We start from the raw sequence: 72089 nt of genomic DNA, 5'->3' as shown, positions 1-72089 counted from the left end.
CTTGAGAGCTTTCCCATTAGCAAATTACTGATAAACAGATCATTTGTATTGCTCAATACCAGGAATGCCAAAAGTGCTGGATCCTTTTCCTAGAAGATACTGTGTGCACTGCCCAATAAAAAAAATCCAAGCCAAAAAGCCTCAGGAATAGCCTACTGAGGCTTTTTAATGAAAAATATTTTGAATTTTTGCTCAAAATTTGTTTTGTTTTGAAACTTTCTTTGCTTACAGAAAAGTCTTTGGAAAACGGTCATATTTGAAATGAAAGATTTTGTTTGACCCAAAGCCAAGATACTTTTCCTTCCTGTTTTGTTTTTTTTTTTTCCTGGGCCTTTCATGATGGAAAGCAGCTAAAAATAACTGAGACTTGCCTTTCCTTTCCATTTATTAGAGGTGTTTTGAGGTGATACCACAAGACTCACAGATGTGATACTAAGGAAACTACAAGCTCCTGCCCCCAGTGGGTCGGACTACAGAATCAGCAGGGCAAAAGGCACATGTGGCAATAGGCAGCACAGCCTGATCTTGCAGTTACTGGTCAAATGTTAGCTTGCCACTGCAGAGTTTCTGGCACCGAGTCCCAGCCTTCTCACCAGCCAGACTGAGTCTGGAATAAGCCACAGGTCTCCTCACCCAAATAAATTACAAAGTTTTCAGTAAAATTCAAACTGATTTTAAAATAGGTCCATTGCACTTTTTGTCCCCCTCTAGCACTCCAGTCCTCCTAGTAGTCATTGAAGAGAATTTACAAAAAGTTGAAAAAAACAAAATATTTAACACATCCTCAGTTCTCTGTTGGTTTCAATAAACTATCATTAACTTTTTGTAAGTAACGAGTACAAAATTGGCTTTGTCTCTTCCTGCAAAATACTTTAACGAAGTGCAACAAGGTACAACTGGATTCAGGTTAGTGATGGAGACTGGTTTTCAAAATCTCTACATAAGAGATCTGCTGAAAGGAGGTTTTAAATGCCCCTGCCATGCCATGACTTAGGGCTACACGCTCATCTGTGCAACACCCAAGCTGTGGGGCTTGGGACCTAGGACCATCTGCCAACCACTGAAGCAAACACAAGGGAAAGGATGCATAATGCTGCAAGCCTGGTGCTTTAGGAGAGGGTTTGCCTTTTCTTACAGCAAGTAAAACATTGGTGACTTGATTGCAGAGGAGGGGTCCATGCAAGGGCTGGAAAAGACAGGGAGTAATAAGCTAGACTTCTTTTATCCTGATTATGCATTTTTTGCTTAGTTTTCTGATGTATCAAAGTCCAGTGCAGTTCCAAGTTCCCTTCAAAGTTGTGAAGGGAAAGTTGTGAAGGGAACCAGGGGTTATCACAAGGCACATATTTGCTCACATGCTGCAAAACCACAGATGCATTCAGACAGGTGCATTTAATTGTCTATAGCTGAGTGAAGAAAAGTTTGAAGGATGTTGGTTTTGTGATGGGCTCCAGTTAAGTATTCTTCTTTTTTTTTCCTAAAAGTAATAGTTACGAGAGATCATTTGCAACGTAAAGCTGAAAAGTGATGTTATTGTCATTCTTAACCTCCTACGCTCTCCCGTGTCCCAGGGTAACCTCAGCCTCCAGATTCCCTCTGTGTGAGGTCTCACCCTCTGTGAGGTGAAGCTGAATGACTGAACCACCCTTACCTTCCATCTCTGCACTAGGCTACAGCAGCTATTGCAGTCCCAGAGTTTTGCAAATAAAACGCCCTGTCCAGGACAGATTTGGAGTTGGTCCTCATGAATTCATTTGTTAAGAAAAGGTGAAAAATTAGCAGCTGCCTGCTGCTGGGGAACTTGAATCAACTCATGCTTTTCCCTTCTTACAGTGACTTGTCAATCAACAACCAAACAAGAAAATTGGGATTTTACAGGCTGTTCTTGCTGTTCCATACTGTTGCCTGTTCCCCACCACACCACTCACACAGACAGCTGAAGGCAATTGAAAGCCCAGAGAAACCCAGACTTTGCAGATATACCGAATGCTCTACTCTTGTCAAGTCCCTTCCAGGGAAGTCATTGCTTGTCGCACAACTGCTGGCTCCTGTGGGTCCCCTGAGAGCTGTCATTGCTCTCATCCGTCATCATCGAAGAGGTCCACCTGCTTCAGGATGGCTGTCTCAGATGTACTGATGGCTGAGACACAATAGATACATCTCATCACCACCTTGATTGCTTTTATTTTTGGATGCTGCAAGGGTCCAAATGAATGCTATTTATTCCTGAAGATCTTGTGCACCAGTGCCTGCCCTTGGGTGATGGCACTTACTGCAGGGAAGGTTATCGGGCACCATGTTCCCAGTCTGATTTGTCTTTCCTTCCTGGTTTTGTCCTTACAGCTGTCTCTGCTGGCAGGGGAAAAATGTGACCTGGCCAAATGCCTCTTATGTCCCCAAGGGAAATGACAGTATTTGCCCTCTGCATTTGGACATACAAGGTGAAGATTTTCTCCACAATAAGTGCCCACATTTAGTCTCTGACACCCATATTTCAGACAATGGAGTTAGCAATTTGATTTATCACTGACTTTGTAAACCCAGAAAGCATATAAAGCCAATTGTTTTTTTCCCATAAAATGTCATGTTTTCAGGCCAGTCTCTGGATTCTCAGGATCTGCCTTGTCTTGACATGCCAGAATCACTCTGTCCTACCTCCCATTAAGGAATAACATCTTGGAAAATCAGATATATACAAAGTGGATTTGTAACTGGACCTTGCTATCCTATCCCTCCCTGGGCTTTCACCAACATTTACTTCTCCATTTGTCTCTTTCACTGAAGCCACATCCTTAAAAGGTTCCCACCCCACTTTTCCAGAACAGCATATAGGATGAAGTTTTAAAACATCTCAAGATATATTTTCAGCAGTTGAGCAGTTTGGATTAGATTTGCAAAGATGCTCAAGTGCCGATAGGTATAAACAGTGCTGTCAAGGCACTTCTGGAGAGCCTCTTCATTGCAGGATATCTTTCCCACCCCAGCTGTTTAAAAGGCCAATGTTTAGTCAAAGCCAGTGGCCTGGATGCCGCTCAGCCAGTGCGGAGGCAGAACAGATCCCAAGGGCAACACCAAGCAGCCTCAGACCAAACACACCTGTGGGCAGTGAGACAGTGTTCATCAGATCTTCAGAAATCTTGAGATGGATGCCAAAGGTTTGGTCCTCTCTTTGACAGGCAACACCAGCATTATCTGTGCCAACATTCATGGTGTGCTCATCACATCCTGGTAGAGATGCAAATTGTGTTAGACCAGGTGCTTCTGATGCTTACCCCACGGAAAACAAACCACTCGTCTGAGGACACCCTGCCCATGCAGCTCCCTTGCTCATGTGTCCGACTCCATTGCACTCCTCACCAGCACAGACTGCTGTGCTGACCCACACCACGTATTTTCTGCATTGGTTTGTGTACTCTGGGAAAATTCTGCATCCCATTTAGAGCCCCAGATCCTGTCCCTTCTGAGTGTACTTCTATTTCTGCCCCTAGGCAGCTCTGAAAATACGGCCCAGGGAGCCTGAATCCCACAGACCTGGATACTTGAGTTGCCCTATAAAGAAAAGGGAAAACTTGGAACATTCTTCTTTTCTCTGTGCCCATACTTCTTATGTTTAGCATATACCTTGTGAATTATGTATAAAAAAGCCTACGAGTTATGTAAAAAGCCTGTAGCTTTACCATCATGTAACACCTGGAAAGTGACAGTACACTGCTCTATAACAACACCACACTGTGACCAAGTGATATTTTTTGAATTACCTTCTTTTTGCCCCAAGATAGTTGAATGACTTCAGGACACCATAATGTTAAGCGTATCTCAATCTCGTACTTTGTGTTTTCACAATTAATGGAAAAATGCATAGTGTTTTCATTTCTTCTTTTTTCCCCTGAATACCACTTACTTACACAAAACTAAAGTTCTGTAATACAGTCCTCAAATCCAGGTAGACAATAAGAAATGAATTGTATTTTGTATGTACTACATGGTGCAACGAATGAAAAATTAATTATTGGAGTAAAACTAATGAGTGTTCTTCCACACAAAACACGTCTTAGGCTGTGCAGAGATAGGCACTGCTAATTAAAGTCCACCCAGGTCTTCTGAGGCAGCACTAAGTCTTCACATGTGGGGATCTGGCAGTAGGGGGGGGTGGGTTCCTCCCCAGGGAGGGTGGTGGGCACCAGCACTGCCAGTGCTGGCGGGGCTTGCGCTCATGCCACACGGTGAGGATGCTTGCCACCAGGCTCCTGAAACACTGGCAGTTCCTCCCTGCAAGGAGCTGAGGAAAGGAGTAAAGGTAAGGCGAGGAGGAAGGAAGGAGCAAGGAAGAGGAGAGAAAGGAGCACAGAGACTCCGCATGCACCAAAACCCCTCTGCACCGGTGAGCTGGGTGAGATGTTGGACAAGTCTCCCTAGATTTTGTGATGAGTGTAAAGCTCCCTTTTGGCGTGAACTTGGCAGGAAAATCTGGAAAAGATGCTGTTGGTGGGTGGTCTGGAGAGCCTGGCTGTGTGTTTTGGCCATTTTCACATCATACCTCTTTCTCCCATAATAAATTCATGGGGGTGTCAAACCTGACATCAAATGCAGCAGAATTTGGTCTAAAATTACTGGTTATGAACAAAAGCACTGCCTGCCTCAAGCCAGAGGACAGGAATAAATTGGGTCTATGTCTTGTTGAACATTATGTTTTGCTACACAGCTCACACAGTTTGAGAGCTACATTTTATTCCATGGAGGTTTTTATTTCTTAAAAGCCTACCATCTTTATCTGCTTCCTATAAGCCTAAAAGTAGAATTGTGTAATATAATAACAATATTAATAATAATAATCATATATATAATTTTTTTTTTAAATATAATTAAATAAGTTACCCCCAAAATAGAAGAATGTAAAAATGTGTTATTTTCTGTTTGGTTTGGGGTGGGGGGAATATTAGGGGAGGGGGAGACATTGCTGATTGATTAGGGAGCTTAATTTGTAAAATGGCACAAACCCACAAAAGCAAATGGAGAATACTAGGTGATGAGAAATGATGAGAAGTGTTTCTTGGGCAGCTGTTCTTAGTCTTCTTCCCCCCCCCCCTCCATTTGGGAAAGATTTTGACAATGCAAAAGTAAAAATAAGGAAACTGATAGGACAGTGCCTGAGACAAGGTGATCAGCAATTAATGTACAAGGCAAAAGACACATCCATGTCATAAAAAGTGTCCGTGAGTCTACAGGCATCCTTACCTCTGTACAGCGAAGCAATGTTTCCTTAACTGTCTTCAAGCATGGGCTCCTTAATTAGAGCGAAGGAACAACGTGGGCAACAGAAAAGTACTAACTAGTATGTATGACTCCGAGGTGTTCAGGCTTTGATTATACATGCCCAGACCAGTGAAACCACGTCTTCCAGCAACTACCCTGAGTTTTGCATCAGGGCCTGCTACTCTCTGAGTAGCAGCCCTATGTAGTTGTCATTAACGCTATGTTAGCTGCTACATGCTTCCTTTGTGCTACTGCCTTGGTTTATTTCCCTGCCTTTGTGGACGGGGAAGGAAGGGATTGCTTTCCAAATTCAGTGAGCAACCCCGCCATGTCCAAGAGCAGGCATGACCACATGGATCTGGAAGCATCAGGTTCCCACTCTTCAGCCTGAATGCTATTTTGGGGAGAGGGGTAGATTATTTGGTTTCCTTAGTACCTGTAAATACCATAACTTTGTGAACTTCATTGTTTTAGCAACTTCGTAGATTTATCTTTGCGTAACAGTGAATTTGACTAGCTGCACAGAAGAAGAAATATGGAAGTAACAAGTTATGCCCTTCTTGCTAACACTATTCACAGATGGAACTAAACATTTTAAAGTTTGTGATATTCGGTGTTCAAGTAAAAAACATAGGAGTAATAGATCTTTTGTCAGCAGAATGAGCACTGCTGAAATACTGAAGTGGGAGGTAAAGCCACTTACTAAGTAACTGGAAGTGGCAGCACGAAAAGAGCTATTGACCAGGTATTTTTTAAAATGCAGTCTGGCTAAGCAAGTGTGCACAGCAGTTTTAAAAGGCTGGTCAGCCAGTCCTGTATCTTGCCTTGCCTGTCCCCAACATGGCTGTGACTTAGGCTGCTCTTCTCTCAGAGCTCACCAAAACAGCTGCATTTTTCTTCTGCAGTAAGAGCATTCAACACAGAGTCCTTCAGAAACAGCACCTGTGTTTTAAACCCACATTCTGTCTTTGTCCAGATTAATTTCCAATCAGAGGGATACTGCTTTTGAAAGACAACCCCCTGCTCCATCCCTAAGCTTTACTCTCTGCCCTGGCATGACAAGGGTCCCTGCATCCCTGAGAGACTGATGGCTGCAGTGCTGGCACTGCTCCCCTCTTCCCATCTGCCCGGTCCTTGCAGGAGCCTGCTGCAGCAGGACAAGCTACAGGAAGGTGCTGTGGCTTGCTGACGGCACGTGCTGTGGGCACAGAAGTGTCGTGCCAGAGAGCATAGTCAGAAGAATGAAGGTGGGTTTCCGTGCACAAAATCCCTTCTGGAAGTCAGCAATAGATCCGGCAAGTGCCTGCATGTAGCTGCTCTAGCACAAGGCAGCGTAGAGCACTGTACATCAGCACTGCTGCAGCACAGCTGCTCCGTTTCAGGCAGTTCAGCATCCCTGCTTCCCAGCGGCAGGCAAGGTCTGTGAGTCCTGCCCACACTGGCCACGCAGGTGACCTGGAGCACCACCACCACATTGGGTTGCAGCAGCATCTTTCTTGGGAAACAAGGCCCACACAAATCCAAGCTGCACCTCCTATACAACCCTGCACACACACCCTGTGCCCTTTTAAAATCCCAACAAAATGCATGAAACTGTAATGTACACAAATGTGAGATGAGTGAAGTCTTGCAAAGTCTGTCAGACATTGCAGGCTCGCTTACCCAAGCCTTCTCTGCATGGGGTAGGCACAAATAGACAGAAAATGGGATATCTGCAGGAGCAGAGGCAGAAGCGGTCCTTTGCAGGTCCATGCTCTCTAAAGATTGGAATTATGAAAAGAGTACCCCTCAGCTTCTGCTGTAAATTACGGGGTTTCTAGATATCCAGCATCCTTCAGAATTAAATTTTCACTTGACTTCAGCTGAACTTCCCATAAAGTCAGCCCGCCTGTACATTGGATTTTGCCGCTTGTAGTGTTGGAGAGTTCATTGCTGTCACTTTATTTAGTTGGAAATACTTGTTCATCTGAGGCATATTATCATTTTCCCAAATTTATATTGCTACATTGCTCAAATGTATTACTTGAACAAACCCCCAGAGTGCTAGCATGAGGTTCACCCTTGGATGTGCATACAGGGGCTCAGAACAGGAACATACCCCAAGAAGGTGCTTTCTGCTCTTGCAGAGACCATGACAAGGTTCTTTATAACCATCAGATGTAAATTACAGGCAAACCATGTTCTCGTCGTCAGCCTGCTGCATCGCTTCCTAAGCCTTTGAAAAAGCCCAGTGGCATTGCTTTGAAGAACAGTTCAAACAGAAAAATCTTTCTGGTGTAAGTGGAAATATTAGTTCAGTCGTGCTAAAAATTGTCTCCTTGATCAAGAGATGGCACTGGCCACTAGAAGGAAAAAAAAAACAATACCACTGCGTGTTCCTGGCAGGTTCTGTAGCAGATGGAGCAAAGTGAGTCATTAATCCTGTTTAAATTTGTAGGAGTCATAAACACAATTAAAATATAACTACTTGTGTTTTTCTTTAAAAGACCAGGAAGTAAAACATTGGAAATGATCATTCACAGATAACAGAGCAACCACTATTGGGATATATGGGGCTTCTGATGTTTCAGAAAACAACAAATGCACACATTCAATTTGTGGTTATTGAACAGAAATTGTGTGAAATGATGGAGGCTTTAGATTTATTTTAAGGAAAACTCCGTTTTTATTCTAAGGAAAACAATTTTATTTCTTTTGAGCTATGTAATATTCTTTTAGGCAGAGGTTATTATTCTACATAATTTGTACCCTGGAATGATCTATTGGTCAGTAAAATTGTATACCTGTTGTCCCGTCTATGGCCCGTCTATGGCCCGTCTACCCGGCCATAGCTAATAAAAGACCCTATTTAAATAGTCCATACCGCAAAGGGCGAGGGAGCAAGAGGGCTCCCGGTCTCCAGGGTACAGCAGAACTGAGGTGCCCAGGGTCCCCCCCGCTGGCAGCGGGGGCAGGGACCAGGACTCCTGCAACCCCCGCCCGCAGCCGCCTCCCGCCGCACAGGCGCTGCGGCGGGAGGGCGCCGTCGGCACAGACGAGGGCGAAACAAGTTCGTGATAAAGCCGTTGGGCGAATAAGAGGGAAAAACAAGAAGTCGGGCCGGGTTTATTTTGTTTGTTTTAACCGCGCTGCTCCCTCAGACTGGGCGGAGGTCGCCTCTTTCCGCCCACAGCCCGCACCCCGTCCTCCCCGCTGCTCTCGGCTCCCTGCCCGCCGGCCCGGGGGTCGGCCCGTCGGCTGCCCGCCGCTACCACCTGCCGGGGGACGCCGGGAAAGGCGCCGGCGGCAGCCCCGGCCGCCCCGCCGGGCAGGGCCGGGCAGCGGGACGGGACGGACAGCGGGACGGGACGGGCAGCGGGAGGGGACGGGCAGCGGGCCGGGACGGGCAGCGGGCCGGGACGGGCAGCGGGCGGGGACGGGCAGCGGGCAGGGCCGGGCAGCGGGAGGGGACGGGCAGCGGGACGGGACGGGCAGCGGGAGGGGACGGGCAGCGGGACGGGCCGGGCAGCGGGACGGGTGGGCCGCAGGACGGCGGGGGCGGCGGGATGCGCAGGGCAGCCCTGGCAGCTGGTGGTGGAGGGACACGGGGAGCCCCTCCGGCCCAGGACAGCCCGGGGCTGGGTGTCCCGGTCCCGGGGGAGAGCTCTGCCATCTCGGGGCTCACAGGTGCCTGGCGTGCTCCCGCCTTTCTCGCCGGTAAATCCTCCTGGGGGGCTCGACTCCTGCCAGCTCCGGAGCATCCGTGCTGCAGTCGGGACGTTGCCAGCGAGCAGGGCAGGCAGGCATGCCCAAGGCCTGCCTACTCGGGCACTGGCACTCGAAACGTGGGGATCAGCACTCCTGAAAACCCCACCACGAGCGCGATCTGTCTCTGCCAAAGTGTCTCACCGCTGACTTCAAAAGTCAATGAGGACCCACCAGATCCTCCATCCAGCACATCATCCTGCGGTTATTCAAGCATGAAGGACTGACTTCTTGCACTTGCACTGCTCCTCATCAGCTCTGAGTGTTTTGAGCATGCCAGACCTCACCAGCAGCAGCAGGGCTGAGGTTGTCTGACATTGTGCCATGCACTGCAGAGAGGCTGGACAGCATGGAGAGGTGGCAGTCCAGCCCGCCCTGCTTCTGGAGTTTGCTGAAGCTGATGACAACCCTCCTGTACTGATGGAAAGAGAAGCCCACGGAGAGACCATCATAAAAACTGGGTACTGGAGCCACAGAGGTAGAGCACATAGTAAAGGGAAACATCCCCAGAGGTCAAATTCATGTGCTCTGCCTCCATGGACCTCCTTAGGATGAAGTGGTAGGATGCAGAGGAGAAGGGGGAGCAGATTTGCAATCAGTACTGTCCAATGTTTTTTTCCTGGCAGAAGACCTGCCATGGGACAGAGCCCCTGTGTGCCTGAGCGGTGGTCACAAAGGGGCAGGGACCTGTCACCTGCCTGCTGCGTGACAAAGGGTGCATCCCCAAGTAGTTTTCTTATTTCCCAGAATGAGGTGGATTTAGCCACCACAGCTAGTAAAACCCTGAAATGCACAAACCAAGCTCGGGCCTAAATCACCAATGTTACTGCTGTGGCAGCAGTTCCCCTTCATCTCTCTGTCTCCTGCGAGGCTGCCAGTGGAGTCCGATTTGGTAAACCTCACTCCCAGCTGCACCCCGCAGCGCTCCCACCACTGTCCCCTCCATCCCTCCCAACTCTGAGGAAGCATAGGTTCTCACCCTTGTGTAGCTAGCCACACTTATTTGTCAAGATGTGCAAGAGAGACTGTTTCTGCACAAAACGTTTCCATAGGTACATGGAAGAAACCCAGCACTTCCCGTTACAAACTGTTACTGTGGCTGCTTTAGTGTTTTGGTGTTGTTTTTTATTGCTGTTTGTTTGGTTTATGGCACAGATAGCTCTATACCTTTCATCTTTCAACTTTTCAGTGTTTAAATCTGCAAATTAAGTATCTTCCTCTTAACAACTTTTTTCTTTTGTTTAATGTTGCTGTCATTGTATCTGGAAGAAGATAAAAGGGGACTATGCAGACCGAGAAGGAAAGCATCTGAGGTAGCAGCCCTTGCAGTTACAAACCCTTTAATAGTTCATGTTTCAGTGTCTGTTTTGAAAGCCTCATAGTAATAAGGGGCTGGAAATATACATATATATATGTGTGTGTGTACAGACACACATTTTTACCCTCTAATGACTGTAATTAAGGTTATTCATAGGGCTTGCAAGCCTGAAGAGTTCTTATTTCAATTCAGACTTGTTTGCCATTGGAGTCTTCCCACTCTTCCTTGGGGAAACCATCCTGATGTTTGGATGGTTCAACATTTGCACTGTGCAGGCAGACTTCCTATGTCCTAGAAAGCCTGAACTAAGCTGTGGGTTCTGCTTGCCCTCATAGGAGGAACAGTGTGGTGGGCTCAGGATGTGGCTCTGCAGCCTTTTCCATCGGTCCTGGCTTGCCACCTTGGGGCTTTTGTCTTGGGTTCTGCCATCAGCAGCAGCAGCTGAGCGCTGGGCTGGGCTTCCAGCCTCTGCTGCCTCATTTGCAGCACTCTGGGATAAGAAGCTTTTGCCTTGTCTGGGGACAGAAGAATCTTGAACTCCTTGTGTTTTCCAGTCAGACAGTGAGACACTGGGCTATCAGGTGGCTCTGCTGTTGTGAGAACGCTCTTTGTCCTCCTTAAGCAAAAGTTATAAAACCTCAGCCTTTTCTGTAAGCAGAACCTCTGCTTTCTGGTCACCTTTGATAGTAAGAGCCTGAAGTCGTCATCACTGAAATGAAAATTATTTTTCTACTAAATTTAAGGAATTCTGGATACCTGAGCAGCTCTTCTTGGCAGCATTGTGTAAAAATGCCAGCAATAAAGAAAGTGTTTATAGGATTAATTTCTTTGCAAAAAAATTTGAACAGACCCCAGGCGAGGCAATCCAGGTCGTCAGCTTTGAATACACGAAAGCTATATTGGATGTGTTCATGAGCCCTGCCAGGTCATTGCCTGGATTAAAAGGCCCAAGAAAAATCACCAAAATACCTCAGAGAGGTTTAATTGTGCCTTTACAAGGTCTTCCCAATGAGCTTGGGCGGGCTCTGACCTGTACATGAAATCAGTGCCTTTCAGGGGAGGAAGGCTCTGACTGTGCTTTTAACCGTGGCCCCTCCTCTGCAGGACAGGGACCACCACTGGCCCCCAGCCTGGATGGCACTCCGGGGCAGCTGGCCTGGGGGGCCACGATGTGGTGCTCCCCAGAGGTGCTGCGGTCAGAAGCTCCAGATCGGTCCCCTCCGACAGGTAACTGATTGGATTAAGAGTCCTGTCTGACAGCGTGTCTGCTCAGCCGCGCGGGCTCATCAACCTCCCCGTCCTGCCTGCTAATAAATCCGGCACCGGGGACCATTCCGCTTGATGATCTCTCCTTGGGGAGTTTTTAAGGCTTCGCTCTGCGAAAACTACTTGGAGTCTATTAAAATTGCAGCTCTGCTGTTGTCATGTCGTCCCGGAGAGTCATGGAAGGTGCCTGTCACCCAGGTGGAGGTAGCTATTACATATTCAAGTGAAAAAATAGCAAACAGAATGGAAGGACACTTGCTAATCTCCTGGCCTGTCACGTTAAGGGATGAGCCTGAGGAGAGGACACACGACGCCATATCGCAGATGCTGCGCCGTGGCTCTGCCTCTGAAAACACGTGCGACGCCTTTGCTGAAAGGATTAAGCAAAAGGGTAATTATCGTCCCTGGGCTCTCAGTCGTCAGCCCAGCTCTGCCGTTCCTGCTCCTCAGGTACGTGCGCTGCCAGCTGGCTTTCCTGGCTGCAGGAATCCAGCAGTGGGCTCCCCCAGCCGCTACGGGCACTGCCTCCGCTACAGCTTCATAATGAAACCATGCCAGCATTTGTGTATCTCTGCATGCGGGACGGGCTTCTGCTCTAATATGTCTACTTGCAATCAGCTCATAAAGGACATTGCCTGAATAAATTAGAAGACAGCAATTGCGGGATCTATAATATCTGTACAGAAGATGTATAAATAAATTACCGTTTTAATTATTTTCTTGGATTCACCTTTGGAGAGCTAAGGGGAGGCAGCTTGAGAAGGGCTGAATGCAGCAAAACAATGAAAAATCTTCCAGGTTGTTAAGCTGCTCTGGCTTTTGACTCGACCACCACCTGAAAGGACCATAAAAACCAATATCCTTTGTTGTTTAAGATAAAAAGTTAATGAATGCAGAATCACAGGCCGAGTTGCTGCAAAATATTACTGTGAGATTTTAGCTTTTGTTTTCCCTGGGCAGCCTGCAGAGGCAAAGTCTGAATCCCTGTCAGGCTCGGGAGAACCTTCTAGCATCCCGGTATTGACAACACACCAGAAACATTCAAGCTGTTCCAATGTCTGGCACATTCATAATGCACTTGTAAATGACTCAGAAGGAATGAAATGCGTGTCTGATTAACCAGATTAGATTATATAAATACCAAATAATATAAAATGATGGACAAGCAGTCTCAGCAGCTAGAGCAATCTCTTCTTCCCTGAGCAAAGATCCCTCTGTTTCTTCCCCGTAGTGGGCCACCCTAATAGAAGTTGCCTCAAATGCATGATGCTGTCTGAAGATCTGCATTTCTGCCTGGATGCTGTCCCTGCGTGTGTGCTCTCATGCACAGACCTTGCAGTTTGTAGTCCCCTTGAGGGGAGGCTGGGAAGGTGGGGATCTAGGAGATGCTGACCCACGAAGCAAGTGAAGTTTGGCTTTCTGTACACCTTGACACACATGAGTTGTGCATATAGCTAGGAAGAAGTGAAAAAAGGGAAGCAGTAGAGACATTTTCTGTATCTCCAGTGCTTCTCTCTGTGCTGTAGATGTGGGACAATGGTCTCTTCTGCTGGTAAATCTGCTGCTGCACTGATGTAGTTTTTTTCCTACCTGTTTCATTTCTGGCAGGTAGAAAGTGCAAGCCCTTTTATCTTGCTAAGATGCCAATAACAGTGCTGCACACTGCAATTACAAATCCTGTGGATGCCTGTGACAACCATTTGCTCCACAAATGGAGGCATCTGCACTCCAGAGTGCTTGATGTTCTAGGTGAAATCCCACTTTCCCTTAGTTTACTACAGTGCTGGAGAGATAAGTCTCAGAAAGTCTTGATGCTGTTGGATTTTAGCAGTTGAGGAATAGCAAGAGAGAACAATAAACACATGGTAAGTTTTCTGCTTACCACCTTGTAATCTTCCTCTACAAATACTTCAGATACTTGGAGTAGAAATCCGAAAGCCAAGGTCTGTCACTGCATTATTTCAAGTTTTCATCAGTTCAGCTGGGAGGAGCATGCTGAGTTCAGCCCGCCTGCAGTGCAGGTGCAAGGCTTCTGTGCATGCTGTGCATAGCTCAGCCTGAATTTAAAATTCAAGTCCCTGTACATGTTGGACCCTGTAGTTGCCTTGTCTTTGTGACAGTGAGCAGTAAGAGCAGGTACTCATCACTAATATTATTTCAACCTTAAAATTAACACCCATTCACAACTGTTGTATAATTTCATAGGCATCCTTATACACAGCAGTACCAAGGTAAATGCCAAGAGGGAAAAAAGCAAATTGTTTCATTAATTCCCATGTGTCATTTTTTTTCACTAGTTGGCAGGAATGGAAAACATAATCATGGAAGATGCTGCTTTTTGATTCAAAACCTTAGCTGAGACATGGATAAACTGGCTACAACCTGTCTACTGCCTGTTTCCCCTGTTTACTTTATTTTCAATGTAAAACAGATCAAAAAATGAATATGGATTTCCATATCCTGGGATATGGAAACGTGGTGGGATACTAGAAGCCCACAGTACCGTGGTGGTGATGGAGGCTGCACGTTGCAATGATTTGGGAACTCGGGTGACTGAGCCCTGCTTGTAAAGCATGACTTGACTGAGGTGGTAAGTGAGCACTGGTTAGTGGAGTAGAGATGGCCAGAGATGTGTCAGCAGCATGCAAAGGACTAACTGCACCTGCCTCATGAGATCATGCTTCACTAAGCATAAGCACAACAGCTTCAGCTGGTGAGCAACAGTCACCATTAAAATGGTGGAATGTGCAAATTAATCACAATATTTAGAAGACAGCATTCAGCTAATCAATCACAGCCTTTTGATTTTGCATACTGTAATTGTCTTTCTGAGAAGAGTTAGAGTGACTACAAAATCAAATCGCTGCATGACTGCAGAGCTGGTATTTTGATAACTCTTTCAAGGGAATTCTCTCTTTTTGTTGTGCTCTTTGATGGCATGCTAATATATAACACCCTTATTATTTGGTAGAAGACCAATCCGGTTAGTATTCCACACCCAGATCGCCTCTGAATTTTGCTTTAAAAAAAAAAAAAGCAAATTCCCAATGTCTTTTGTTACTTTCCAGTAAGATTTTGGCATTTGGGAAGGATAACCTGGTGGCAACTAAACCTGCACAAAAGACTGAGGTTTACTCATGGCCCAGTCTTTACTAGTAAGACCAGCCTTCAGGAATCCCAAGTTCCAGAGACCAGGAGAAAGGCTGAAGCAAGGAAGATGTACCCTTGGTGGAAGAGGATCAGGTCAGGGAATATTTAAGCAAACTGGACATACATAAGTCCAGTTCTGATTGGAGCTGGTGCTGAGGGAGCTGGCAGATATCATTGCAAGGCCACTCTCAATAATCTTTGATCGATCATGGTGATGGGGAGAAGTGCCATGAAGACTAGAGGAGTGCAAATGTCGCTTCTGTCTTCAAGAAGGAGGACCCAGGGAACCACAGGCCGGTAAGCCTCACCCCAATACCTGGTAAGGTGATGGAGCAGCTAATCTTGGAAACCATTTCCAGGCACATTACAGGCAAAAAAAAACTTACCAGGAGTAGTCAGCATGGCTTCACCAAGGGGAAGTCATGCTTGACCAACTTGATAAACTTCTATGAAGAAGTAACTGGCCTGGTAGGTGAGGGGAGAGGAGTGGATATTGTCTGCCCAGACTTCAGTAAGGCCTTTGACACTATTTCCCATAAGATCCTCTTCAACAAGCTTTTGAAGCACAAGCTGGATGAGCAGACAGTGAGTTGGGCTGAAAACTGGCTGAAAGGCCAGGCCCAGAGGATGGTAATCAATGGCACAAAGTCTGGTTGGAGGCCATTAAGTGTCAGTCTATCCCAGGGGTCAATACTGGATATACTCCTGTTTAACATCTTCATTAATGGTCTGGATCAGGGGGCAGAGTGTACACTCAGCAAGTTTGCAGATGACACCAAGCTGGGAGGAGTGGCTGATTTGACAGAAAGTCATGCTGCCATCCAGAGGAACCTTAACAGGCTGGAGAAATGGGCACATAAAAACCTTATGAAGTTCAACAACGGGATGTGCAAAGTCCTGCACCTGAGGAGGAACAACCCCAGGCACCAATATATGTTGGGGCCAACCAGCTGGAAAGCAGCTTTGCAGAAATATCCCTGGTGGACCCCAAGTTAACTATGAGCCAGCAATGTGCCTTTGTTGCAAAGAAGGCAAATGATATCCAGGGCTGCATTAGGCAAAGCATTGCCAGCAGGTCAAGGGAGGTGATCCTTTGCCTCTACTCAGCACTGGTGAGGCCACACCTGGAGTACTGTGTCCAGTTCTGGGATACTTGGTAGGAGACATGGAAATACTGGAGAGAGTCCAACAAAAGGCTGTGAAGATGACTAACGGACTGGACAGCCCTGCAGAGAGGGAGCTGGGCGTTCTGGTCGACGGCAAGTTGAACATGAGCCAACAGTGTGCCCTGGCAGCCAAGAGGGCCAACTGTGTCCTGGGGTGCATCAAGCACTGTACTGCTAGCTGGTCAAGGGAGGTGATTGTCCCCCTCTACTCTGCACTGGTGCGGCCTCACCTTGAGCACTGTGTGCAGTTTTGGGCACCACAGTACAAGAAGGATACAAAGCTACTAGAGAGTGTCCAGAGGAGAGCCATGAAGATGGTGAAGGGTTTAGAGGGGCAGCTGTACGAGGAGTGGCTGAAGTCACTTGGTCTGTTCAGCCTGGAGAAGAGGAGACTGAAGGGAGACCTCATCACAGTCTACAGCTTCCTCACAAGGGGAAAAGAAGGGGCAAGCGCTGATCTCTTCTCCCTGATGACCAATGATAGAACCCAAGGGAACGGCAGGAAGATATGCCAGGGGATGTTTAGGTTGGATATTAGGAAAAGGTTCTTCACCCAGAGGGTGGTGGAGCACTGGAACAGGCTCCCCCGGGAGGCAGTCATAGCACCAAGTCTGACAATATTCAATAAGCATTTGGACAATGCCCTCAGACATACGGTGTGAATTTTGGGGTTGTTCTATGCAGGGACAGGAGTTGGACTCGCTGATCCTTGTGGGTCCCTTCCAACTCAGGACATTCTATAATTCTATGATTCTATGATCTCGCATATGAGGAAAGGCTGGGAGCTGAGATTGTTCAGCCTGGAGAAGAGAAGGCTCAGGGGGATCTTTTCAATGTGTATAAATACCTCATGGGAGGAATGAAGGTGAGGGAGCCAGGCTCTTCCCAGTGGTGCCCAGTGACAGGACCAGAGGCAATGGGCACACACTGAAACACAGGAGGCTCCCTCTGAACATCAGGAGACATGTTTTTACTGTGAGGGTGATTGAGCCCTGGTACAAGTTGGCCAGGGAAGTTGTGGAGTCTCTCACCTTGGAGGTGTTCAAAAGCTGTCTGGACATAGTCCTGGGCAAGTGGCTGTAGGTGGCCCTGCTTGAGCAAGGGGGGGTGGACAAGATGACCTCCAGAAGTCCCTTCCAACCTTAGCCAGTCCTGGATTCTGTGATTCTACACATGCTATGGAAAGCTGGAGGGAACATTGGGAAGTCCTTATAGGTAATGCCAACCTCCAATTTTCTAATGCTAATGAAGAGGATCCAATGTAGGTAATGCTAATGAGTTTAGCTGCTACTTTAGGAGCCAGCAGCATTTCATACAAACAGAACCTCGTCAACTGTAGGCTGGTCACAGCCTTCCCCTTTAGGATGTGACAGAGGCAGCTGCCGAAGGGCCAAACTTGTTTATGGGTTTCAAGTGTCTTTCTCTGATAAGTCAACAAACTGTTGACATGTTTCACAGAAATGAGGAGAGGCTGAGGGAACTGGCTTGATGAGCCTGGAAAAATGAGGGTCTTGGGGGTAGGGTTTATAACAGTCTTCCAATATCTGCAAGGAGGCCATTAATGGCAAAAGCACAGTGGTAGGAGGACAAGAGACAACAGGTGTAAATTTAAAGAAGAGGTTGAAAGTAGAATTTAAGAAGAACTTTTTTGCCCTTAAGAGCAGTCTAGCAGTGGGACAGCTTGCCCAGAGAGGTTGTGCAGTCTCCATCTTTGGATGTTTTCAAGACCAAACTGGATCCTGAGTAACCTACTCTGTCTTCATAGCTGAACCTGCTTTGAACAGTGGGTTGAACTAGTGTGGTGGGTTGGCCTTCGCTGGCTGCCAGGTGCCCACCAAGCTGCTCTATCACTTCCCCTCCTCAAGTGGACAGGGGAGAGAAAATGAGATAAAAGGTCAAGATAAGGATGAAGAGAGATCATTCAACAATTACCGTCACAGGCAAAACAGACTTGACTCAGGGAAATTAATTGAATTTATTGCCAATCTAAATCAGAGCAGCATAATGAGAAAGAAGAAGAACCTTAAAACACCTTCCCCACCCTTCTTCCTTCTTCCCAGGCTCAACTTCACTCCCAACTCTTCTATCTCCTCCCCCTGAGCAGCACAGGGCGATGGGCAGTGGGGGTTGCAGTCAGTTCATAATGCTTCATCTCTGCTACTCCTTCCTCCTCATGCTCTTCCCCTACTCCAGCATGGGGTCCCTCCCACAGGACACAGTCCTCCGTGAACGTCTTCAATGTGGGTCCTTCCCATGGGCTGCAGTTCTTCATGAACTGCTCCAGCATTGGTCCTTTCCACAGGGTGCAGTCCTTCAGGAACGGACTGCTGCAGCGTGGGTCCCCCATGGGGTCACAGGTCCTGCCAGAAGACCTGCTCCAGCATGGGCTCCTCTCTTCATGGGTTCACAGGTCCTGCCAAGAAACTGCTCCAGTGCGGGCTCTCCACGGGATCACAGCCTCTGTCAGGCACATCCACCTGCTCTGTCATGGGGTCCTCCACAGGCTGCAGGTGGATATCTGCTCCACTGTTAACGTCCATGGGCTGCAGCGGGACAGCCAGCTTCTCCATGGTCTTCACCATGGGCTGCAGGGGAATCTCGGCTCCGGTGCCTGGAGCACCTCCTCCCCCTCCTTCTTCACTGACCTTGGTGTCTGCAGAGTTGTTTCTCTCACATAGTCTCACTCCCAGCTGCTGTTGGTGAGGGAGTCAGGACTGGCGGCCAGATGTGCTGTGCTATCTAGCTGGAAAGGATTCACAGTGGAATGAAGTTCTTCCTGCCAGGAGGATCATAGCAAACGGTCTCGTTTCCAGTCCCTGCACCTGATGTCTTGATTCTGAGTAGCTGATTCCCATCTGAAGTGTGCTGCCTCAGACTTCAATAGCTCTCCTAGCCATGCCACCACCAAAACAAACTTGGGTATCCAGTGGGCTACGTGGCTGGTGGCCACAGCAAATGGAGTTGCTGTGCTTTCTTTCACAGTTTCTCTTTTACAGTATCTGTGATGACAGACTTTTGGCCCAGCACTTTGCAGCCTGTTGCACACTTACAATCATTCCCTGTCCATCATGGTCATGTCTTATTGCTTAGTTAGGTCATGCATTCAATGGAGAGGCCATGATAATATAACTCCAGTGTGCTGGCTGCTGTGGTGGGGAGAGAGCCGGTCACTGCTGGGTGCTCCAAGGCTGCCCAGCATCACGGTAGAGGTGCCATGCTCACTCTCTCGCTAGCGCAGATCCAGTCCCTCTGTCTCCCTTGAGACATGTATGTGGAGCCTGGCGCTGAGGCAGGGTGGGCTCTGTGCTGCTGAGCTGGCATACGATGGGCAAGCTGTAAATGGGACAGTTCATATCAAAGTGGAAATGCAAATTCCAGGATAAATGTCCAGCTGGCACTGATTGCCTATAGTCCTAGAGAGGTGAAAAAAGCATTTAGGAGTTAAAGTTGCAAGTAGGCAGAGCAGTGGAGACTCAAAAGCATTAACCCAGTACAAAAACCTTGACTCTCCAGAGGGGTGAGGATACTGGTGCAGGCTAGAGCCTGGTCCTCTGCACTGCTCCCATCACCCGCTCTGCTTCAGCTGCTCTCCTGCAGAAACAGACCACACTGCCACAAGCCACGCACATGGACATGCAAGCTTCAAAGCTGACATGTTCCAGCCACAGGAGAGAGAGCGGAAGGATTAAACTGCGTCCATACCTTGTGTCCATTTCAGGAGAAACCGCATGGGTGCCGGTGCATGGCATTTTCCTTCCTTACCTCTTGATATCAAAACAACACTTATTTCACCCAGCGGTAGACTCCATTCAGGGTGTGGCTGTGGATAGTTTGTGTCCTGCCTTCAGCTTTCAAACAATTATCTTTGCCTCCATGGAAACCGTTCAGAAAGACATGGATCTGACACAGAATAAGTCCCAGGAGCACTGGGCGAAAGCATATCCCACATCACCCACTGGTCCACAAGGACGCCCATCCCTCTTGCACACCCCCTTGGCGACTGTGGCAAGCTGTGCATGTAGCAGATGGTTCCGGTGGCCACCTTGTCCCACAGTGAGCTCCAAGTCCAACTGTGTCCCATGAACTCCTGGCTTTTCATTTTATGTCAAGTGACTTCTTTATATCTCCCCACTGTCACGCCACTTTTACAGCTGGTGTCTACATTAGTCTGCTAACACTTATCTCTCATAATGATTTTTATAAATATTTATGTATGTCTTGTTTATTAGTTAATACAAAAGCTACAAAGCATCATCACTGACATTTTGATGTCATCCTTTGAGCACGTTCTCCCTTCTGACAGTTTGAGAGTGCATCAAGGTGCAGAGGGCATCTGTAAATCTCTCCCAGAGCTTGGAGGGATGTAGCACTGGGACTGTGCCAGTGTTGGTTTCTATCTCTCCTGCCCAGGTTCCCTCTGTGGTCAGATCATGCTTTGGTCAGGCAGGGACCTCAATATCCATGGATATCACAGTTTGCCTTTCGTGAGCCAGGCCCTTCATCAAGAAGACGATTCCTTCAAAAAGTCAGATGCCCAAATAACAAGAGAAATGGAGCAACACAGTTGTTCTTTTTCCCCTTAGGAGAACTGCTTGAACTGTCCCATGGGTCACTTGAGGCCTGCACGGGCACCTCTTATACTGTCCTGGGAGAGCCATGCACTGCACAAGTCCATCTGGTCCTTCTGTGTCCACTTTTAGATGAACCGTCCCTGTTTGCTGCACTTGCTGATGAGTGGTGGGCATCCGCCTGGCAACGATCCAGCAGGGAGGCAGGTGATCCACTGTGTATGCAGACATGTCAGATTTGAGGACTTGCAGACTAAAGCAAAGCTCATGTTAGGCAGGAAGAGCCAAGCAACCACAAAAGGAGAACCATTTCATCAGGTTTTGATCGAAAATTTTGGGTCAGAGAAGCGGAGTCAGGAGTAACAGGAAAGGGACCTGTGGGGGTCAGAGCTGATGCCAGAGTTCTTGGCATCTTCCTTCGGCTGGCAGGGAGGTGCTGGGAGCCCGGCAGCAGGGTGCACACCAACAGGGTGCTGAGATGCCTCTTACCCAGCTCATTCCTCAGCTCTGCTCTGCTGCTGGCTCCAGAGCAGGCGCAGGGCAGTTAGGGCTGATCCTGCATTTGCCATGCCCCAGTCCCCTCCGTGCTCTGCCCCCTTCTCCAGGTTTGTAGCGTGATGGTCCATCCCTGCCTGCCCAGCAGTGGGGTGGCTGGAGTCCCCTTTTCCTCCTCAGTGCCCTTCATGCCAGCAGGCAGGCTGCATGCCCGCAGCAGGCTGACCACAGGGTGCAGGCAGCCGCCTGCCTGCGTTTCTTAATGCTTTTCTGTTGGGCAAGGCTGGGCAGCCTGCGCTCAGGAGCTCTGCTCAGTCCTTGCAGGGCTTCCCTACAGCGCTTCCCTACAGGGTTGGCAGCAGTGCCAGGGCACCTCCAAGGTGCTTCAGCAGGAGAAAGAGCTTCAGCCCCAGCCCAGGCACTGCCCAGCACTTTACACAAGGCTGGTCCATTGCGTGCACACACTCACATTCCCCATGTGCACTCCTACCTAGTGCCTTGTGCAACACAACCCTGAACTGCATGTGGGAGCTGAACACACCTACTCCAGAGAGGGATGCTCACAGCTGTGGGTGCAGGCGATGCCAGCAGCACATGTCCCGTGTGAAGCCCTGCTGCAGCTAAAGCAGCTTGAGAGCGTAACTCAGGCAACAACGGACAAACCAAGATGACAGCCTGCACAAGATGGTCACCGTGCCTCCCAAGCAGGACACACGAGAGGAGGAAATTCCCAAATACAGCGTCTGAACCGAGCACAAGGCTATTGGGGTCTGGAACTGGAGTGCTTGCTTAGTGTATGGATATAGTGATTAACCAATTAAAAATGCATGCTAAGGAATGATAACTAATAGGAAAACGCCTGGTGCCTTGTATACAGCTTTGATTCAGCTACTCACAGGGCTGAGGACAGCTGGGACTCTGCATCCAGGCAGCTGAAGAGCTGCACCCCAGACCACTGTTTGGTCACCTGCACCTATCTTGCTCCTTTTCCTAACTACCCTGTGGGTAGGTAGGAGTAAAGAAGCTCTTACTGGAAATCCAATGTCAGATTAGATTATGTGGATAAACAAGCCTGGGCAGGGGCAAGGAAGGCTGGAAAAGGCATTTTTGGCCAGCGGGTTTCCAGCTCCACCTTTGGGAGGTGGTATCCAAAAGTGTTCAGGAGAAGCAGATGCCAATGGGAAGAGGGCCCGGGGTGCATTTCAAGGGTGTCACTATAGGGGGAATAAATTGCACAACATTTCAGTGGGAGGGGTGTATAAAGACTATTGGTCAAGCATTTTGGATGCCATACAGAAAAAACAAACCATCTGCTGGTGCACAGACGGGGGTGGGAACAAAATACAGAGCTGTTATTCCCATGAACATCCCCTGGCTGTTTTGGCTCTGGCGTAGTGGGGTCATCCTTGCTCGCCCAGGGCAGCTCCCCTGACACCTTACAGTCAAGCTGATCTGAACACGTGCAAATGCCTCCACTAACATTTTGTGTCATTGGCACAAGTCACTTCACTAGTTTTTAATGGGTATCAGATATAACTCTGGTTATTGGTTTTAATTACTAAATACATAAAAGCTTCAGATGGAAACAGGCAGTCTTGAAAGACTGAAAATAAACTGTTTCACAGCTGAGCACACACTAGCCACTTGACAGCAATCCAAGCAGAAGATGTAGGGAAAACTTCTGCATTTTTTTCTCTGTGGACACCTCCACAGTAGGATGAGGTGGCTTATTACCACGGGAGCACTTTTTGAAAAGCCTGGGCAATATGGGCACGGCGATGTCCATAACCTGCTCTCCTCTTGTTAGGGGGGGTGGCGGCACGGGCGCTCTGTGTTGCTGCAGGCTGAGCACAGCAAGTGGTGGGTGGCTGATTGGGAACCGCTGCCTTTGTCATGTGTTGTCACAGTAGGTTGCCCAGACCACGTGTCCCATGGCGTGTCCCGGTGAGTGATGACAGCTTAGGTCTTTGACAGCAGCACCGTGCGTAGGGCTGGCGTGCTCCTTTCCTGTTTCCGTGGCTGCCCCGACCTGCAGGTCCAGTGCGATGCACAGCAGCTGCAGACAGCAGCACAGCAGCTGCTCTGCGCCTGGCGTCTGTGTGCCTGCCAGCAGCGCCAGAGACTTGGTGCTTTGCCGTCCCTCCATAATTCTGATACTCCACTGGGCTGGGACAGGGACCTGTTTTAAACAGGAAAGTTACACTCTCTGTTCTGCTAATCTGACCTTGCATAGCCTGGATCCTGAAAGGAACAGAGCCTTTCACGGCAGGCAGGTTTGCAAAATTTATTTCTAAAGCAAATATTTTAGGGGAGAGGGAGAGGGGTTTTCATCTTTTGGTGCTGCTGTGTGCAGGTCCGCAGGAAGAGGCATGTCATTGTGTTGGGTTGCTGGTTTTGCTGAAAATGGACATTAATTTTTGCAAAAGTTTCAGCTTCCTTCAAACCCACTGGCACCCCTGGCATTTTAATAGAAGAACATGTAGTGACTGAAGTCAGGACATGAATGGTAGATGCCATGGCTGAGCACAGGGTGCCCTGCTAGACTGAAGCTTCAGAGGAAAACAGAAATACCCCTTTGTGCTTGGCCTGTCCAAACCAGCTGAGGAGATGATGCTGGCATTTGCTGTTGATGGCTGTGCTCAGTTACCGTAGCTGCTGTCGGGGGATGTGATGGGGGTCATGCAGCACAAGGCGAGCAGGCAGAGGATGCACAGACGGACCTTGTGAGCCGTGGTGCAGTCCAGCCCGCCTAACTCATGGAAGCAGGAAGGAAGAGGTGTTTCAATTTTGTACCGTTTCCCTCCCTAGAGTAATGAATTCCAGCATTGAAAGGAAACCTGAGTAGTATCAAGTGAATCTGAGACCCAGAGCGAGGAAGACCCTGCCTCTGCCCGTTGCTTCTCTGGTCTTTGGACCACAGGCTGGGGAGAGCCATCATCAGCTTAAGACACACAGAGAAAGGGGTAGACATGTGTCCCAAATGCACCAGTGCATGCTTGTGCTGGTCTGCTTGCGACCAAGGGTCCCTCTCCTGGGGAACCAAGCATGTCCAGGTGCTGCAGAGGCAGAACAAAATGAAAAATTTCTGCTCTCAGCTATTACAGTCAAGTCTTTTTTCTCTCTGCAGTTGATAAGCCTGGGCTGGGGTAGAGGAGAGGAGAGGGAAAGGCTCAGAGGGGAAGGGGGTCCCCTGGAAATGTCAGATCCTCTGTTGCACACTGGAAATAGCTTGGGGTACTTAGTGTGGGACTGCAGTTTCCAGTCTTTAGCACTGAGGTTACGCAGGTTGCTCAGCGCTCAGCTCACAGTGCTAAGGCAAATAGTTTCTGAGATTTATATCTGAAAAGGAATAAGCACAAGTGTTTCTTCCCGTGTTATAATGTTGATCAGGATCAGATCTTAACCCCTTTTGTTTCCTCACCTATGCTGAAACTTAAACTATAGCTGGAATAAAGCTGACAGATTTTCTTTGCAAAGTCCCTTGGGAATGGAGGAGGTCTCTCCCACATCTTTTTCAGTGCGTGTGTTAGCAGGTTTTTCCCAAGGAAAAAGCATTGGAAATATGTCCCGTCAATGCTGCCAATGATGCAGATGGGTACCCGCAGACCTTGTGGCTGTCAGCTTGGCCTCGCCCCATTCTCCTCTGTCCTCCCTCTTCTTGTAGGATGCTCGGGGCTCACCTCCTCTCCTGGGGGCTGGTCAGGCACAGGAGACCACTGGCTCTCCTGCTGCAGGCTGTGCCGTGCCGGGATGCTCAGCAGGGCAGCCCCGAGTGTGTGCTTTGCTGTGTCTTGTACAACCTTTCTGATCCCCTCCCAAATAAACTTATCCCCACTTACTCTTTCCATGTTGGTCCCTGTTTTGCTGATTTTGCACCCTAATTTGATCATTTAGGCCCAAATGGCTCTGGCACACCACAACTCCCTTGCGATCTCTTTCCCTGGAGGGGAGATTCCCCTGCCACCCTTGCACCCTCCATCAGGCCTGCTGGTTTCTCCTGGTTTTGCCTTGCTAGTTTACCCCCCGGCTGAAGCAGGCCAACCTTTCCCCCTTCCATTATCTGCAAAGTCCAGTGATTTCTTGCAGCATTCTGGAGTTTTATTTTGGGCAGAGGCTGGCAATTTGCCTGCGTGCCTTCATACTTTAACCCTCCTTTCAATGAGGTCAATGCTGTGTTTTAGATTTTGGCTGGAATGGGGGTGGTGATGGTGATGTGTGTTCAAAAACAAGTTCCCTAAGTGCATTGCAGGGTGCTCATGCATTTGTGCATCTGTACCATAGTCCTCAGTGGGGAATTCACAAACTGTCCCCAAAACTTGCAGAGGTGGGCATATGGCAGCTCAGGCTGCATGTGGAAAGGGGCGTATGGGAGAAAGCTACAAGACCCCAAAGCAGGTATTTGTTATTTAACATAAATATTTATGTTTATAAATATATAATGTATGATATTATAATATAAAATATATAAATACATATTTGTATAAATATTTGTATGTTAATATTTGTGAACAATACGCATTCTCCTCTTGTTAGCATTATTTTGATAATCAATAGCCTATGCTGTGCTTGTTTCATACAACAAAATTTTCTAATGCACACCCTGCTGGCTAAAAATCACTGGAGCTGTCAGTGCGTGCTGCCCTTCCCACTCACGCCCCCCATCCCTCAGTCTGCCTCAGGCAGAGATAAGTCACCCACAGAGCAGCTCTTAGAGGGGCACCACAGCATCCTCTAGACAGCTCTGGAGCGAGTCCAGACCTGCGCTACAGCCTGGAAAAAGGCTCCTCAGTGCTTAGACCTGACTGTGTGCTCTGTTCATCTGTGGTGACAAATCCTGGTCCAGCCACAGCTCTGTGATGGGAATGAACCTGATGGGGAAGGGCAGCCTGGGCACACAGGAGAGATTTTGCTGTTAATGAGAGCTGCTGAGGTTGTTCTCCCGGGATGCTGATGGGAGAAGAGGTCTTGCAGCAGACAGGGATGTTGGGCAAATTGCTTCTGGGGGACAAAACCTGGGATCACCGCAAACAGCCTCCATCCCCCCGGAGGCTCTCTCTCTCCCTGTTCCTGAGCCACCTCTCTTCCCTGCCTCATTCCCCGTCCATTTTCAGACAGGAGGCAGTGGCAGCGACCCTCTCTCCGTCCACCGCCCCCTGCCCAGGAGCAGGATGCGGCTCCTGCACCACGCGGGGGTCCTGAGCGCCCGAGACACATGCCACAGCTCCCAGGGTCTGGCTGCCCCGCAGAGCCCCTACATGGTGGTCCGGCGTGGACCCTCCATGCTGGGAAACTGCCAGCCTCTGGGGAGCTACCTACTGCCTGCAGGTCTGGCGCTTTTATCATGCACACTAAGAGGAGACATAATCAATTCCCCAGTTGGCACTTTGCACTGAATACCCACTTTTTCAGTCTGATAGCAGGACTAAATTAGTTATTTAGCAATGAGACCCTAATTTAAAGTGAGCAACTGCCCTGACAAGGACCATTGTTCAAGGCCGTCCCCCCTTTGCTTTCAGATGAGAGGCCCACCAATCCCTGGAAGGTGATAAATAGACAATTAGAAAATAGATATATTTTGTTAGTTCTACAAAGCTCCCTGGTGCTGTCAGGCTCACAATAAAGGGGGCTCCGGTAAATTGGTGGGCAATGAAAGCCAGCTGTACGGTCATCACTCCTACAGACACAAAGCCATATGTGGCCATTTACAGGACATCCCTGAGAATAGATGGAGCCAATAAGACCAGAGGGAACTAAAAATACTTGACAAAGTTGGCTGCTCTTCATTTAACAAGAATAAAATATCTAATGGAGTGTAATGGAAGCCATCAATCACCCCTGCGTAAAGCACAGCTTTAATACTCTACTTTTAACTATTAATGCAAGTTTTTATTCATCTGTAATAAGTCAGAAATGAGTATATCTCTTGTGTGCAGCACAGTGATGTTGTGTAAGGGCTAACAAACGGCATGGGCCCAGCAGCACCACCACAAAGCAAATCCAGACCTAAAAACTGGGGGGAGAACATGAACAAAGAGGACGAAAGGCAAGAGCAACCACCACTTCAAAGATAATGAGAGATCTGCGAGTCCTGCCTAGGAAATATTCCATTTAGGCTTATGAGCAAGCTGCTGTTTCTTCTTTTTACTTATCAGGCTCTTTCTAGGCAAGGAGAGAGGAGTAGGTGTCAGGGGAAGCCCTTCAATTATCTGCTTATTAGGGAAAAATATTTGAAGTGCTTCTCCTGGAAGCATGAATCAGAAAGTCGGAAGCTCCTGGCACTTACGCAGTTCTGCAAAGTGGTATTTTAGTGTAGAGCTTAGCACTGGACCTGTGCAACATTATGTGGACGTTGGGTGTGAAATGGAGCCAGGTCGCACCACAGTGTTTGCCTTCAAGGCCAGTCATGACACGTGCGTGGCACTATTTAGTAATCACAGCAGTTTTAAGAGGCTACTTCCTAATGTAGCCGGTCAGTCAATCAAATGCCAAATTTCATCAAAATAAAACCAAAAAATTTTGCCTTGTGTTACCACTGCTATAAAACAGGACTGATCACTCCATCTCTCGTTTGTGTGTGAGGCAAGCAGACAAAGCTACTACAACATGTGGAAACTGGTATTTATTAACCACAGAGCCATGACACCCTCATGAGATAAAAACACACATCAGCAACTCAGAAAGCGCTGGCTGTACACATGAGTGTTCAGACTCCCACCCCATAGCGTCGGGGTCTTTGCCTGCATTTAAAGATGGCATATGCTGCAAGGTAACTGTCTGCTCTCTCTTGCCTATTTTTAGCGGCTCTCACAGGACAAGAATCGTAATTTATTTTGCAGAACACCAAATGTCACATCCTATGAGTACTTTGTTGTACAAAATGCAATATAGTAGCTGGAGAAAAGTGACCTTCCATAATGGAAGTGTCCTTTAGAACTAATAGAAAATGATAACCAATAGGTTTTACCAGATAATTATATCCCTCTTCTAGAACAGTTTTAAAAAGCCAAGGACATCTCTCTCCATAACATTGCGCAGTTCAGACTTGTTTGGTGTGGGCTTTTTTTTTTCACTCTTTCAATTCCTTTAGAACCAAATTCGTTTAATCTCTGGCCATGTATAAGAAATTCCCATTGGTGTTGTCAGGGATTCAGACACAAGGCTTAACCCTTTGACTCTGATCGACCAGCCCGTCCTTTCTGCAGGCACGGTGACTTACCACAAGCTTACAAGATCTACACAGTCTCCCAAATCTAGCTTAACTGATCTTAAATCTATTACATTTTATTTTCATGGGAATTGCTGTCTGGGTAACGATTATGGACTTCTTTATATATGGACACAGCCACACGTGAATGCAGACTTTATATCTCCTCTACCGCTGCAGGGTGCCATCCTGAACTTCAGTTTTGTGAGGTTTTTTTGGTCTTTTTTTGAAAGATTTTAGCAGCTACACTTGGTAATGATACTGAGTGAAGAGCACTCCCCTTGACACACAATAATCCATGTCAGAGCAGTCTAAAAATTTACTCACCAGTAATGTACCAGACAATTTTAGGGAAAAAAGCTCTGTTTAATACACATCCACTGTTCAGTCCCACTGCATCTTACTGAAATGGCAAGTCGTCAAGGCAAGCAGCTCTGGTGCCGGTACAATTGGCAACGAGGTGCTCTAGTGCGGTGCACGCGGGGGATTTCCCGAACCAGAGGAACCTCAGGGGGAGCTGTGAGACCCGCCAGGAGCCCGCAGCTCATTCAACAGCGGCTGACAAGACCTGGGCAGGGCCAGGAGCAACAGCGGCCAAGCTTTCCCACCTGTAAAAGAACCCCAGGGGAGCGCTAGCGACCAGGAGCACAGCCCACAGGGCACGATGGGTCAGCAAGGGCGTGCCCCAGCAGTTCGTGTGGCAGGGCACGCAGGAAGGGCACTGAAGCTCTGCCAGCTCAACCAGGGAGCAATGCTATCTACCCAGCAGAAAGCCATGGCCTCTCCAAGCTCTGCACCCACCATGACTGACACAGCATCCCAGACAGAGCTCCGGTGGGAACACGCTGCCACCCAGGTGCCAGGCTGCAGGGTGTGCCCTGCTCTTACGCCAGTACAGGACGGCAGCAGTGAGCACACCTCTGGGAGGTGTGCCCAGGGAGAGGAGATCCTCCACTTAGTGACAGAGCTCTGGGAGTAGGTTGAAGAGTATCAGGGAATCTGAGAGAGAGAGAGACTACTGGAATCACACACTACCTGCCCTGGGACAGGCCCAACAGGCAGGCAGGATGCATGATATGGAGGATTCCCTATCAATCATCTCTCCACCTGGCTGAACGCGGTGACTTAAGGGATAGGAGCCAATGGCGACAAGTTCCTGCCCGGCGCTGCAGGCGTGTCTCCTCTGTGACTGCCCCTCTTTCCCAGACACCCTTGCCTAGGAGGTACAAGGCTCTGCAAGTGGAACTGAACAATAACGAGGATGATGGTTCATCTAGCTTGGAGGTGTCTCCAAGGTTAAGTTGGCCTAAGCCCTGCATCAAAACCATTTCCACAAAGAAAAAACCACGGGTCATTGTTATAGCAGACTCCCTTCTGAAGGGAACAGAAAGCTCAATGTGCTGACTGGACCCACTTCTTAGGGAACTGGGTTAAAGATGTGAAGAGAAAGCTTCCTACCCTGGTACAGCCCTCAGATTATTATCCATTATTGATTTTTCAGGTACACAGCAATGAAGTTGCAACAAGAAGTCTGAAGGCAATCAAGAGAGACTTCCGGGCCTCGGGATGACCAGTTAAAGGATCAGGAGCCCAGGCAGTGTTGTCCTCTGTCCTTCCAGTTGCAGGGAATGATGAGGGAACAAACAGGAAGAGCCAGCAGATCAATACCTGGCTCCGAGCCTGGTGTCACTGGCAGAGTTTTGGTTTTTTGCTCATGGGTCAGTCTACACGACACCAAGCCTGCTGGCGACAGACAGGATACACCTGTCTCAAAGAGGGAAAAGGATCTTTGCACAGGAGTTAGCAGGGCTCATTGAAAGTGCTTTAAACTAGATTTGAAGGGGGGAAGGGATAAAATGCTAGAGATAAGCCTGGGGGTGGCATGCCAATGTTTGAGGGATGGTGTGCTAGGGAGGTCCTTCGGTCTGCCATTTCAGTGGCGGCAGGGGATGGAGATCCATGCGGCAGCAAAGATGCAAGCGTTATTGATGTGTTAGAAATCATGGAAGCACCTGAGAATGGTCACATAGGAATTAGGGCTTCTCCCCCCCAAAAGGTGGTGGAATCAACAGCCTAACTGAAGTGCATCTACACCGACGCATGCAGCATGGGCAACAAACAGTAGGAGTTGGAAGCCATTGTGCAGCAGGAAAACTATGATATTGTTGCCATCACAGAAACATGGTGGGATGACTTGCACAACTGGAGTGCTGCAATGGATGGCTATAAACTCTTCAGAAGGCAAGGAAGGAGAGGCGGTGGGGTAGCCCTGTATGTTAGGGAATGTTTTGATTGTCTAGAGCTTAATGTTGGCAACGGTAGAGTTGAGTGTGTATGGGTAAGAATCAGGGGGAAGGCCAACAAGGCAGATATCCCGGTGGGAGTCTGTAATAGAGCACCCAACCAGGATGAAGAGGCAGAAGAAATATTCTCTAAGCATCTGGGAGAAGTCTCATGATCACTAGCCCTTGTTCTTGTGGGGGACTTCAATTTACCAGATGTCTGCTGGAAATACAATACAGTGGAGGGGAAACAGTCTAGGAAGTTCTTGGATTATGTGGAAGAGACCTTCCTGACGCAGCTGGTGAGTAAGCCAACTAGGGAAGGCGCCTCGCTGGACCTGTTGTTTGCAAACAATGAAGGACTTGTGGGTGATATGATGGTTGGAGGACATCTTGGGGACAGTGATCACGAAATGATAGAGTTTTCAATTCCTGGAGAGGTAAGGAGGGGGGGCAGCAGAACTGCTACCTTGGGCTTCCAGAGGGCAGACTTTGGCCTGCATAGGAGCCTGATTGACAGAGTCCCTTGGGAGCCAATCCTGAAGGGCCAAGGAGTCCAGGAAGGCTGGATATTCTTCAAGAAGGAAGTCTTAAAGGTGCAGGAGCAGGCTGTCCCCATGTGCCAAAAGACAAGCCGGTAGGGAAGAAGACCGGCCTGGCTGAACAGAGAGCTTTGCCTGGAACTCAGGAAAAAAAGGAGAGTTCGTGAACTTTGCAAGAAGGGGCAGGCAGAGGACAAAGATGTCATGAGGTTATGCAGGGAGAAAATTAGAAGGGCAAAAGCCCAACTAGAACTTAATCTGAATACTGCTGTGAAAGATAATAAAAGATGTTTCTATAAATACATTAGCAACAAAAGGAGGGCTAAGGAGAATCTCCATCCTTTTTTGGATGTGGGGGGAAACATAGTGACAAAGGATGAGGAAAAGCCTGAGGTACTTAATGCCTTCTTTGCCTTTAATAGTCAGACCAGTTGTTCTCCAGGTACACAGCCCCCTAAGCTGGAATACAGGAACAGGGAGCAGAATGAAGCCCCTGTAATCAAAGGGGAAATGGTCAGTGACCTGCTACACCACTTAGACACACACAAGTCTATGAGGCCAGAAGGGATCCACCCAAGGCTACTGAGGGAGCTGGCAGAGGTGCTCACCAAGCCACTTTCAATCCTTTGTCAGCAGTCCTGGTTAGCTGGGTCCTGCACTTGGGTCACAACAACCCCATGCAACGCTACTTGCTTGGGGAGGAGTGGCTGGAGAGCTGCCTGGCAGAAAAGGGCCTGGGGGTGTTGGTCGACAGCTGGCTAAATATGAGCCAGCAGTGTGCCCAGGTGGCCAAGAAGGCCAATAGCATCCTGGCTTGTGTGTGGCCAGCAGGATGAGGGAAGTGATCATCCCCCTGTACTCAGCACTGGTGAGGCTGCACCTTGAATACTGTGTTCAGTTTTGGGCCCCTCACTGCAAGAAGGACATTGAGGTGCTGGAGTGTGCCCAGAGAAGGGCAACAAAGCTGGTGAAGGGTCTAGAGAACAAGTCTTGTGAGGAGCAACTGAAGGAGCTGGAGTTGTTTAGCCCGGAGAAAAGGAGGCTGAGGGGAGACCTTATCACTCTCTACAACTACCTGAAAGGAGGCTGTAGTGAGTTGGGGGTTGGTCTCTTGTCTCAAGTAACAAGTGGTAGGACAAGAACAAATGGCCTCAAGTTGCACCAGGGGAGGTTTAGATTGGATGTTAGGAAAAATTTCTTCACTGTAAAGGTTGTCAAGCATTGGAACAGGCTGCCCAGGGAAGTAGTTGAGTCCCTATCCCTGGAGGTATTTAAGAGACAGGCAGATGTGGTGCTTGAGGACATGGTTTAGTGGTGGACTTGGCAGTGCTGGGTTAACAGTTGGACTCGATGATCTTAAGGGTCTTTTCCAACCTAAACGATTCTATGATTCAGTGATTCTGAATAGCAAACATGCATTTGTGTTGCACCAGAGCTGAGGACAGAAAAACGAATGCGCTCATGGCATCATGACAGAACTGGGCACTCTTGCTTCCACAAGCTTAGCCAGGGGATAGAAACAAATTCCCATCCAAACCTCACTGAAAACGTTCGAACAGCTTCCAAATTAGGGCCATAATAACAAAAGATAACACGTGTCAACAGTCTCAGTTTTCCAGCACAAATGTGTGCGTGTCCGGAAACACAAGACATGGGGTGGATCCTGGTTTCTGTCCCACATTTTCAGGTTTTTTGTGATACTTGGTCATACTTTGTTTTGGGGAAAAACACATTTTTCTCGTAGAGCTATCAAGTATTATACACATATGCTTTCTGTCAGCAGTCTCAGTCACCCACAAGCTGCCCCGTTCCTGTCTGAATCAAGATTTTTCCATTGCCTTAGAAATCTGTCATGTTATGGCATCTCTTATAGAAAAATGTAAAAGTTTTCCTAAATTGATCTTTCCATGAAAATCCAGGGCAGGATCTCAGAATGCTGGAGGTTGGAGGAGATTCCTGGAGATCAACCCCACAGCTCAAGCAGGGTCACCTAGAGGCCCTGACCAGTTGAGTGTTGGACATCTCCAAGGCTGGAGACTCCACTACCTCCCTGGGCCACTGCTTGGTCACCTTCAGAGTGGAAAAAGTGTTTGCTGATGTTCAGGAGGAACCTACTTTTTTTGCATGTGTGCACATTGCCTCCGGTCCTGCCACTGGGCACCACTGAGAAAAGCCTAGCTCCTTCATCATCATTCCTCCCATCACATATTTATATGCGTGGATAAGATCCCCTCTGAGCCTTCTCTTCTCCAGGCTGAGCAGTCCCAGCTCTCTCAGCCTGTCCTCATAGGAGAGATGTTCCAGTCCATTCATCACCTCTGTGGTTCTGGGAGGCCCAGCACTGGACACAGCACTCCAGATGTGTCTCACCAGCACTGAACAGAGAGGAAGGCTCACTTCGCTCGACCTTCTGGAGACACTCTGCCCAGGATGCCACTGGCCTTCTTTGCTGGCTTATGGTCAACTTGGTGTCCACCAGGACCCCCAGGGCTATTTCTGCCATCTGCTTTCCAGCTGTGTGGTCCCCAGCATATATTGGTGCCTGGGGTTGTTCCTCCCCGGGGGCAGCACTTGGCATTTCCCTTTGTTGAACTTCATGAGGTTCCTCTCTGCCAATTTGTCCAGCCCGTAGACATCTAGACAGATTACAAAAAATCTCTAGAGAAGGATTTAATAACTGGAACCTGTGTTTGCAGCAGCCAGCCACACAGAGATGGTCTTACCTGAGACGCAACACTGTAAGGATGGGATGAGAAGTGTCAGTTTGCACGCTCAGAGAAACACACGCTGAGCATGTACCTGTATGTGCTCCTGTATGGAGAGTATATGGTCAGCGCCTTGTCTGCCACTGGGCCCACTGTGATATACGCTCCATGTATATGTGCTCTCTCCTCCATCAGTGCTGAATGGTAGCCGAGCTGGCCCAATTCCATGGGAAGGAGTCCACAGGAAGGAGGTGCTGGTGCCATCGTCTGCATGGCGTGCCAAGGCTGAGGGGTTGAGAAGTGTCCCTCTGACCACCAGGAAGTAGAGCAGAAACCAGACCTCCTCTTCCGGCATGTGTGTACTACCAGCAGTGTGTGCAACAGGCAGCTTTAGCATTTTTCTACCCTTCACACCCAGAGAGATCCCAGATCTTTGTGTTTCCCAATAACCGACATGTATCCAGAAGTGGCCTCTCCCAAACAGACCTTGGCTGGGGTCTCCATCCACAGACCTGGGCTCAAATACTCTCTGCTTTGCATGCTTCAGAGCTAAAACCTGGGACAGTTCCTGGTGCCAGGAAATGCTCAGAAGGCTGATATTTCAGGAGCGGTCCAAGAGAAGCCCATACCAGTCCCTAGCGAACATCCAGGAAACAGAAAAAAAAAATTATGGTCCAGGAGAAGAGTTTGCAAAGGATGAAAGGATGTAGGAGTTGCATTACCTTTTCGTTCTGGCACCGATACAGCTCCTAGAAGCAAGAGCTCATTGCAAAACATTTGCATGGAATAAAACTGCAACTTCTGCCGTTCTGGCAGCTGTGGGCTTTTGCAGTCCTGCCCCAGCAACCTCCAGCTGACACGCAGGAGGGAAAGAGAGTCAGAGAAGCTGCCTGGCTCTGTGCAAAGGGAGAGATGGTTGGTGAGAGTGGAAAGGTTCGCACAAGCACTCAGTGCTGGAGAGGGCTTCCTGCAGCAGCAGGAGAGAGAGAGAGACGCCTCTGAGGGGGAACGCTGAGACGAAAGGCGAAAGGCGAGAAAAAAGCAAGATATACAGACAGGAGAAAAGCTCTGGAAAGGAATCTCAGGCACATGTGGTCCTGCTCGCAGGAGAGCTCAGTGTCGAGGCCCTGAGGATACTCACAGCCCCAAGCAGCCCCCCTGAAGCCCACCCCAAACCCTGCCCGTGGCTGATCTCAGCCCCCCAGGGCCATCAGCCCCTGCCCCAGCGAGGCCATGGGATGCCGCTGCCTGGTGCTGCACCCTCAGCCTGTGGAGAAATCAGAAGCCATGGGCTGCAGGGAGATGTTAGAAAAGAGCCAGTGGTGGCAGATACGCTTTCAGGAGAACCACAGCCAGCAGAGAGGTGGAGGTCTCTCCAAGAAGCAGGAGGTGCACGTGGTCGTCCCTTGTCTCCCAGCACACTGTGGTGGTCCCCAGGTGACCAGGAGCAGCTCCAGCCTCAAGGTTCCCCAGCTCATGCTCAGTCGGATGAAGGCCACGGTGGAGGAAGGGGATCTCTCACACCTCTGAGGCAGCATAGTCTGACCGGCCAGGAAGGGACAGAGCATGCAGAGAGGCTGATTTTCTCTTGTTGAAAGTGAAAAATCCTACGAAAAATGTAAATCCATCATAACTTCAAATGTGACAATATCCTGGTTGGCTCCTTTCAGCAGCGGGCTCAACGCTGAGATTAGAGAAGCTGCATCCAAAGCAATATTCAGATAGCTGACTGCAGAAAATACAACACACTGCTTGGCATCCTTTGGGGGAAAGGTTTGGTGCACTGCCGTTAAATGGAGTTCTACTAATTATTTACAAGGCATATCCTTAAAGATCCATTCTATGATTAAATTAACATAAAATGTATTAGTACATGAAAATCACCAAACAGGATGTATTTGCAAGGGATTTTTTTTATTTTGTTTACATTTGATAGGACATAATGAGGCCATCTTGGTGCTAATTTTGTCTCTGCTAGAGACATGATTCAGGAGCACAGCCTACCACTGTTGAATGAAATTGCCCAGAAAAGTAATTGCTTTTCAGGATGAGCTTGTGCTCATTTATATGATTATGATTTGTTGATTAACCTTTTTTTCTTTCTTTCTGTTCTGTGCATAGTAAGCAGGATCTTCTCCTTTTGTAACTTTATCATTTTAATAAACCTTGGCATGCCAGCAGCAACCCAGAGATCATCGTGACCTGCCCATGACCACCTGAGCCCTACTTAATCAATTTAATTAATCTACCTTACACAATCCTTGATATCAAGTTTAATCAGTTCCATTTGATACACCAAAAACTCACTGGCCACGCTTGTTACACTTTGTGTGGGGATTGTAAAAGTTCTTGAGTTTGTCTTTTGAAGAAGAAATTAGCTTTTTCTCTAAGACCATTGCTAAGTGAAACTATATACATGAAAAGTAGTTAGAATAACTTCTCCCAGCAAAGGAAGAAAATAGGAGCAGCCATATAGGTACATTCAGCCCATCTGGCTGTGACCGGTATGGGATGTCCAAGGAAGAGTATAGCAAGATGGCAATCATTTTATTGAGATTTTATCTGAATATTCTCCCACTAAGTAATGATTTACAGCTCATGAGCCTCAGACACCTAATTTTTAGTAAGATGTCCAACTCAGGAACAGGAGAAGGGATGGGGATACCCCACCGATCCTTGAGTTTATAAACTGGTTGCAGAAAAATCACAGGAAAAAAAAAGAAAAAAAGGAAGAAAAGTTGACTATACAGCTTCATATCTGGTCAAAATTGCAAAGTCCCAGCACATTGGAAAAAGCCACACACACAGGGATGCAAGACTTGAAAGCAACCCGAGTGACCGAGGCACCATCCCTGGCAGCCTGTGACGTGTTGGCCCCTGAGGTGTCACAGCAGCATCTCCAAGAGGGAGATTTGCCCTCCCCTCTGCCCTCCACAGAGGTCGCAGCCACCTCCGGAGCTGGTGCATGTCTGCAAGGAGCTCTGTTGCAGAGGGGGCTTCTTTTAAATGTTAGGATGATTTGACTTGTCTTTTTTTTTAAAATCATCCGCTGTAGGTATGTAGGTATGTTCCCCTGCTACTGCATCAGCTCCTTGCAAAGGGAGATCTGTCTGGAAGTCAAGATATGCATTTCACTTCAGGTTGAACAAAACATCTCCCCTGACCCTGAAAACAAAGTCAAGAAAAATCATGTTCTGCTTCCACCCAGAATGATCTGTGGTGGCTCCTGGCCAGCTTTTCATGGGGAAGGAAGACCTGCAAACCAAGCACTCAGATCAGCTGCACGGAACTGTTCCTGCCCGGGGAGGATGGGCTTGGTCTGCAGGAGGGCACGGGGAAAACCCCTGCCAGGGAGCGAGTGCTGGCACCACAGAAGCCCAGTGATCTGCAAACCCACTTACCGCTGCTTGCCACATCACTTGGTTCCCCTCCGTCCCACCAGAGCCTGAACGACCAGTCTGCAGGCTGTGTCCGCTGCCGCTGCCACCATCCCCAGGCTCAGCAGGGACAGGTGTGAGCTCAGGGTTAATAACCACGTGCCTGAGCCCTGTCCTCACACCGGCTCTTGGCAGCTCTGCTGGTTGCAGCCCATGCGTTGGCATGGCTGAGTGGCCATGGGCTCACAGCATTAGAGGTCAAGGATTCCGGGTCTGTGATACTGAAATTACCTGCACTTTGAGTGCATTTGCGGTTCTTTTCCCCAGTCTCCCAATTCACACACCCAGAGAGCCCTCACGATTTGAATGGGTGGGTGCTGAGCCCAGGCAGGACCATGTGTGTAGCGTTGGCCCAAAGCATCGTCACTGTCGGAGGGGCTGCTGACCCCTTCCCAGCGCTCTGCCCCCAGGGTCAGCTCCCCCACCAGCAGCACCCCTTCTCCCCAGCCCCGGGGACCCTCACCAGCCCAGCTGTCCCCAGCAGCAGCACAAGCCTTTTCCTCCCGAGCTGGTGCCTGCAATGGGGGAGAGCAGAGGGTCATGCATGGCACCAGTGAGCAGAAAAGCAGGAGCCTGCTCCCAGCTGCAGGGCACCCCTTTCTCCTCCCACCTTTCCTAAAACACCTGTCAGCCCCCAAGCAAGGGGGAAGCCCCCCAAAACCCTCTCTCTAGCACAAGCTCCCATGAGGGGACGGGAGGGGTGTCCCCACAGCTCCCCCTGGATCCAGCATCCCATGCCGGACCGTGTGCCCCGCTGCATGCGCTGCTGTCCTTTGGGGGGTCTGCACCTGAGGCTGCTCATCTGACTTGTGCAACACAGCAGGTCAGGACACCCTGACACCCTGTCAGGCCCCCTCTTAGTTTGTCTTCCCTTTCCTTTCCATATGCACCTGGCAATCACCGTTCACGGGACTTTTTCTCTAAAACCGAGTAAGTCTCTGTAGTAGTGTTCTGTTTTGCTTTACTTTTTTATTATATAGGTGTGTACCAAACAGGTTTTTATCTAAGCAGCCCACATCCTAACATTAAACCTCTTTTTTATCCCATAAGTTAAACAAAACTGAAAATCTATTACTACACAATTAATTAAAAATGGATTAGTTTCTAACTGCTGAGCTTTTAATTAAAAGAAAACCTGTATTACCCTGAACATTTGCATTAGGAGGCTGTAAAGTATCACTGCACAGTGATACTGAGAGAGTTTGGAAGATTTGTCTGCAGATCTCCATGTTTCAAAATGAAGATGCTGCTACCAACAGCAGGAAGCCACCTTACTGTTCCCCACTTGGGAGCTTTGCTTTATCTTAGCTAAATTTCCCCTTGCTAGCACTCAAGGCCAACACATCCAGCAACTCAGTTACATTTTCCCAGCTGGCCTTTGAAACTGAAATCCTGAGAATGACTACTGGAGCAAAGCTGAATGTGTTCCATTACTTCCTCCTTTCCCAGATAGATAAAGGTTTTCAAGAAAACCAGTTTTGATGGGGAATTTCAAATTGCAAATGAAAATTGAATTTTCACAATTGCTAGCACCATTTTGCAAGGCAAATCTCGATCATCTCTCACTCTGAGAAAAGGTATATTGCTTTTCCTTCAGCTGCAGGGGCATCTTTGCATGTTCATGCCAGTTTCTGTGCTTGCTCATATACTCCTCCTCAAGCTTGTGAAACTCCATAGAACTTTCCTGGTGTTTCCCGAGCCCCGTGAGCTCCCTGCCCTGTGCAGACGGGCACCTTCTGTGAGCCTGAACTCAGGGCATCCTCCCTTTGGCCAGACCTTTGCAGATAGACCCAGCTCCTGCACTCCAGCGAAAGGCCTGATATAGGTTAAGAGATGTCCCAGTACTGGAAGTCCCAAACCTGCTGCTGTACCTCACCTTGCCAGTTCCACTGGTGTTCATCCCCCATGCATATGAGCAAGCTGCATCCTGCCCTGGGGTAGGCAATGATGTCCACACATGTTTTTATGAGCATGGTGGCATACAAAATAAAGATGTAATATTGCCCAGCATCAGCAGTGTGACATGGGAATTGTCCCCTGTAGGGAATCTTGGGGTATTGGGTTTTCTTTTTACAGCTTCTTGTGATTCATAGTTCCTTTAACAGCTTCTTATGACTCATAGTTCTTCCTTGGTGTGGTGGGTTGACCTTGGCTGGCCACCAGGTACCCACCCAGATGCTCTGTCACTCCCCTCCTTAGCTGGACAGGGGAGAGAAAATACAACAAAAGGCTCATAGATCGAGATAGGGACGGGGAGATCACTCACCAATTACTGTCACAGGCAAAACAGACTTGACTTGGGGAGATTGATTTAATTTATTGCCAATCAAATTAGAGTAGGGTCATGAGAAATAAAAACCAAATGTTAAAACACCTTCCCCCCAACCCTCCCTTCTTCCTGGGCTCAACTTCACTCCCGATTTCTCTACCTCCTCCCCTCAAGCAGCGTACGATGGGGAATGGGGGTTGCAGTCAGTTGTCTCTGCTGCTCCTTCTTCCACACACTCTTCCCCTGCTCCAGTGTGGGGCCCCTCCCATAGGAGACAGTCCTCCACAAACTCCTCCAACATGGGTCCTTCCCACGGGCTGCAGTTCTTCACCAACTTCTCCAGCATGGGTCCCTTCCACAGGGTGCAGTCCTTCAGGAACAGACTGCTCCAGTGTGGGCTTCCCACAGGGTCACAGTCCCCCGTGGGCATCCCCCTGCTCTGGCATGGGGTCCTCCATGGGCTGCAGGTGGATATCTGCTCCACTGTTACCTCCACGGACTGCAGGGGGACAGCCTGCCTCACCATGGTCTTCACCATGGGCTGCAGGGGAATCTCTGTTCTGGTGCCTGGAGCACCTCCTCCCCCTCCTTCTTCACTGACCTTGGTGTCTGCAGAGTTGTTCCTCTCACATATTCTCATTTCTCTCCTCTGGCTGCTGTTGTGCAGCAGTTTTTCCCCTCTTCTTAAATACGTTATCCGAGAGGCGCTACCAATGTCGCTGATGGGCTCAGCCTTGGCCAGCAGCAGGTCCATCGTGGAGCCAGCTGGCATTGGATCTGTCGGACACAGGGGAAGCTTCTAGGAGCTTCTGACAGAAGCCACCTCTGTAGCACTCCCCCGCTACCAAAACCTTGCCATGCAAACCCAGTACACTTGGGATTGTGATGTTTTCTGATGATCCGAAGGTTCAGCCTCGTCTTGCTGTTGAAGCTGACAGTCTGAGAGAGCAAATTCTCTTCCTTCCAGCAGATAAAACTGAGGTTTTTGCCCTAGGTGGTTGGGGTTATGGTCTCACTTTGTTTGTATTGTCTTCAGGAAAGGTGGCAATTACTTCAGAAGACTCAAGTCTGGGCCAGGGGTTTGGGCAAGGGAGAAGGGGAGTCTGGGAAATTGAAATCCATGAGAAGCAACAGAGGACCTGAAGGGGATGTGGGATGTAATGAGCAGCCAGAGAAGGAAGGCCAAGAGCATACTCCATGGGGAGGCTTTGGATGGGAGGCAAAGGATCTTGGAGATGCCAGGGACTGAGAAGGTCAAAGACTTCTGGAAGAAAAGGAGAATTTGTGGAGTAGTCAGGGAGGAGGAACAAGAAGGTCATACAGGTGAGAAGGGTCTCAAGGCTGCATGGCAGGATGCATTTGGAAGGAAAACTTGCTATGGGTGAAAAAATAGTGCTAAGGGTGGAGAAAGGCAGACTGTAGCCTCTCCAGGGCAGTGGTCAATGAAGATACCTCAAACCCCAAGAGCTACTGCTGAGGACAAGTCTTTGCAGGTTTATGTGTCTCAGATGGACTGTAAAACCTAGGTAACCCCATGTGAAGCAGATCGGACAGCTTCCCTTGGGGGTCTCGGGCTGTGACAGCTGCCGTCTCCCAGGAGGCAGGAGCTGCCCCTTGGTCCTTCCTCCCTGTCCCTCAGGGCAGCACAAATGGAATCAGAACGTGGGTGATGCAAGAGAAGAACTACTCGATTGCTTTTGGGGGGGTTGTTGAGTAAAGGTTTATTTTATGTCACGATGACTCAAGACAGTAGGAAGGACTAAAGAAGAGCTGCTCGTTAAAGCACGATTACTGCTCTTCTGCTATGGAAACACAATGAAATCTGCCCATTACTCTCAGTAAGACACTTTTTCCTTCCCTTTGCTTCTGCAAAAAGAAGTTCCTTGAATTAAAGACATCTCAAAATATAAACACACTTTATTTTCCCAACACTTGGATAGGCTTATTGTTTCCGCCATTTATATTTAACATTAAAGTTTAATCATGAAGTTGTTAACCATAAAAAACTATTAAATGAGTACAAAACATTAAAAAAATTAGTAAGTAGTTCAGAATGAGCACTTGAAAAGAAAATTTATGCATAGAAACAATGGAGAATTACAATTAAGAGCTCTAGGGATCTGAGAATGATTTGTCCAGCCATTACACAGTCATTTCAATTTAAATTAAAATTGTAACTATTTTCTAGTCTACTAAAAATATGTGGTGTCACATTAAGAGTTTTAATGGAGCTTTCTCTAGGGAATGCAGAAAAGCTAGTTAGTAGCACATAAATAACTATATATTGGAAACTGAATAAATTCTCTGCCAAAAACCTAATATGATAAAAACAAAAATGACAGTGGATTATTCTATTTTCTCTAACGAAGCGCAGCCCTCATATTAAACCAAAGAAACAGTTCACAGGGCATCTGAGTCTACATGGTTTCTCCAGAGATGACTGACAAAAATAAATAAATGTCTGCCTGATATATTTTTTAACTTGGCAAACCCCTGTATGAAGTATGCTGCATATGTTGTTCACAAACTGACAGTGTTATCAAACAGTACAATCTTCCCTTCTTCTCCTAGAACAAACAGAATAAGCTGCTATGGTCTATCCAATATCCCTGACATTGGGAAAACTGGCTTAGTCAAAGTTTTAACCACTGCAAAACATGTTTTCAGCAATAAAGAGAATTTTTCTAGTGAGTCACTTTATTCAAGTCTACTTAAACAGGCATGTCTGACCAAACAAAATGTACTTGTGCACTAAGTCAAAACCAGCCTTAACGTGGACCTGGATGGCTTTTGCAATTCAGAAGGTACTGTAGATCTTGGAGCGGTGTGCTGCTATTCTGGAAGTGAAAGGCAAGTTTAGTAAAGAACAGGACAATGTGTTTTGCCAGCTTTGCTCACCAGCACCGTATTTGGGATTTCATAGAAACACAAAAAATTTGGATCTCACCCCGACTGACACCCAGCACTCCAGATGGGGCCTCAGTGGTGCTCAGGGATGGGAAAAGTCCCCTCCCTCAGCCTGCTCCTCTGAGCATAGCCCAGAGAGAGGTGCCGTCTGCCTTTCCTCCCAAAGAAAAGGATCTCCCTCCTGCTTTTGTTCTCAAAACGTAAAGGAGTCCACCCAATTATCTGGTCTGTAAGTGCCTCCATACCTGTCAGACCAAGCTACAGAGTGGTTAGTGTGGTGTCTCTTCTTGTACCATCATTAGCAGATCAGTGTGGATCGCAAACGAGCACTGTGCAGTCCTGAGCAATGCCTGCACCTGCGTGAAGGTGCGATGTGCCACATGGACAGATGGCAAGACCCATCTGTGAATGTATGCAGGTATTTTGAGGTGGTGGAAAACATCTCCTAGGAGTTAAGCAGGCTTTGGGGACAGGGCAGTATAATGCAAAGCTTTTTGGAAGCCAGTTTACTATTATGGCTCTCAAGCACCCAGAAGCTAAAGCTTTAGGGACTGGCAGCTACCACCAAATATATTATAATGAAGCAACTAAAATTTTGTAAACTGCCTCTCCCAACAAAGTTTGGTGGCATTTAGACATGTGATAAGCTTTCAATATGGCATTCCTGCTTGTTTTTTCAACTATTCACTATTTTCATAAATTACAGATGTCAGGACAGTAATTTCCTTAGTTAGTATATTGACTTTAATTAAGTAAAACAAAGGCCAAGCAATTAAACTAATAGCCTCAACCCTGACCGAATCTGAAAACAAGTCTGTTCTTTTTTTTCCTTTGTCTTACGTCTATAGCAAATCTCACTCTATAAACTCAATAACTAGCTTAGCTTCAATAAGTAAACATATTTTGATTTTCCTTTCTCCTCAAAATTTAGTTCCATTTTTGTCTGTTCAAATTACACAGATCTGTTTTAATCTTAACACAAGCCAGTTGCAATTTCTCTATCGGTTTCCTATTACGCACCTGAACCGTCCACCTGCCTGCTCCTCTGCAAAACCCTCCAGCAGGACAAGTTCTGAAGAAAAGAGGCAAGGAAAAGAAAAGCAATGAGAGGGTGATATGCTCTATGAAAAATATTTTCTGTGTTATAATTTTAAAGCAGGGGCTTTAGAAAGGGTCTTTACATCAAACTTTGAATGGAGAAATAATTTAAACATGAAAACAGATGGGCTGTAGGGGTAAAGCAGGAAGGGTTCACTGCTGCCTGTTCCACAAAATAAAATCAACATGCCACACAGTTTTGATAAAATATCAAAACTAGTGCAGTCCTTCTTTGGGAACTTGTTTTCTAAACAATACATAGCAGAACTGACCCGCACTTCTAAAGGGCACTTGATACTGTGACAGATAGGAAATAGATTACACTGGGAAGGGTAGGGATTACTCCGTGAATTACAGAGATAAGGCAGTCAAAGAGATGAAAGGTGATCTCCTGAAGGGGAGGAGAGCTTCTAGTAGGTTCTTCAAGCTTTGGTCTGGGACTACTCTTGTTAAATATCTTTATTCGTGGCCTGGACACAAATTATAGAAGGTGTTACAGAAATTTGCTGATAGCACTAAATTACAGATGACCGAAGAGGAATAGAAGGGAGGAACTGAGAACGTGTGCAGCAGAAAGATCATGAATATCCATAGCAGGTGATAGGGGTACTAGGGACAGTAGTTCAGGTAGAAAGAGGACAAAGAATGTTGCTATTGCATGAAGTCCATACAGGGACTTACAAGAATCATAGAATCATTAAGGTTGGAAAAGACCCTTAAGATCATTGAGTCCAACTGTTAACCTGGCACTGCCAAGTCCACCACTAAACCACGTCCTCAAGCACCATGTCTACCCTTCTTTTAAATACCTCCAGGGATGGGGACTCAACCACTTCCCTGTGCCAGTGCCTGACAGCCCTTTTGGTGAAAAAGTTTTTCCTAATATCCAACCTAAACTTCCCCTGGCGCAGCTTGAGGCCATTTCCTCTTGTCCTATCCCTTGTTACTAGGGAGGAGAGACCGACCCCCACCTCGCTACAGCCTCCTTTCAGGTAGCTGTAGAGAGCAATAAGGTCTCCCCTCAGCCTCCTCTTCTCCAGACTAAACAACCCCAGCTCCCTCAGCCGCTCCTCACCAGCCTTGTGCTCCAGACCCTTCCCCAGCTTCGTTGCCCTTCTCTGGCCACGCTCCAGCACCTCCATGTCCTTCTGGTAGTGAGGGGCCCAACACTGAACACAGCACTCGAGGTGCGGCCTCACCAGTGCCCAGTACAGGGGCACTGTCACCTCCCTGGTCCTGCTGGCCACACTATTCCTGATACAAGCCAGGATGCCATTGGTCTTCTTGGCCACCTGGGCACACTGCTGGCTCATGTTCAGGCGGCTGTGAACCAACACCCCCAGGTCCTTTTCTGCCAGGCAGCTCTCCAGCCACTCCTCCCCAATAGGGACCATTTGATCACCTGCTTTCAAAGGAAGATGAAGCAAGATCAGCCAGGGGAGTACTTGACACCAGGATCATGAAATCAAGAGCCAAGAAGAGGCCCTAAGAGCTTGGCTAATTCAGTCTTATGAAACACATGTTGGTAAGTCATCGTTACTCATATACTTGGACAAATGGTAGCGTCATGGAGGAAGTGGCCTCAAGCTGCGCCAGGGAAGGCTGAGGTTGGATATTAGGAAAAATTTCTTCACTGAAAGGGTTGTCAAGCGTTGGAACAGGCTGCCCAGGGAAGTGGTTGAGTCCCCATCCCTGAAGGTAGATGTGGTGCTTAGGGACGTGGTTTAGTGGTAGACTTGGCATTGTTAGGTTTACAGTTAGACTCGATGATCTTAAAGGTCTTTTCCGACCTAAATGATTCTATGATTCCATGATTCTTAGAGGTAATGCCAAGAACACATTCATGTATAGTGAACATAAATTAAGTTTAGACTCTAAAAGGGGTTCCTAGCCAAGGGAATGAAGTTGGGACAGCATCCTAAGTGTAGCATACCAGTTGATTTCAAGACTGACTGATACGCATGACTTTATACAACCTGGCTGCCTGCAAGAGGAGTAGTTGGAATGCAGGGAAGCAAGACAAACCTTCTGGCCTTGTGTTCCTCTGTGCAGAGGCTTCCACAAGCTTGGCACACAACCCATGCTCCTCGTTAGCCATACAGCTCCTTTATTTGTTAACCCTTGTTTTTGCCTCCCTCTGAGTTCCACCTGAGATCAGCTGAAATAGACTTCTAGCAATCTCAGTAAAAAAAAATTACTGATAGCATAGCAGCAGTTTGGTTTCAAAAAAAAGCATAAATGAACCTTGCTTCTTGCCTATTCTCTGATTCCTATCCCTAGATGTCATTCATTCACAGCAAGGAATATTAGCAAAAAAAGTCAGGACGGTAGCCTATGAAGAGGAACCTTATTTCACACATCAGAGCTTGTAAGACAACTTGAATCAATTATCTCCCAGTTGTTTTTAGCTTAAAAAGAAGGAAGGAACAAGACATCTTAATTACTGTTTGTCCTTTCATAACATCAGTCTTGTCACCGTAGAGAGGAGATAGTTATTCACACAGAATGTGCTTCTAAACAGTGGCAGTTAAGGTATTTCAAGATACTTCTGTAGTCATTCCTGAAATTAAAACTCAAGGAATGCAAAAGCAAATGAATGTTTCAATTCTTCAGCCCTTGGGCTTTGCAGTTGTGATTGGTGATCTAAAACACATATCATGCTATTCATTAGCTAGACTGTTATCAATATGCCTCTTTCAATCAGCCCTTCCATCTTCTACCCTTATTTCAATTCAGATCAAGTTCCAGGCAGAAGCCAAATTCTTGGGGAAAAGTTTGTATTCAAACAACAAGCAAGTGAGCAAAAAACAGAGCTCTCACAGTACTGCAGCACTCCAGGTATGTATCAGCTGCAGCCCTCAGCTGTGCTGCCAGAATGTTTAGCTGATTTCCAGCTGATATTTACCAGATTCAAATTTCAACATCCAAAAACCAAACAGGAGTCTAATATTGCAGCTAGAGGTGTCAGGTACAGAAAGTAAGTAAGTGCTGATATGAAGCTTCAGGCACTAATTTGTTCGAACAATAGGTTAGGTATGCTTTTACCAACACAAACCCTTAATTCATGTGCTGGTCACAAACCACTGTAAGATCTCCCGCACTGTGTGTGCATCACCATTTACATTTCTATATTAGTAGTTAAGGGGTGTGAAGAGCATGGCCGCCTCCTCCAGCACATGCACATTTGTGGGTATCCTGAGCACCAGCATGACCTCTCTGTCCCCCCAGCACCCCTGCCTGGACCTCAGACCTCTGACCCTCCCACGGGTCCCCTGCTCACCAGCTGGTCCAGCTTGGTGCTCGCTGCAAACATGCAGCACTTGCACATACATCCCACGGGCACCCTGCACTCGTGGTACCTCCAAAACCAGCACGGACCCTCTGCCCACCTCATACCCCTGCCCAGACCTGGGGCCTTGTAGTCACTCACTGGTCCAAGCTTGATGTTTGCCGGTGAATACACACAAATACCCCATGCACATCCAGTTTGGGGAGGACAGAGACAGTCGCCCACCCAACAGCTGGCACCAGGCACTGGGCTGTGACCTTGTGCATCGCCCCATCAGTTGGCACAGTCCCACTGACCCCCTCCTACACCCTGGACCCTCGGGCTTCCAGCCTCGCCAGTTGAAAAGCCTCAGGTTGTGGCAGTTCCTTGAGAGCGAATCCACTACTGCAACTGACCAGGTTTGCTTGTTGATTTTCTGTCAGGTTTGCATCCCTCTATTTTTTGCTTCTGACTTCCCCCTTTTCCTTAGTATCCCATTTGACAAGGTCCTCAATCAGATAACCTTGCCAAAGTGAACATTGGACAAACCACAAACCACATTCCACACACCCTTAATTATTGTGACCAACCAGATCTGTTTCTCATTACTGCCTCTCTTACCATCTGTTGGTCAGGTTTGTGTCATTGCGTATTCTTCATGTTTTCCCCCTTTTCTTATTATCCACTTCTGCATCTAAAAAGGTTATCAACCAGAAATGCTTAAAGGAGCAGCAGCTCTCTCCTTCCACATACCCCTGCAAATTTTTCTACCTTTTCTTGAAATTCACCAAAAATGTCCCTATTCCCTTACCTATCTAAAGAGCAGCAAAGGGACAACTTGGCATTGGAAAAAAAAAAATTATAGACACCTCTATCTTGGTCAGTAACTGCTTTCACAAAGAAATCTTTCTAGTTACTGCATTAAGGGTCAGGGATAGTAAATGGATAGTTTTAGTTAGCAGCCGTATCTCAAGGCTATTGCTAGAAGTTTCCAACAGCAACCTACCTCCTATCCACCTACCCAACCCTTCGATGGGTGAGCCTCAGGCTTTAGTTAAGGCGCAATAACGTGGCGTTTACATATGGCATATGCCGCAGCTGCCTTCACGTACATTAAGAAAAATCTGCAGCACATTGTCAACTTGTCTAGATATTACTGGACATCTTTGCACAGATAAAGGCTTCAACATATGTCTTCCCACTGCTGCCGCTTGGATTTATCCTGGTGTGGTTGCTACTGAAGCAAGGCTAAAGGCATAAATACCGCTACATGACAGACAACACTTTTTCTAAGGTGATACCCTAACACCCCAACCACTCGTGTACTTACTAGTCCTGCATATTTCAAATTTCATTTCTAGTGCTTAAGTTCTGGACTAGTACTGTTAAAGATGTCACTCTGAACTCCTTGTAGACAGCCAGGGTTACAAATGCCTTCTCCATTCACAACAGTTCAAAGGTGCTATTGTTCTTAACACAACGATCTGATGATCACTTAACACAAGAGCATCAGAAAGTACATAGACTTGTTAAGCATCACTGAGGCTTAGTAATGAGATACAGTAATGTTTTATATGGGATCATAGTTTAAATCCTAGCACTCTTGACTTCACATTTATTGAAGACAGTCCTATTTTGTACAACATTGAGCATATAGTGTAACTCTGGGAGCCACAGCTGTGACTTAGTTAATGATCTCAATAAATCCTACTTAAGCAGAGACAAGAAGAGAATTATGCAAATTACTGTTTCTGTACCACATGTACTTGATAACTGAAGACATACCAAAATATGCTTCAGCATACAAACACCAATACTTCTTTAACCCACATATGTGAAAAATATGCAAGAACATATTACAGCTTACAGAATTTTATTTCAGAAGAGTTGCAGTTGCAGAACATTTATTACAAATGTGATAGTAAAGGAAACACACAGAAAGGATATGTACAAAGAGGCGTGGTTAAAAACCCAAGAAAGATGACAGATTTGTGAATGTGACAAAGAATTACTTTTCTGAACAGATCTTTCTAAAACATTATGATTAAAGCCTCAGTACAAAACTGATGCTTTCTCAGCACATGCATCAGCCAGTCACACTTGGCAGCTAGACAAGATGTCTTCCACCAGTCTCTTGTAGACCCAGGCATCACCTTTAAGCCGTTGGCGCCGGATACCCACTACTCCAGGTTTACTGAGTTGACACACTTCTAACTCAAATTCCATAGTTACTTTGCCAAAATCTGACCGTGTTTGACATTTCAGGGTATAACTGTACAAAACAAAGGAAAAACAGAATAATCATTGAACTGTTTAATGTTTGTTTTGCAATGCAATTTGAAATTAATAGAAGTACTTTACAGAAATTATCCCATTGCTGTTCAGAATAATCAGGAAACAACCCAGAATTTAGTGAACCGAGAGCTTTGAATACTTCAGTCCCAGAACACTATCATTATGGTGCTACATGTTGGAACATGGGCAATGTCCTACCGAGCTGCAGGAATCACTGCTAGCCACAGACCCCTGTTCTCAGAGTACAGAGCTGGAAGGATGGAGGGTGTTCCTGCATTTTTCCTAGACAAGACCACTCTCCTCTCTGCAATGACACTGCTGCTGAGAGGCTGGTTACACCTCAGCTGGTGTGAAAAGTGGAAAAAATGAACATGAAGTTTAAATGACTACAACGGGAGAAGGTGCTTCGGTGCAATTCAGTATCCTTCCAGATTTTGAGCTTGGAAATGCATCAGAGGCTGAAGTACACTCTGACATTCTGAAATGCCTATCATTTAAATATTCAGGAACTTTAGAAAATGCGTATTCATAAGTGAGCACAACATTTCTTTCATGCATTCAGAAATTAGGAAAGAGACATTAGGCTTTGATCAGAACCAGGAACCAATCCTACTCTCAATACCTTAGTCTAGTTAGTAAATCCTACAAATTAAAATACAAATCCTACAAATTAAAATAATCCACAAAAAGGTATGTGGATTCTGCGCAGATTTTAAAATATACTGATCTCTTGGCTAAATGCTAAAGTCTTTTAACTGCCAAGAATGAGGGCTAAAAGTTATTCACATTATCTCCCCAAATTGTCTGATTTGGTCATGTGTACCCTAACAAACCTTTTGTATTTACAATTTCACAAGACAAAATTCACATCAGCCTGTAAAAGCTACCTCACTATTGTTGGTTCATATCTTCATATCAAAGAGCTCTATTAGAGCTCACTTAACATTGTTTTGCATTGTGTGGACAAGTTTTACTGCACACATTCATTTAGTGCTCTGTACACTTTCTATAAAATGATTGTATTTTACAATGTGAGGCTGAGAAAGTAAAGTTTACATCGCTTTATCAAGGATTGGAGTACTGACTATTTAGACAAATACGAGTTGAAGTAATCATATTTTACACTTACCTCTTCTGAACATATTCCACATGCTTCTTTGAAAGAACAGCGATTATTTCATTCAACACTTGGTCTGGATTCAGTAGCTGAGTGGTGGTAACATTATAGTGCGCCTAAAAGTAGTCAGCTCATTAAAAAAAAAGAGTCAAGGGGAAAAAAAAAAAATTTTTCTGAAGACATTATGTAAGGTTTTCATAAAGAAAGCTTCAGAACAGCTAACCATAGTGACAAATGCTTCAGCTTCCCTATATTATCATAATTAAGATGTTGTAGTAGCAACAGGAACACTAAACAACTGCTGGTCAATTAACACCAAAGCATGTCCAAACTATAATCCGTCATAAAATCCAAAGTGGCAGTGATGGGCCAGGGCAGCACAGAGGCTATAGAAGTCTTGGATGTAGCCAGAGTCAGTTCCTAGAGGACTACAGAAGATAGCCACATGACTGTGCTTAGAGCACCCTACTGCACACTCCACAGTTGGGAGATTGCCTAGTGTGTTGCCTAGCTGAGCCTGAGCACTTGCAGTATCAAGAAACAGTCATGGCACCATGCAGCTTTTCTAGGACTAAAGCATCACCATGTTTAAAGAAAAAAGGTAACTTACTACTCGTAAGTTTACTGTTACAGGGGTTTTACATCCCTTGTCCAATAAGTGACTTCTTCAACAACTTTCAAACACCCATATGTAATGAGAGAAAGCATATGCCAACTGTAACATGCCACAAATGCTCTAACTTCTGAAGTCACAGCAGCAGATGAGAGAATACAAGATCATAAAATAGCTTGAGAAATGAATGTAGGTTGAGGATGCAAAGTCGGAGTAAAAGACTGGTTCCTACAGTTCTTATTCAGCCTAAAATGTATGCAACTCCGTGCCATTAACTGCTGTAACACTGAGAAATAAAGCTCTGTCTTCTCCTCCCTAGACATGCATCAGTGATTTTGCACATGCTATGGACAAGGGAAACTGATGCAGAAGGATAAAAGCTTTCAGAGACAGAAGATCTAGCTTTTGTTTCCAATTGCTCAGGTTCCTGAATTATTTGCGCAGTCTGGACTCCTGTCCGATGAGTTGGTCAGGTTTGTAGCCCAACACATGCCCTGAACTTGTAAGACTGCCACCTTGCCTCTGACAAGTGCCTCTCAGAAAAGCTTCCAACTGGAATACAGTAGCTGAATTCCATTTACACAGGCCACAGAACATGAAGTGGTCCTTTTACTGATAGACAGCTCTTACTGTACAGTAGGTGTCCTAACAGCTGCAGTTGCAGGAGCCAGTCAGCTGAAGGTATACATCACTTGTTTCTACAGAACTGTAACAGCCTTGCCTCTTTCATGTTAATCATGTTTTTCAAACATGTTATCTATATTCAAGTATAAATTCCTCCTTTTATAACTTTTGAAGTATATTAGTTGCTTTTGAGTGATGTATACACTTCTGTTCACTACACTAGTATTAGGCCAATGTCATTTGATGTGTATCCTACAAAGCCAATATTAACCTCATGAGTCAACTTTGGTAGGTACAAATTATTAATGTAATTTTAATGGGCTCTGTGCAATGCATTGCTTTTTCTATGGCTACTTAAAGAATAAGTAGCCAACTGGCTCAGATACAGTGACATCAAAACTTTAAAAATCAAAATTATGCTGAGAGTGTCAGAAATTCTTTCATGAGGTGTAGTTATTTAGGCTTTAAGTTTAATCTCAGGTTCTCTTGACATGTAAAAACCACCTTGGAACAGACATATCACTCCTGGACTACAGAATCCTAAGCCAGGAATGTTATAAAATTTATTTTTTTTTTTTTTTTTTTTTAGTGGAAGAGCTAGAAGTATCTCTATACAAATAACATGATTAAAAATTTTCAGCTAGGGTTCCTTTAAAACCACCCCTCTTCCCTCATATTTGGTTTAGATGGGATATAAAAAGCAATGGCCAAACTCCTCCCTTGATCTGCTGGTGACTTGCCTGAGCACAGACTAACACGACACCTCTTGGCAATAACTGGGACGTTATCATGTTAACAGAGATGCAGTAAGATCAACTGCACTTTACTGTAGGATGCAGGCAAGTCAGATCACATAAGTTTTCACATGACCATTTCTAAAGGTATCGGATGTTTTCAATAATTATACTTCTTTTCATGTAAGATTTTTCCAGCAACCATACCTTAAGTTTCCTTGGACGATCTCTAGTGGACCGTTTCTTTTTGCTTGGCGTAAGCATTGTGATCACTTTATCTAGGCCTCTTTCAAGACTTCCGAATATTTTGGCTTTTCTCTTCTTTTGGTTGCTATCCACATGAGCTAGGTTGAGATCTAATTCCACTGAATGACATCTGTTAGATGAACAAATTAATCAGTTATTTTTCCTCAGTGTTCAGAAATTACTTATTTCAGATATGTCACTAAAATATTATTACCAGACCTGACAGAATGAAGAAAACCAGAGCAAGTGCAGTGTATTATCAGAGTTTCTGTCAGTTAAGTCAGTTGAGATTTAAACCCAGAGATGTATATAGAAACTGCAGCCCTCTTCTGAACTGGAATAAAAAGGAACTTACATTATGGAAAATAGGAATATATTCTGAAGATAATTGAATAACATAGTTTTAAAACTTTTCTCAGCCTTCAGTGTTTTCTAGTGAATGTAGAAAGAGGTTTTAGGAAGGTTTTTACCAAGAGAATGGAAATAACAGCTTGCTGTTGTAACAAGGCTTCCTAGGCAGTTCATGGATTATCCATGAACTTCTGATTATTTAATCAGAAGTGTACATAAATAACTGGACATTTACCTTCTTTCGGGAAGCACCTCAGCTGCTGTCAATTCATCTGTGTTTGTTGGGTTTGTGGGTTTCTTAATTGGGGTGACTGTAGCAAACTGGCTCTCTGAAAGAAAGCATCCAAGCCAAAGCAGGTATGTTTTTGTAGAAAGGATTTTCTTTTCTTCAGCAAGGATTTTTCTAAAACCAGCCCCCTTTTCTATCTCAGGTCTGTATCTTCAGACTGATAAAATACGTTTTTAATATAACAACAATACTACGCCTACTCTACAAAGAAAAACTGTGACTGATTTCCCCAGGGCTCTACAAGTCAAGCCTTAGAGCGACCAATGCAGTTCCATATTAGAAATTTGGAAAGGAAGAAGATTAGAATTGCCTTCTTGCTCTGCCATTGGTCCCAGAATAAATACTGAGCAATTCACTGTGTCAAATAGTTGCGTTCTTCACCAAGGTATTTCCCTTATATGAAGGGAGTGAGTTTATATAGCCATGTTTAATAATACACACTACATAACAGCCTAAAAAGTTCTACTACCCACACATTGACAGAGTTCTGCAGAGCATCATTTTGAATGTACAGTAGCAAACACCAAGTGAAACAGTCAGGAAATGAGTCGTTATATTTAAACCCAACTTCAATGTTCAAAGTTTCAGCTCCCTACAGAATTGCACCTGGCCCCAGACAATGATGATCACAGAATTTCTAATGGATATTTCCACTTTTCTGTCTCTAAGAAAGTATTAATACTACCTTTCCTGAATCAAAGATCTTTCAATGAAACAAAGAATTAGCTTTTCGTTGTTTAATCCTCAGAAATATCTCACTAAAACGAGGAAACAGTGTTTCTGCATTTCCCATTTCAGAAAGAGTATCTACTTTTGCTTTTTAAACTTACCATGAAGTCAAACTTCACAAGTTACTGCATACAATCTTAAGACAAAAAAAATCAAACTCATCAACAGCTAGTCTTTGTAGTGCACTTCCTTAAATTCTTTCCAAAGGATGTAGTTGAACAACAGTATGTCCAAGATCCCTCATAACTTGAATCAGCCTGCAAAGACTTGCTATTTCTGAACAATGTTCCTTAGCATCCAGAACACAAGAGTGTCCTATTACAAGGAGTCCTTGGCATTTGAAGGACAGAGTTAGCATTTACAGTATCAACACCAAAACTTGTATGTTAATGGTTGAAGGGAATGCTACATACAGGATTCATCATTTTTCATAAGAATGAACTAGACAGGCTAAGGACAGAAATTTCTGGTAACTCAGAAAAGCTGACATAATTTAGATGGATTTCTGTGGTCTGTCACAAAACTAAGATCTATACATTGTTCACAGAAGTATTTTCACTGCCACACTGGACTGTTACTGTGAAAATGCTGATACGCTACCATGAGAAATCCAAAAGTTAGATTTCTCTTAGAAGAAGCATAAAAGCAAACTTGACTAAAAATATACCTTTATTTTCACTCAAGGTAATAACAAATTAAAAACAGTGTTGAGGAAATTGTGTTCTCAGCCTTCATGGAAAGGTGGAACCAGATGCAAGTTTTAGGAACACAGCTCTTAGCTCCATGTCAGAGTGTGCCAAACAGCATGCACATGCGATAGTGTAAGCAGCAATGACTTCTGTAATTAACATACAAGTAACATGCCCTGATGTGTGGCTAAACCTCTTGCAGCACCTTACCAGATGTATTAGAAGAAACACGCTGGTGAATATGGCAAAAAAAGTTAAGTCTTCCAGAAACAGATGTGTTGGATACACAAGTACTGTGTTCATATTTTAATTTACAATAATTCCTAAGTAGCATGTATGTTCTAAGTTTTCATTAGTTACGTTCACTGTACCTTTGAAGGCAGGTGCCTGAAAGGGTACGGCTTGTACTTGCGCCTCAATCTGGCTCTTTGCTAAAGGAGTCTTCGGAGCAGGAAGTGCAAAGGGCATTTCATTTCTTAAGGCTGGCTCTGTATCAACATTCTCTTTGTTTTCATGCTTCTTTGATGCCACTTTTCTTGTCACTGGAGTTGACAGTGTGAATTCCGTATCATCCAGTTGAGCATCATGCTTTGAATGCTATGAGAGGTGTAACAAAAAAAAAAAAGACATGCTTTGCTGTATTCTGATCACATTCAGGAATGTTACAGACAAGAAAATTCTAAAATTTAAGCTGCTTCAAAGTACCATACAATGCTTGCCTATTGAGCAAAATAGTTAAAAACTCTTCAACACCTCTGATTCCCTCTATAACTTGCTAATAAACATCTCAAGTCACTTGCCATTTCCTTATTGGCTCTTCTAAATTTTTCAGCTTGCACGTTTAATACTATTCCTCACCAGCTCATCTAAATGCAACTAAGAATTTTCATTTGGTTTAATTGTGTAATTTTAATTTCTTCATTGGATTTTCTTGTCCAATACAGACAGGCTTAACTTCTTCAAAGACCTGTCCAGCTATAACCTAGCTCCAAGATCTCGTTTGCTGTACCTTTGTTTTGTTTTTCCATTGTTTTCCCATCAGTTTTAAAATCCTCATTGCCTCATTTACTCACTCTTTATATGCTACTTTTATGCAAACCAAATGTCAAAGCTCAAGTTCTTATCAAATGAATCATGACTTACAGCGAGAAGAAGCCACAGTTTATGTTCAGCTATATGTTTAAAACATTTCTTTACTTGCTTTGTAACTCCCCGTGGCCATGGTCCACCAAATATTTAAACATGTAATAGGTTTTCTGTATAATAACAGTAAGATTTTTTTGATTAAGAACAGTATATATATTTAAAAAAAACAACTAGTATTTATTCTTCAAACACCTGCTTTGTTCCGCAAGTATTTAGAACAAATTCTTCTAATGGAGATTCTTCAAACAGTGAAGCTGCATCAGAAAACTCCATGGATCCAAATGCATGCGGCACCTCACTGCAGTCTGGCACATCTTCATAGGTCATAGTTTTTGCAGACTGAAAAGAAAGATTCCGTTGAGATTCCACTGCACTATTAAAAGGAAGATTTCATCAGAAAAGTGTCATTAAAATCTAAATCTTATTTCTTTCTAAGTTCCTAATTATGGTTAACAGCTAATAGAAGTTCCCATGACAGTGACCTAAGTTTTACAATATGACTTTCATATTGTCATTGGGGATTTGTCATTTGTATCAAAAGCAGATGTGAAATTATTCTCAAAGCACCATTACCAAGTCATCTTTCATGACCTGTGTCAAGAAGAGAAGCAACTCACAAAAAATACCTGCCTTTGATTTCAAGACTTGGACCACAAGTTCTTTTTACCAAAAGCCAAATAATAAGCTGGAAAGAACCAAAGAAAAGAATACAGTTAAGTCTGAAAGGAGTCTGGATGAAGGTAAACACATTACATCCAAAACATGTGATTACGGAATCTGCAACAGGACTTGAACTAGCATTCAGAAGCCTTTGTCGAATTCCTAGCCCCAAGAAAAGTTGTCATTTATTAAATCACAGGATTCATAACTTCAGCCAAGATTGCTAGCCTTCATGGCTCACACCACATAAAATCAGATGTATATCACAGTATCCTTAGTTTCTAACACCTTTTGTTATTTTCAGGAAACCCTTCGCAAGGACTTGTTTCCTACCACTTCAGTGAAATTGCATACAATTATTCTAAATTATCAGTCCTCAGTGGGAATGGATACCATTTTAGGAAGCTATGTTCTGCTGGCAGGTGAGTTTCTCTTGGCCTATGATCAAGGATATTGCGATGATCAGATCTCTCATTACTACTGGAGTAGAAACAGAGTTGCCTGGTATGCTACCAGACCTACGATGAGGACTTACTAAAAAGCCCTTACCAGAGGGCTGCTAGCTACAGCCAAGAAGCTAACAGCCAGATATTGTAGCTGAAATCACATTCCATTACAGTATGAATGCCTAAATAGGATTCCTTGTCTACCATGTTCCAGAAGAATTTCATGCCATGGTGAATTTTTTGGAATATCCTTCTACATCAAACTGCTTGAAATAAGGCAGTATTATGTACAAGCTTGTGCCACCAAATTCAGAAACTGGCTAAGTTAAAGGTTCTGTTTGCTTAGTTGACTTCACATCAGACCAGCTCTAGCTAGAAAACTTTGCTAGTTGGGTATTCCAGCAAATTCACCTGCTATTCACTCACAGTATCTACACGCAGGTAAGTTAAATGTGTCCTAAGTGCTGTAGAAGAACTAATGGATTATTGTGTTGTGTAGACACGATTTTCACAATCACCTGTGAAGGCATAATGCATATGTTAAATAGTAGCATTAGCCAGATCGATTTACCTAGGACACCACTAGAGATGAAATAACTTCACGGCATCAGCGCTAATTAACCTAGAGAACCTCCACCTTAAAATCATCTGAGTGTAGAAGACTAACCTACCATGATCATGGAAATCACATTATGCATATTCAGCAACACTTATGATTCATGATCTGTTACGCAGCACTGGTAATCTTAGAATTCTCATCTGCGTTTCAAAGCAGTTGTGTAAGTGAACTGAAATTATTTACATGCAATTGAATCAGATGGATAAGAAAGTATTTATTCCGAGTGCTTGTCTCTATGCAGAGAATAGCATATTCAGATCTCTAGTTAACAATTTTACACAGATGTCTACAGTTCAAGGGGGAATGGCTAGTAGGAAGTTGCAATTTTACTGAATGCTTTTGAGCTTGCCATAGACTAGTATCACCGACATCCCATATAGCTGCATATTATATATGATATTGCAAACAATTTAACAACTTCAGACAAGTTCTGAAGTGCCCTGTTGGCACTTTGCTACTAAACCACAAGAACAGAAATTACCGTAAGATATACAAAACTGCTTGAGAATCCAATTAATCAGAAAAACATCAGCAACATGCTTCCTTTACTCAAAATAAACAGAATCCTCTCTGGGATTGTGTTTTAAAAGGAAACCGATGAGGAAGGAATGGGTCTCTCCCCTTTGACTGTCAGCTCATGTAGTGTCCGTGTCATCTCAAAGCAGGCTGCCCAGATGACATGCCAGGATGTTTCAGAAGACTTTCCTTACTAAGCCACGCTAAATGCAACTAGCAAGGTCCAAAAATATTTAAAGACTAATGCAAAAGAGTGCAGCAAGAAGGTAGGCATCACAGAAGAAAATCTGGAGTGATCACATACGCCAGACAACGGGCAATTTTAGTCCATTTCCTTGAGTAGCCAAGGGGAGATGCTGTGCAGTACTCATAATGCACTATGTCCTCCCAGATAGTTATTCCAGTAATGTCAATTTGTAGAAGCAGCCCAACTTGCTGAAACATGCTAATGAGGAGACTGAACTGTTTAATGACCAAGACTTTGGCTGACTGCACACATGCTCTCTTCCTTGTGTTTAGGGCACCAGTCTGTTTTCCCAGGCAGAGCTTTGTTAATGCAGAGCAGCATTTTAATCAGTATGTTGTCCTGTTGAATTCAAAAACTTACCTCGAGGCCCGCTGATTGCGTTGTACTGGCATGCCCTGTTAGACATGGAACCCTTAAGCGAACACGCTTGCCACGAGCCTTCTTGGATTGAAGCAAGAGATACGTTGCTGACATTTGGTCATATTTCCACTGCGGGGGAGGGGAAAAAAGACTATTTTAATCTCCTCTTTGGAAACACTGTAAGTACAAAGCAAGCTCAGCCTTCTGAAAATTTCTGCGTTCCTGCAAGTTTTTCTACCTGATGCGCATCCCTAATGTTTGATCACCTAAGTGTCATTTCAGACTTCAGTTGATTCACACTATGTGTTTGAGATCAAGCAACAAACTATGGTTGTTGTTCTTTGCAAATTAGTTCATGGTACACTCACTACAGTGAAAACTAATGCTGGGGACAGAATCTATCTACTGAAGTGAATGGCAAAGCTATTAGTTTAGTTTAGCCAATATTTCAACCAGAGTCAATTTTTTTTTTGAAGCCTTCCCCCTCACTTTCTGCCCCCACGAGCAGCACCACCTTTTTGCATGACTTTCAGCAGCTCTGCTTGTGTGAGGAAGATGGGTACAATGCTTGACAGGTTTACAGCATAGTACAATTAGTTTGGATTAGTTATAAGGGATTAGAAGTCCTCCAGTAAAGCACTATGCAAATGCCACAAACCTATTTGGAAGGACTTTTCCCTGTGTAGACAGATTATTCTGATTATTTCCTATAACTGAAGAACAAGCAGCATTAACTCCACAAATCCATCTTAAGTATCACACACATTTTAAAAGTCTGTTTCTCCTACAGTTACGTGGAAACCCTAACAGTTTTTCCAAAGCAAAGAACTATGTCACTGCTACCATATGTAAAGCAGCAAAAAATTCAATTTCAAGGGAGAATTTGCAGATTCAAGTTAAAGTGGAAGTTGGTATCATGTTTTAAGTCTCTTCTACAGCTTGCAATGTCACTGCTAACATTTGTACAAGTCTTCTAGAAGTAGCCAGTTCAACTTTTGTCATTTGTATTCAAAAGTGACTAAACATACTCACTTTTTAAAAAAACTCTGTATAGTAACTCCCAAAAATATATTTTATAGTCTGGGTGATGCTCTGGTATTTTTCTCTTACTCTTCCCCCCCCCCCCCCCCCCTTACTTATTGAACCATTTCAAAGCAAAGAGTTAACCCAGCAAATGGTATCTGTTGTTCAACTATAAATTTCTGTAAGTCTATTTTGACTTTAAAAGATTCAGAAGGATTTTACCATGGAGGGAAATAACAGCAAGGTTTAGGAAACATCATGAGCACAATTAAAGGAGGAAAAAGGTAAAAAAAAAAACAAATTTGAACTTTGTAACTGTAGTTATAAGCTACAGCTAGATTCTGGAGTCCTGCAGGAGCTCCTTAATTCTGAAAAGTATTAAAAATTTCATACTTGAGAATAACTGAGCATTAGTCTGTTAATACAGTAAGTTTATTTGCTGTATTGCAGTGTTTAATTACTGTAAATCACCAATATATGCTTCTTACCTCTGATATTAATTCCGATATGCTCTCCCTGCTCTGTTTATGAAACACGGAAAGCTCTGTTACACAGTCTTCATCAAGACGTCCCAGCTGCAAGAACATGACTGATATTGAAGCATGAGGCTTTCAAGTTGTCTCATAATCCATATATCCGACTGTGACACTGTCATGAAACCCAGTGGGCTGAGTGTATAATCAACCATGACTTTAGACCTTGTATTTTACATAGTTAGCATCGTAGCTAAACATTGTAGGGAACAGACTGAAAAAGTCATACAAGTTCAACAACTTCACAGTCTGGCCCCTCCTTGGTGAGAGGTTGTGAATTCAAATAAGAAAGCCTGACAGCAGATGAGATTTTTACTAGAATGGAAGCTACACTTTGATCTCTCCTTAAATATTCATAGCTATCAGGCACACACATCTTGTCTAGAGCCCGTTAGAACTGATGCTGCAAGCACAGTGAAGCTGTTCTTTATCTAGAGAAACAGTGGCATCCAGTGGCCAAAGGGAGGCATTAGCTGCAAAGAGGCAGGCACTTCCCCTCAGTACCTACTACTGACAGCTAAGATTATTTTGGTTTTTTTCCTCTTCATACTACCTCAGTTTCTCAAACAAGTAAAACAAGCGATAGAGAAACAGGATTGACATACTCTCAGTGAGGTCAAATTTTTATTCAAACTAGCAATTTTCAGTGAGGACTAAATACAGGATAAACCATAACCATGTCTAACATGCTCTCAAGAACATTTGCGTTTTGCACCTTAAATGAAGTATTGACCAAGCAGCCTGGAGAATCAACGGCTCATTCATATGTGGAAATACTTCACATTTTGATAACAAGTCAGTTATTTCACAAATTAAGCATCAGCTGCAGAATACAACGAAAACACATTTGAAATTCCTCCTCAACAGAAATCGAGAGAAAGTACTAACATTTTGACAGCAAGACGACTCGGAAAGGAACAATGGCCATCTCCAAGTTTATCTTCGGAGAAATGTCTTCACACCGCCATACTGTGAGGATGGTAGCGGAGCCCGTAAAGATTACATTAAATACTTTAGTAAGCATCTGACAAGTGTACTTACTGGGTATTTACTTTGCCACTGAACAGCATCAGAATAACCTTGCGTGAGCCAAGGGTGACTTAACAGATGTTTAACTGTAATCCGCTTCTTTGGGTCCACCTAGTGAGCAACAAAAAATCAAGCTGATACTTCAATCATGGAGAAGACCTGAAGAAACAATTCCTCTTTCAGTCAGAATTTTAAGGGGGTTAGAAGCTCAAATGGAAACCAATACTGTTTCGTAGCTTCACCAAAAGGAAGATCAAACACGTGAGCTGTGAAGAGCAGTAGGTAGAAGAAGAACGGTAGGCAGAACCTACTGTTACAAAAAATGCTCCAGGAATATTTAGCATTGGCTAGATTGCTTAGATGTAGCCCAAATGCGTATTCAGGATGTTTAGCTTCATGTATAAAACAGCTCTTACTTATACAGCACAATTAAGAACAACCAAATGCAGGCTGGTTGAGGACTTTGTTTAATCATTTAAACTTTACTTAATTATTTCTATAGCTAATAATTTTTCTCAAAGAATTTTCAGCAGAAGGCAATATTAATCATTTCTTCAAAAATTGGTAAGAATTAAACTTCTTGTTTAAACACTGAATATTTTAAAAGTATTTCATCGATGTAATGTTTTGACCTATGCAATAGTACTTTAAGACCTATTGAATAGAAGCAATACCATTACCTGCAGCATTTGGTTAAGTAGTAGCGTACTGCTAGGAGAGAGCCACTTTGGAATACTGTATTTTCCCCTCTGCAGAAAAAAAAGAGGATTTAGAATGAACCTTGAACAGCTAGCTCCAAAGGAACTGCTAAATTACTCGGATGATAGTGACATCTGTATTCGGTCAAAAAGGAAGAAGTGCAAACATGTTGGAGTATGAATGACTGACACTAGCACTTTGAAATGCGAATATTCATTGAAATCACTACTTTTCAGACACTAAAAATAAACCATTCTCAACATTTAGCTGTTCTTTTTTGAATAGGTTACATCTAACGCTAGAGTTTTGATCTCTACTCATACTGCAGACAGGACAAAGGTTGCAGATCTAACAGGTAAGTTTCTTTCAATCAAAGGATTTACTGGTGTTTTTTTTAATTCTTGTTGAAGAAAATTGAAGATGGCTTTCAGATTTGAGGTACAACAACAGTAGCTAAAAACCGAACCAAATTCATCATCAAGGATCATTTACTTCTCAATGAAAATGGAGAAAAAAACTAAATAAAAATCCGTAAACAGCCATTGTGAAATAACATAACAATCAATTTATCAAGGCAGCTTTATTTCTACAAATACCTCGATAACAAAACAGTTGGTATTATACACAACATACATTTCTAAGCAGAGTATGTATTGCTTTGACATCGCAGGTTAAAGAATTTAAGTTACACCTTTTCAGACACTACTAATGAGCTATTTATAAGTAGTTTGTAGGCTGTTTCACAACGCAGCTTTACTCTGAAACTAAGCCAAGGCAAGCAACACATATAATCTGCATTTTGTTTTTGATATATTGCTACCGAACATGAGACAAGGAAAAACAAAATTAGTACCCACTTGACTGAGGGCAATGCTGGAAGGTAAATAGCTTGCAATAGCTACCAGATGCATAAGATCACACCAGAAATAAGGTTTTTTGTACAAAAGCTACATCACATGCTTGATTTTTCATTCAAAAAGTAAAGGCATTTATTCAAGTATTCCCAGATGAAAAGATGTGGAACATTCCAGGGAAAGAAACATTGCACATAAGTCATACGATCCTAATTAGATTCAAACAGCAGATTATTACATTGACTTGGAACAATAGTTCTGAGTTGAAATTACAGTAAATTTCAGGACTATAATGTGTGAAATTAAATTCCACAACAGTGCATAAGCATCCTCATTTCAAGCAAGTTTCAGTTCACAACCACATAAATTTAAAACAAATTCAGAGTGGAAATAGCAAGCCTGCATCTTGACACCTGTCACATTATCGGTTTTCAACTGCACCCAGACTCAGTTTTAAAACTTGGTTGTCTCAGTTCACTTAAACACGTTTCTCCCGCCAGCATTCTGTCAGTCCAAACAACTCGGCTCCTAGTTCCTGTGCATGTTAGACAGCTATAACCATGTAGAAATGATCTTTGATAATCTTAAGATCTCTGTTCCACATCTAAGCTCTCTGTTCCCTTTTCAGCTATTGACAAGTTTAAGAGAATGAATACCTTCAGCAGTTAAATCATTTACCAGGTTCTGCATCTTGGCATAACAACCAGCATAAAGGATTTTCTAGCATCCTACAAAAGTATGCTTATAAATGGTCAAGTTCTCAATATATACTGACCTTATGGGTAGACAACACAGTTCACACCACAAGCAGAGAGGGGAACGTAGCTCAAGTCTGATTCTCCTTTATAGCAATTTTACTGAGAAATTGCAAGTGCTTGCTAACGTTACCTGGATGACACTCTTAGTCACATGGCTTAGTTTTAGGTAGTCCTGCAAGGAGCAGGAAGTTGGACTAGATGACCCTTATGGGTCCCTTCCAACTCGACATATTCTATGATTATTCAAGTAGGAAAGTCATATCATTTTAATGGTGACTCATCTGAATATCAGCACTTTTATACGATCTCTTCGGATCGGTTAGCTGTTGTTTCTTTTTTTTTTTTTTTTTAGATTCTTTACAACGACTCAAGCTGAGCTTGATGAACTAATCCTGCACTTTTATAGAGTTGTTATAGATTGTTATGCACCCCAAAAACACTCCCTGTTTACATCAGCTGCCAGTTGCCTCCTACCAGAGTAGTCCTTCGACAGTTTCGAGGAGTTTTTTGGGGTTTTTTTTAGACATATCAGACTCTGGGTGAAAGAAGGACAAAGAGGTAGAGGAAACCAACACGGCTACTCCTCACTGGAAGCTTTATCAACATAAATTTTATGGCAGCTTAGAAGTGGTTCGTAGAGGTGTGTGCATGATGTGGAACAGAAGCTGTTTAGCTGCATCAGAAGGAGTTTACAGGGAAACGGAACCAATTACTGAATTCTGTTACTTACTACTTATTCAACTTTTTCTGTCGATTATGGTGTCTTACATTTCCTCCTCATTTTGGAGGAGGAGAGCATGAGAGCAGATGCAGAATCCTGCTTTTCCTAGACATGAGAATAGCTGACATTTAAGAACATTATTTTTGGTAAATCAAATGACATTTGCAATTCTATTCCATCCAATACAGGGAGAAGCCAGATAAAGGCTCAGATACAAAAATCCAGCCCACCAGCAAGAAAATGCTTCTCCTGAAACTCCATTTCCTATCGTATTATAGGACCAAGCTAGAGTACTGCAAAGGCTAATTGAAGATGGAAACAAATCCACAAAATATTGATAGGAAAAGTAGCAAAGCGTAAAAAAATTCAGCAGATAGGCCTTTTCGCCCTAGGCACAGCTCAACAGGTTCTGCCATCAGAAAAGCAAAGGCCTCTCTTAATGCTTAGCAGTGCCTGTTCCTAGTGTATTCTAGCACCATCAATACCTACCATTATCTTCCTGTAGACAGCCATGACGTTGTCATCATCAAAGGGGAGAAAGCCACACAGTAGAGCATACAGCAGTACTCCCATGCTCCAAATATCTGCCTAAAAAAATAAGAGTGGAAGTTCATGAACCTGATCGATCTAAAATGGCTTAGAGACAGGTAATATTGTGCCCCTTTGCCAAAGTCCACATACAACTCATGAAAAGTAGGCTCCTAAATTCTGGACAGAACTCTTATATTCCAAGTGAAAGCACACAACACAAATTCAATTTTCAATTCACTCACGCTAGAGCCCTAAAACCAATATCCTCTCCTTAGGCCACCAAACTGCTGCATTACTGTCAATCTACAAGGATTTCACTGGCAAAAATGAAATCAAACTCACCACAGGGGATTTAGTACAGTGACGTATTACCAATTACAACAGGTGTCAGCACAGTTATAGTCAACTTTAAAGCCCTACTGCTTCTTCTGTATTTGTATAGGCATGAAAAAGTACACCTGCCTCATACTGCCTCATACCAATTCCCACTTAGACCATAAAGAAAAAGATGGCTGGAAAAGCACTGGACGTCATGGAAAACAAAAGAAAAAAAAAAAGGCAAGCAGGAGTTAGAGGCCAAGGACAGTGGTGCAGAGGTACATAAAAGGAAAAAAGACCGCCTTCATCCAACAGCACAGCAATTTAGGAAGTTGAGGAGATTGCAATCACAGTATTTTGGATGGATTCAGAGAGGCAAGTAGCAGGTCCTAATGTTCCAGACATGGAATCAAAGCTAGATAAACTCCACATTTTTTCTTCTCTCAAATTTTACTACGCTGCGCAGTACAAAGACAGCAAGTTTTCATACATGAATTTCAAGTTAAAGACAGGCCTGGTAAAGCACACAGGATCCTGAGACTGCACAAAAACTTGCAATAAGAGTTGGATAATTAACAGAACAAATCGTTGCTTGAAAGAAAGTGCAGTAGAAGGAAGGAGTTTAAGTTCCTGTTTCATAGCACGCTAAAATATGGAGCAACAAATGGAGGTAATGAAGGATTAGTCAGAGACAACCTACGCAGCTACATGATCTGTGGCCAAGGGCACTCTATGCTATTCCAGGCTGAGACGATTGAGGATAGTCACACAGCTTCTGAGAACCACCTAGGCAATGTTATCCAGCGGTATTCAAGAGAAACCAAGTGAGCATATCTGAACCTCACCACCTTTAAATATACAGAGGGGAGAAAAAAAAAAACCTAGCCCAAAACTGTGCTACATACCTCTGAGCCAATATATGCTTTGCCCTGAATCAGCTCTGGTGCTGCATAAGCTGGGCTTCCACAGCACGTGTTCAGATGGTAATCAAGGCCACCCTAGAATAACACAGAAAACAGATCACACAGAGGCATTGGCTTTAACACAGCTTAAGTCTTCTAGCAATGACATATTAGAGGCCTCAGAGGCTTCGTTCTCCTCTGCTGTGCATCTACATTCACCTTGATGTTTTGCTTTGGTGCAATATATGGCTTCACAAGGCAAAAATTGTCTAAGACCATGAGTATCCTACAAACGTTCAGATCCCAAGCTGCTCATTCATCTATTACCCTAGCAGTCTTTTCCACAGCTCCTCCTCTGATAAGAGTATTTCCCTTTGTGACTGTGAAGAGAAATGGAACTTGGGAAGAAGTGACCCACGAGCTACTGGGCGTGAGGCTAGCTGGTTATTTACACCAATATTTAATGCAATAACTTGATGAAGAACCACTAAAAATACTTCCTTATTAAAACCACGTTATGACTTTGTCTGGGCTTTGTTCTAAGCAGATCAGAATAAGATGACATTATACCACCAAGACGATGGTCTAATAGTCTCGATTGCCTGCAAGATGCTCTAACTTGAGTCAAGTAAAACGATCTGAGGACAAGTAGCTGTCTTTGGATCAGTAAGATCTTCTTCCCATTAAATTGTTCCTTAACAGCACCCACCTCGCATGTTAAGCTGACAAATAGAAAGGTCTCCCAGAAACCGATTTTAAACTCAGGAAACAATGCAGTACGAGCATATGGAGCCAGAGGATTTGTAAATGTAACTAGAATAAACTATTTGATTCAATCCACAATCTCCACATACATACAAATCTTTTGAAAAAAGTCAGACAACATTGTAACTTATTAGGGGAAAATGCACACCAACATAAGCTTTATATTACAGGCCTTTATGTGTGACGGCAGGTGCTATACATATAAGAGAATCTGCCTTAGATTAGGATAAAAGATTAAGTATAAGAAGGGAAAACAATCTAACACTCCGGTCATAACATGCAGTTAACTGCTCTCGCACACAGTTAGGGCCCTACCAAGTCATTAGTGATTGGATGACAACTATGCAAATAGCGTGAATTTAGGGTCTTTGGGCAAGTCTCTGCATTGCACTCTGAAGTTACACACGCATTTTTTATGTGCGTGCAGCAGCTGCTTTAGCTCGACTCTGTGAAAGCAACTGATACCCTTACCTTTGGCTTTGCACAAAGTCCAAAGTCTATCAGCTTCAAATTATGCTCACCGTCAATCAGCAAATTTTCCTGGTAAAAGAGAAAGTGGTAATGAATGCTTCTATAACCTATGTATCCAAGGAACCACGTTTTCTTTCACCTTATTCTTGTCATTAGCAGCTAGAATTTACCTAAAGCTCTCCTCTGGAGATTTTGATCGGTTGCTAATGAATATATCCCACGTTCCAGATGGAGAATACTAGTTCCTGTCTGCTGAGAAGGGCCTGGGGAGCGGCTGATAGACAGCAAGCTGACCACGAGGCAGCAGTCTGCTCTAGCAGAAAAGGCGGCCAGCAATATCATGGACCATATTAAATGGAGCACAGCTAGTAGACGAGGGGAAGTGACTTAGTCCTCTGTTGTGCACAGCTAGAGCAGCGCATCTACTTTCTGCCCTCCCCAGCACAGGAAAGACATCAATGCTCAGTGGATGGCCACCGGTCTGCTCAGGGGGCTGGAGCGCTTGCTCAATGAGGAGAGGCTGGGGGAAAGACGTTTGTTCAGCCTGTAGATGAGAAAGCTTCAGTGGAGACCTCATGGCAGCCTTTTAATACCCACAAGGAGGGCACGAAGACAGACCTAGTCTCTTCACAGCAGTGCACAGTGGGATAATGACAAACAACAGCCATCAAGAGACATTCAGACTGGAAACAAGGAAAAACCTTCCTCCTCATAAGGACAAGGAAGAGCTGAACAGGTTGCCCAGAGAGACTGCGCTGTCTCATCCTTGGGAGGGGTCCAAGATGTGACTGGACAGGACCCCAGGAAGCTTGGTCTGACACTGCTTTGAGCTGGAGGTTCAAGCAGAAGCCTCTAGAAGTCACTCTCTAGCCAAGCTGTCACACGATCCTATGAATCCGTCAGCTGTCCAGCTACAAGCCAACTCCCTCCAAAAGGTACATACAATGCTTCATCTGGGGAGAACTTCTTTGGAGACAAAGATTTCATGAACTGTCTAGGAAAACGCTTGTGCACTAAGAGTTTCCTTTTCTCAGAGATGTCAGCATCTCTAAAAATGCAGATTTCTAACCCCTTCAAGAAGAAATGGACTCAAGTCTTCCATGACCTAAACCGATGCTTAAACTCTGCAATGACAGCAAAGCCACAGGATGAGTCCAGTAGCATGCATCTCCCCCTACACCCTCTGTCTAGCCGCCACTTGTTTAAACTATCAGTGTCACTTTTTCCTTTGGGCATGAAAACAGAACGGTTTACATAACAGAGCAGCACCCTAAAGACTCTCTCCGGGTACAAGCTGGAATACAGGGGATCGCGACAATGCCTAAGCAACATTCAAAGTCAGACCCGTGTCTCTGCTCCACTCCCAGCTGGAGCACATTGTTCTGCTTCTCTTTCAGAGGAAGCTCCTTCCTCAGTTATAGCCACATCCAGCTCAGCTGAGGAATGCAGCAGCAGCAAGTAGAAATAATGCTCTTTCAGAAGACATTAGATAAAGAGCTCTAAGCACAGGAGAATGGCAAAGGCGTAACTTACTCCTGCTCCTAATGGAGAAATAAAAGTGAGTGTTCATTATTGTTTATGCAAATCTGACTACTATTCAGGCTTACTGGTTTGAGATCCCTGTGGGCATATCCCCGACTGTGAACGTAAGCAATCGCTGAAACAATCTGCCGAAAAAATACACGCGCTTCCTCTTCTGAAAGGCGATCCTTGGAAATTATGTAATCAAACAGCTCTCCTCCAGGACAGTACTGCATGAAGACAGGAAAAAGAGAATACATTTAGAATACAGTAGTGAAATCTAAACAACAACAAGAGCACCGGACAGCAACTAGAGGACACTCTTCCATTCCCTCTCCTTTAGCACAGCAGTGCCCAAGTGCCCCCAGGTGTGCCCTAGGTCAGCACAGCAGCAGACCAGACAAGCTGAGAATCATAGAATCATCAAGGTTGGAAAAGACCCTTAAGATCATCGAGTCCAACCGTTAACCTACCGTTAACCTATCACTGTCAGAAGTCTGACTCATGCCTGATGCATTGCAATGGCTACATCACACTAACAACACAGGCAACACAGATTGCCCAGGAGGTGGCAATTACACAGGTGTTCCAGGGTCCCGCCTATCCTGCTGATACCATTTTAAAATAACTGAAGCACAAAGTGGGAGTTAAAGCTATTTCACTTCTTGTAAACAGTAAAGAGCAGCTTTTACAAGAAAATAGAACACAGAACATATTACCAGCTTCATTTTCAAACTAAAGCACCTTGAACACCATCACTGAGATAACTTTTTAAGAACTGTTTCATTTGAACTCTGTTATCATCTACTGCTACAGCCAAAACCAGGAACCTTCACCATGGCAGAAACACCATTTCTTACCTCTAAGACCATGAATATTTTCTTGGGTGTCTCTATCACGTGATACAGCTGGCAAATATGCTGGTGACTTAAGTTCTTCATGGCATCGATTTCTATTTTAACACGAGGCAAGTCATCCTAAGAGGCCACAACAGCAAGCTATGAAATTGCCGACTACTTTGACAGCCTGTACATCACAGTAAGCATCAGACTATTGTACAACACAAAATTTCACAGCACGTAGTATATGACAGCATACAATTCAACTGTTCGCATTCAATCCAGCAACAGCTCTGCCATTACTGCCCTACAATTCTGGCAAACCCCCAAGGGGCCAATGTAAAATAGCTAGTATTCTCATCAGCATTCTGTTTGAATTACTGTGATAATCTTTGACTTCCTCAATTCTACAGCCAGAGAATGTTGCCGTCTCCACAACAGGGCACAAGATTTGTGGTCTTCTGTTAAAATTCTTTCAAGTCTAGAGCATCCATCAATAACCAACAGGACAATCAGGCAGCATTTCAACATGTCGCGCCCCTGTGCTCCTGAAAACTCCACAAGAACAGCAGGAAGTGCTACCAGCTTTTAACTATCTTTTGGCTTACCCCTAGAGCAAGTTTGTCCATGATTTTTATTGCAACTTTTTCGCCAGTGAGAAGATGTCGCGCAAGTTTTACCTTTGCAAACCCACCTAGAATTCAAAAAAGAGACGTTTAAAGCTCAGTGTGATGACATGCTTTCTTGCCTCTAATCTCACGGTTACGCCAGAGTAGGCAGCATGCACAGTGTGCTGTGTCTTCATTAGAGGAAGAAGCGATCACTGCTACTGACTTCCAATGACATTTTCAGAGTTCTGCCCCCCAAAACACACGCTTGAAACATGACCTACAGACTCTGCAGTAACAGTTAGTCTACACTCAGATAAATACTAAAGTGGTTAGACAGACTGCACACACCTGTTTGCATCCACAGATTAAGCCTACCTGTTCCAATTGTTTCATGTAATTCATAGTACTTGAGAATTTCCTCATAGTCACCTACAGCCATTCTGAGAGGAACGGGGATCTTGCAGTTTTTCTCCGCACCTGCAAGGAGAAAGCGTAGCCAGTGTTCCTGCTTTTCCAATCAGAGCGGACTCCTGGAAACCGACAGGACATTTGCTGCAGCTCCAGTGCTTTCATGGCCAAGTGCTGCACACCTCGCAGCAAACTCCCTGGACGAGTAAGCCGGGACGCCCGCAGGCTAAGGGCACAAAACGCTCGCGTCTTTCAGGGGCTCCTCGCTGAGGCTTAGCAGCGAGAGCGAGCGACCGCTTGGGAGAAGCGGCAGCAACGCCCCCGCGCCAGCTTCCTCCACAGGGCCACGACCCAGACCCAAGGTCTCCGCCTTTCGCCGGGGAAGCGGCGGCTCCGGGTGCTGCTCCCCGCTGAACGCAGCCCAGCTCTGCTGCGGGCCCGTCTGGCGTCCGGCGCCCGCCGCCAGGGCCCGGGCCCGGGCCCGCCTGGGCTGCCCGGCGAGAGGCGCCAACCGCGTCCCCGGCCTCCCCAGGGCCCTGCCGCCGGGGGACCGGCGAGAAGCCCCCGGCCTCTGGTGGCAACCGGGGCGGGCCCCGTCGGGCAGCACTCACCGACTCGGCAGCCGCCTCCCGGCGCGGCCGTTACCGTTCAAATCTCCCCGCCGCGGCGGCCGCTGCCGGCCAGGACGCGCCAGGGGCCAATCGCCGCGCAGGGCCGGAGCGGAACAGGCGGGGACGCGCCGTGCATGACGGGAGGGAGGTCGAGGCGGAGCTGGGGGAGTGGGCGCCGCCATGGCGGGAAGGTCTCCGCTGCCGTCTCGCTGCCGACAGAGACGGCCTCGCCCGCGCCCGGTCCCGGCAGGGACGGGAAGCAGCGCCCGCTCCCATGGGGAAGATCGCCGCCTCCCACGGCCGGTGGGGACTGGCGTGGGACCCGCCCCGCCGGGCCTGCGCCACGCACAAGATGGCCGCCGGGGGAGACTACGCCTCCCAGCATGCTCCGCGGGCCTGCCCTTCCGTGAGGTGCGGCCGTTGCGGCCGCCGTCCCCAGCGCTGCCCCGGGGCCGCCGTGCGCCGGCACCGCACGGCCCCTGCCCGGCCGCGGCCCCGCTCCAACTTGGAGCAGCCTGGGGCAGGTGGAGCCGGCGAGCAGAAACGCAGGGTTTGCTCTGTTAAGGCTGGCGTTGAAGGTCTGTCTTTGCTGCGCCGGCCGTTCCCCTGTCAGGCCTTTTACCTTTCCGCGTACCAGATGTCTCCACCAGAAGCAAAAAAAGAAAAAAAAAACCAAAAGATTGGTGGAACATCTTATTTCTACATCTATTTGTATAAACTGCCTCTCCTTTGAAATCTTCCCAGGAGGATTAAATCTATCCTGAATAAAGAGTGAGGCACAGAGAAGGCCTCGAAGCTGTGCAAACACTGCTCAGCAGCAGCCAAAACATCAGTGTGTGACCAGCACTGTTCTGGTCAAAAGTCTAAACCACAGCGCCGTAGGAGCTGTGAGAAAGAAAATGAACTGCGTCCCAGCCAGGCCCCGTGCACTTGGGAAAACAGGCAACAGGCCTAACGATCTCTGAACGTCTCACTTCTGCCATACGCCGCAGAGATGCGTGCTAACATTCATCATAGAATCATCACAGAATGCTTTGGGATGGAAGGGACCGTTGAAGGCCATCTGGTCCAACCCCCCTGCAATGGGCAGGGACAGCTTCAACCAGATCAGGTTGCTCAGAGCCCTGCCCAACCTGACCTTG

The 72089-nt window shown here is 45.6% G+C and overlaps 1 protein-coding gene across 1 annotated transcript; it reads right to left on the bottom strand.

The window, feature by feature from the left end:
* Positions 1-48766: 48766 nt before the first annotated feature.
* MELK (maternal embryonic leucine zipper kinase) lies at positions 48767-71021 on the bottom strand (the record flags this gene model as incomplete). Its single annotated transcript, XM_082336037.1, has 18 exons — positions 70948-71021; positions 70304-70405; positions 69926-70011; positions 69339-69455; positions 68565-68708; positions 66958-67026; positions 65725-65817; positions 64460-64558; positions 61619-61687; positions 60951-61049; positions 59865-59951; positions 58354-58482; positions 55698-55844; positions 54731-54956; positions 52888-52981; positions 52263-52431; positions 50097-50200; positions 48767-48944 (listed from the first exon to the last, which is right to left on the bottom strand). The coding sequence occupies exons 2-18, from the start codon at positions 70365-70367 to the stop codon at positions 48767-48769; spliced, it is 1974 nt and encodes a 657-aa protein (XP_082192163.1). The 5' UTR covers positions 70368-70405; positions 70948-71021.
* Between the last annotated feature and the right edge of the window lie 1068 nt (positions 71022-72089).

This window comes from Platalea leucorodia, assembly GCF_965183815.1.
Source record: "Platalea leucorodia genome assembly, chromosome: Z".
In the NCBI taxonomy this organism is placed as follows: Eukaryota; Metazoa; Chordata; class Aves; order Pelecaniformes; family Threskiornithidae; genus Platalea; species Platalea leucorodia.
Note: the sequence above shows the minus strand (reverse complement) of the source record. Positions and strands in the feature narration are given on the sequence as shown.